The sequence below is a fragment of the Dermacentor silvarum genome, chromosome 9 (genome assembly GCF_013339745.2).
Source record: "Dermacentor silvarum isolate Dsil-2018 chromosome 9, BIME_Dsil_1.4, whole genome shotgun sequence".
Taxonomy (NCBI): domain Eukaryota; kingdom Metazoa; phylum Arthropoda; class Arachnida; order Ixodida; family Ixodidae; genus Dermacentor; species Dermacentor silvarum.
In genome coordinates this window covers 75,955,947-76,006,738 of record NC_051162.1, presented here as the reverse complement: position 1 = coordinate 76,006,738, position 50,792 = coordinate 75,955,947, and the positions used below count along the sequence as shown (strand labels likewise).

The window sequence follows — 50,792 nt, the reverse complement described above, 5'->3', positions numbered from 1 at the left end:
GGTGGGTTGCCAACCACCTCCTCGTAGAGGCAGCACAGCTGACCCATCCTTGAGGAAGGCCGGGACTGGAGGCGACGCAGCAGGCCTCTGCCATCAGGAGCATGGTGGAGGCGGTCGACGTGCCTCAGCCCCTGCTGCAGGAAGAGGAGCGACAGGGGCCATGCTCCAGCCTCCGCAAGGGTAGCGGCAATCTGGGAGCTCCGGGGGACGCCCAGGCAGAGTCGGATGGCCGCCCGGTGCTGCAGCTCCAACTTTTCGAGGCGGCGTGGCGGCAGCGCCACCAGCGGGAGGGCGTACCGCAGGCGTGATGTGGCCGCCGCCTCGTAGAGCCGCAGGGCCCACTTCACCGAGCAGCCCTCTCCATGGGCAAGGAGCTGCGACACGGCCTTGCGGACCCTGATGGTCTGGGTCTGCATGGCCCCGACTGCCGGTAGCCAGGTTAGCCGGTGGTCGATACGCAGCCCAAGGTACGACACAGTCGTACTCCATGGGATGCGCACGCCTTCCAGCTGCAGCCGGGGAGCTGAGCGCCGTGCCGCTGCTCTCGGGTGGACGAGGAGGGCCACCGTCTTCCCCGTCGAAACCGAGAGTCCGATGCTTCCCAGGTAGGCGGCCGTGGTGTCCAGGGCTCTCTGGAGGGCCAGGCACACGTGGCGGCTTGACTGCGGCGGTCCCCGCACCCACAGGGCGATGTCATCCGCGTAGATGGAGCACTCCACCTTGTAGTGAGGGTCGGTCGGCAGTGCAGCAGGCAACCGGGCCAGGGCGAGGTTGAAGAGAAACGGGCTCACCACTGACCCTTGTGGTACGCCTGCTGCGACCGGACGGGGAGTGCTCCTTGCATGGCCCACGCGGACCCTGAGGGTGCGGTCGTTCAGGAACGATGACAGGAACCGCCGCAGGTTGCCGCCAATGCCCAGGAGGTCCAGAGCCTGCTGGACGACCGCATGTGGGAGGCCATCGAACGCCCCCTTGACGTCGATGAGGAGGAGCATGGCGAGGTCTCCGCTGGCCCTGGCGTCCTCCAGGGTGGAGACGACGTCTGCGATGGAGTCCGCAGTGCACCTTCGGCGCCGGAAGCCTGTCTGCTGGTCCGCGAGGAACCCGCAGGCGCGGGCCACCCATTCGAGCCGTGCCAGAGCAATGGCCTCCATCACCTTGCAGGCAGCGGAGGTGAGAGAGACCGGTCGGTATGAGGACAGCTCGTTAGCCGGCTTATTGCTCTTCAGAATGGGGGCCACGATGGCTGTGCGCCAGGCCTCCGGCACCTGTCCTGACCACCAGATGTTGTTGTAGCAGTCGAGCAGGCGTCGTTGCTCACTGGTGGCCAGGTTGCGGAGCATCTGGAGTGTCACTCCGTCTGCTCCCGGTGCACTGCGACGCTTGCCCCTCCTCAGGGCCGTCTGCAGCTCGTGGAGAGTCAGTGGGTCCTGGCAGATGGCCGCGATCTGGCTGGTCGCCCACTCCGGATGTAGCTCCAGCAGGCAGGTAGGCGGGTTGGCAGGGGGAAGTCCGACCGGCAGGATGGCCGCAGCGAGGGCAGCCGGGGGGGGGCGAAGTGGTCCGCTAGCAACTCCGCCAGGGCCGCCTCGCTGATGCCCAGCGAGATAGCCACCGCGAGGACGGGGTGGCGGTTGACCTTCCTGCCGGTCAGGGACTTTAGGAGGCGCCAGGCCAGGAGGCCCTTGGAACGGTTCTCGATGGTGGCGCAGAGGCTCCCCCAGCTCTGGCTCCTTCTGCGCCTGGCCTGTCGTCTGCAGCGGGCATCCGCTCTCCTGTATTCGGTCCAGTGCTCTGCATTGCCCGTCCGGATTGCTCGGCGCTCCACGCGTCGCCTGGACGCACGGAGGTTGAGCAGGAGCAGATCCGGGGCAGGAGTATCGGGCAGAGCAGAGCACTGGACTGTGGCTGCCTGGGCGCACTCCATGATGGCACTCAGGAGGTCACAGCCATCTTCCAACTCACTGCAGCGCTTCCTGAACAGGGACCAGTCTGTGACGTGGTATGTTCGTGACCTCGGCCTTCTCCCACACCCGGGGGTGATCAAGATGGGGAAGTGATCAGATCCCCAAGTGTCGGGAGTTGTAGCCCAGTCATAGGAGCGCTGCTCGGTGGTAAGGGAGAGGTCGATGGCTGTGCTCACCCCACGGCGGACGTACGTGGGTCCTCCTTTGTTGAGTACCACCAGGCCTGCTCGGCTGATGGCGTTGCAGAGGTCCCTGCCTCGGCGGGTGCACCTGCGGCTGCCCCAGTCGGTGTGGTGGGCGTTGAAGTCACCGCACAGGACTGCATGTCCGCCGAGGCGTGCTGCAAGCCGCAGCAGGCTGGAGGGGTCCCACTGTTGTCCAGGACGAACGTAGACGCTCGCCACGGTCGTGTCCTGTCTGTCAAGGCGTACCGTGACAGCACAGCACTCCATGGCGCCGCCCACGACGTCCGAGACTGGGGTCACCGAGTGGGCCAGGCTGCTGCGGACGTAGATGGCAGTCCTCGGCTTCCCCTTCTTGTGGGCACCCTCCAGGCAGGGAGCGTCCGTGCAGCTCTGCGTCGAGCAGGTGGTGGCGCCAGAGTAGCCCGTGTATCCCGGCAGCCGCAGGTCCTCGGCCACAGTGTACACCTCCTGCAGTGCGAGGACGTCGAAATCGCACCGCAGGAGGTGCGCGCACAGCTCTGCATGCCGCCGCCGCAGTGAGTAGGTGTTCCATTGGAGAACACTCGGGCGGCGACGGCATTTTCCAGCTGTGGCTGGTGAGGGATCAGCCATGCTGGTTGACTGTGGTCGGGACTGCCACTGCCTGCAGGCAGATGGCTCGGAGGGGGCTCTCGGCAGGCAGCATCTCCCCGATGGCCTTCAGGGCGAGCTGCAGGCTGGCAATGATCTGGTCCCGAGGGTCCGGGCCAGGCATTGCCAGTGATGCTGGGGCTGTGGTGGGCTCGCTCCCAGGGGTGGCAGGCGGCTGGCGTCGCTGCTTCCGTGGGGCCGGTGTGGGGGGCCGTCCGGGGGGGGGGCTGCCCTCTGCTGGGGCGCCTGTGGGAGGCCGGCCAGTGCCTGTGCATAAGACAGGCCCTGCACAGGCGTTGAGGTGGCCTTGGCCTGCAGGTTCTCCTCCCGGACACCAGCGCGGACTGCCCGGCGGGAGAGGGGAGCAGGGGCAGTTGCCAAGATGGTGGCCACCCTGCGTTCCTCCTGCCACCTGGGGCAGGCAGGAGTATTTGCGGGGTGGTGGCCACCACAGTTGCGGCAGTGGGCCGCGTTGGGGCAGCTGTCACCCTGCTCGTGAGACCTCCCACAATGACGGCAGCTGGATGGCGAGTCGCAGGAGGCAGCCACGTGCCCAAAGCGGCCACACTGCTGGCACTGCAGTGGACGCGGTCTGAACGGCCGCACCCTGAACCGCAGCTTGTAGAGGCTCACATGCTCAGGGGGGACCGGCCCCGCGAACCGGATGGTGATGGTGTCGGCCTCCCTGGTAGCAGCCAGCACTGGGACTCCCGACTCGATGGCCCCCAGCAGGTCCGCGTCTGCGGGGATGCCGTCGGCGCCGTGGACAAAACCAGTGCTCTTGCCTCGCTCGGCAGGCTGCCGGGCAGTCACCGGTATTCCCCGGAGCTCCATGGTGGCCAGCAGCTCCTCCAAGCACCTCTGGGTGGTGGCGTCGGCGGCCACGATGTTGCGCCTGTGATTGACTCTCACAGCGGCAACACCTGGCCGCGCTGAGAGCACCGCCGCAAGAGAGAGGCGTGGTGCTCCTCTGAAAGTGCCACCCACCACAGATGGGCGGAAGAGGGCCGTGCCAATGACCGCGGGGTCCACCGAGATGGCAGCACTCACTGGTGCCCTTGCGCGGCAGCGATCGGCCTTGGACAGCACCAGCTGGAAGCCCTCAGCTGGTGGTGCATGGGTGGATGGGGCCTCCTGTGCAGCAGCCTTTGCTGTGGGTGTGCCGGAGCCCGCCAGAGTGGGCCTCGGGGCCGGAGGGGCAGCAGGGGGGGAAGCCTGTTTGGGTGCAGAGCTTTTCCCCGCCTTCTTCTGCTTCTTCTTGTTATTCCCCTCCTGCCTCGGTAGAGTGTGGTGGGGGGGGGGGGATCCTTCAGGAACCTCGCCGCTGGGTGGGCGAGGCCGTGCTGCGTCGGACCGGCTGGGGCTGTGTCTGCTCGGGGATCGTGCCCGAGCCCCAACGGCACAGACTCGGGCGCGTCACGAGCATCCGCCGTAGCAGACGACGCAGCAGGGCTCGCGCCAGCCTCACCGGCAGCCGGAGGAGCGACCGTGTTGATGCGCGCGCCCTCCCTCGGGGAGAGCGCGAAGGAGGCAGCGGACGACTCGCCGGGCGTCCGAGGGGCGGCGCTGGTGGTCGAGGGGAGCACAGACTCGGGCACGCCTCTTTTGAAGTCAGAGAAGCACAAAGCAAAATTAGTTTTGAAGAAAGGCTCAGGAACATGGATGAAAATAAATGGGCGGCTAAAGTGCACAAGTATCTCTACATGAAAAGCGTGGACACAGAATGGAGGAAGAGGTCAAGGAAGTTGGCAACCAAGTACAGGATAATCGAAACTGTAAATAGACAACCAGGGGTCATCAGAAAGAAAGTGAGAGAAATAGAGACCGTGAATTGGATGCAAAGAATGGAAACGAAAAGGACAATGGAGATTTACAAGAATGAGAAGAAAGAAATTAGAAGGGAAAATCTGTACGATAACACAAAGGGCAGTGCCTTGCTATTTGAGGCTCGAGCCGGTTGCCTAAGGACGAAAACATATCGGAACAAATATTCGGAATTAGATGAGACATGTGTATGCTGCAGTAAAGATCCAGAGACCACTCAGCACATCCTAATGGAATGCGACGGGATCCACCCAGCGAGAACCGTAGGTAACGTGCAACTCCCAGAAGCGCTTGGGTTTAAAGTGGAAGGAAACATAAACAGATCAGCCGTAGAGATCAGCAAGAGACGATTAGAGTACTGGTGGAAAAAAAGTAGGGAAAAGATGGATGCGACCTGATCTCTTAAAATCATAGGCAGCGGTACAAGGTAAATTTTTGAAAAAGAAAAATAATGATAGGTATACAAAAATGCAAGATAAAGAACATGTATAGTATACCTGATTAAATCAAGCAGGCTAGGTGACTATTTGTCGCCGCCCCGTTTCAAAGGAGATGCCAATAAATCATCATCATCAGCAGCAGCAGGAGAGCCGGCGCAGCCGGCGGATCGGCGGGGGCGCCATCTCGTGCCGCGGGCGGTGACGAGGAGGCGGCTGAGTCCCCCGGGCGCCGGGAGATGGCGTCGCCGTCGTCCCTGCTCTCCGGGCAAGGTGGGGCGGTCGGCGGCGGCAGCTTGCGGCGACCGGTTTGCTCCTCCTCCTCGCTCTCTGCTTCGCGCATGCGTTTGCGCGAGGAGGAGGAGTCCATGGCCTCCTCGTCGTCGGATGGGGGCAGCGGGGTGCTCGCCATGGCAGCAATGGCGGCGTCCTGCTTCGAGGGGGGAAGGATCGCCTGCGGGGAAGGTATAGCCGGCGCCACGTGTGTCTCGGTGACGGCGGGCGTGGCCGCGGCGGCAGCTGCTTGGGTGGTGGTGGCCTGTTTCTTTATCCACGCGTCCACGATCTCGGCGGCGCGCACCTCTAGTTCGCCTCGCTCACGCGACGCTTGTAGCGCTTGTAGCGTCACGGGCACAAGGGTCGCGAGAGACGCGCTCGCACTTCGACGATGGCCTGCGCGCGGCGGGCGCTCTCCTGGCCTGCGGAAGCCCTCCATGCCACTCGGCTCCGCAGTCAACACGCGAACCGCGCGTCACAGGGGGCAAACACACTACACGCACGTCGCGCGCACAGCACCGACCACGCGATGCGCGCACGAGGCGGCACAGCCGGGGACGCGGCACAGATGTCGGGTTGGGCACGCCACTCGCGGAGCACAACACTGAAGTAAATCCACTCGTCGCACGATGCAAGCCCGCAGGGAACACACGAGGTTGCGCGTTGGGACGCGCGAATCGTGCGCGGCTGCAGGTGACGTCGCCGACGATGGTGAGCCACGCGGCTCGTGCAGCACACGCCGGGGCGATGTGCAGGCACGACCGCACGGGAGAAGAGCTAGGCGCGACTGGCCCGGTGGTGGTAAGTGGTTCTTGAGGGAAAGGGAAAGGTTGGCGCTATCTTCTGCAGCCCTTGAGGGAGCACGGCTCAGCGCCAACGGGGAGGGGTAAGTGGGAGCGAAAGAAGGGATAGAGTGGAGTCGCCATGGCTGGACGAAGCAAAACCGGCAGGCATAGGCGGCACGTATCAGGCCGAGATGGAAGGCCTTGGTGTGCTGCAGAGTCTGCAGGGGTGTTGTGCCAGGCCGGTCAGGCCCGGGGTGGGGTGGGAGGCCGTGAGGCCTTCCCGCTTGTAGAAATGTCCTTAGAGGCGTGCGGAGAGCCCTGACGAGTCAAGGAACTCCACGACGCCTCGAAGTGCAGAAAGGTGGTGTCGGCCGGGGAAGAGGAGATCTTCCTCCTTGCCAGAGGGGAGGCCCAGGCGGCGACCCGTCGCCGCGCGCCGAACGCTGTATGTGCGAGTGAAAGGGCGCGAGGGGCGCGCGCTTTCACGGGGAGTGAACGCACGGCGGAGAACAAACGCGCGTTCTGCGCCGTGCTCCCTTCAGGGCTGCAGAAGTAGGCGTCTCTTTCCTCCTTTACAATCACCATATATGTAGAGCAAACGCGCCTTCTTCCGACGCGCGAAATGCCGTGGAGGAGGGGCGGAGGGGGAGGGAAGGGAGGCAACGTTTAGCTGCGGCACCAAGTGCCTATTTATATCAGAGGCTCCGGCAACAGTCACCAACGCCGCACGCATTTTGAGCGAACGCGGGCAAAACGCCGACGGCGTCGACAACAGTTCTGCGTGCTGCTGATGCTGCTGCATGTTCAAGTTTATACAGCTGATAAAGCTAATATCATTACTCCGTATAGCTCTCTACAAATTTGCTATCGCAATTGATTCTTCGCCTTTCAGGTGAAACTGCGACAACTTTTTTTGCACTGGCTTTGAGAATAACAAATCTTTTGTCGAATTCAGCTTCCAGAGAAAATCTAGGCGTCGAGCTTTACTTCGACTCTGAAAAGAAAAGCTAGAAATATTTTTCGATTTGGTTAATAAGTGAAAAAATTGCCCGCCAATCCACCCTGTGAAGGTGGTTGGAAAGCGAAGCTTTTTACGCCACCCTCACGGTGACTGCGGCGCACTTGATATTTTGTACGTCAATGGGGACGTTGACGATTGGCCCTTTATCCCAAACTGTCCGCCTCCGTGAGAGAGACGTCGGATTGACATGAACGGAATCCTAGGTGCCACCAGACGTTCCTCTACTATGTTCCTCTCCTCTCCGCACATCTGCCTCTACTAGGCAGATGTGCGGGGATCAGAGGATATACGCATCCGTTAGTCTTGGAGAGTTGAGGCACTTTACCTTCGAGTAACGAGTCTTTGCAGGCACCACACACTTTAAAGTTCGCAACGTCGGCTCCCGAGAAGTTACTCGATAACACGCCGAGTGCACTTTTCTTCTTCGCTGCATTACTAACGTTCGCGATGCACGTTAGATCGTGTTGAAACCACAGTCGATCGCACACGGAGCAAGTGAACCCAAACTCTACGTCGAGAAATTTCTTCTTAAATTTAGAATTAGCTCCCTTGAACTTGGTCAAATGATCAGTGTGGTACTTGCGCCATTTCGCAGCGTTCTCCGCTTCGCGCCTCTCGTCGTCCTCGCGGCGGGCGCTCCTCTTGCGTTCGGCGTCTCTGACGACGTATGTTGGGTCCTGCTGCCTGGCCTGACGCACACGTCCCGCTTCTCTAGCGGCATTTGCTGGGTCCTGCTGCCTGGCATGACGCATACGTTCGGCATCTTGTGCGAGAGCTGCTAGGTTTTGCCTACGACGCTGTTGAGCGAGACGATTTTGTTCTTTCCGCCGAGCCTTATATTCACGCTCTTCTTCTGCCGTCTTTACTTTCCGTGGTCTACCCATAGTGGGGTAGTCTAGAAAATGAACCGAAGCAGTTACTCGGCTGGAAGGGTTTCAAATGACGTCAACCCTCTTTCAAGCAGCTGCATAAGCTTTGCAACAGCTACAATCTAATCTTACGGACCGTGCCGAGCCTGTTTCCGTTGTTTGCCCGCAGCCGTTATCATCCATCATGTTGGCTCATCACTTTGAAGCTTGTTTTTGTGGTTTTTCTTGCGAAAACGACTGCTTAGTTGTACGCTGAATGCCTGAATTCAAGTAAGCTATACGGCTATACCTGCAATTGTTAGCGGTTCGTCGGGATCGTTTTCTGATTACAACGAAGGACACGACAGAACCCTTGGCTGGTAGAGCTTCGCTTTAAAATTGCGGCTGAACCCTACTCACAATGACTGTCGACGGTAATGCATTAGCATTGACTTGATACAGCGATACTACTTGTATTGCCATCGTCAAAACCAGTGATGTAGGTCACGTGTATTCCAGAGGGATCCCACTTTCGCGCTTCCTTAAGAATGCTCGGCGCCATCTGGCACCGACGCCACGAAATTGCGTATGGCCTCCAAGATGCACGGCACGCCAGTGGGTGCGAACGCCATGAAATGCGTCATGCGGCAAATGGGCTGCTCTCCCGCTCGTCTTCCTTAGGGAGCCTACATAAAACGGCGCTTGCATGTAGGCTCCCTATTCTTCCTGGACGCGCTGCGCCACCTGGTGCGCCGCAACGTCTAACCTCCGAGACCAGAAGCGGGGCTCGCCGGTTCCTGCTAAGGCTGACAATTGTTCGTCCACTTGCTGCACAGTCAGTGGCGCATAATTAGGGGCCAAAATTTGCGAGAGGTTCTTTGAAGAGTGCCGCATGCCAGTGCATTCGTGGCGCAGCTCCCAGAGCGTTGGCGTGGTATAGGCGTTCATTGAAAGCGGCACATACTCGGTGTATCTGCGGCAAAGCATGCACATTGGGTATGTTCGGCGCCTATTTTATTGCGCACGCGATGTTGGGCTATGTTGCTTTACGCTGTGTATGCGTGTCCTTTCGCGAAATGTACGATTGCTACGCGTTTGTGGCGCTCTGCATGGTTGCGTTCTTTATACCTTGTATTTAGGGAGACGGGCAAACATCTTGAACTGTGGAAAAATAATGTGGGTGTAGAGGAGGCTCCTTGCTTGAACAGCTGGGGGGCCACTAACATGAAGATTCTTGTACAGGTTTCGTAATTGGTGACTGCGAACCCTCCGGTGACTGCAAATGTTTGGGACGATGCACCAGGGAATAAAAAACATGGCCCCGCTGGCCCGAACAAGTGTTGTGTGCTAACCTCGAGCTCGTACGCACCGTCGGCTCGGCGGAAATACGGCCGCCCTATGGGTGGTTGTGTTCCACATTGCATCTCTGCGTTATTTCTTGTGAATAAATATTGCCTTTAAGATTCATCTCTGTTCGCTTCCATCCATCCGAAGCCTCCAGCGAACTTATCGCACTCCTCATTTGCTTAGACCGCCTCCGGTGGTGCGTTTCGGACGCCCAAGTGCACCCATACCTCGAGAGGTAGGAATATGAACAAAGATAATACGGTTATATAAGCTAAATAAAAGAGAGTCCGACGTTACTTTTTAAACATTGCATTTCAGTTTATTGTGTTTTACTACTTGACGAGGCTTCGAAGAAGAAGAACGTAAACTTTATTATCAGATCGATAAGATTTGAGTCCGGCGTATTTTTAGTGGGTCTGGGCACCCACCGCGGACGCGGTTCCGAGACCTTGTCTCGAAGCGGCTTCCTCGGCTCGCTGGACGGCCCAGAGCTGTACTGTCAGGTGCGAGCTGAGCAGTGCGGTCTTCCAACGCGAGCGGAGGCTGGCGATGGAAGAGACGGAGGTGTCGGCACTGCCCGAATTGTTTGTTATGTCCTGACATTCCCATAACATGTGATTAAGTGTGGCAACCTCGCCACAGGATGTGCATCTGTTTGTAGTGTACTTGTCTGGATACATGGCGTGCATGAGTCTTGGGTCTATCTAAGCATCAGTTTGTAATTGCCTGTAGTGTACTGCTTGCGCCTTGTCTAACCTAGCGTGAGGGAATGGGTATACGCGTCTCAGTAACTGGTAGTGTGTCGTGATGTCGTCGAACCTGGTCAAACGATCCTCCCACGCCCAGACGTTTGCAGTACCCTGCGGGGGCTCTTCCTCCGATGATGCTCGGTGAGTGAGACCTCGACCAACGCGGTGAGCCGCTTCGTTGGGGGTGCTCAGTCCAGTGTGTGCCGGAATCCATAGCAAGTGCCTTCGGTTATCGACGTCGGCCTCTCCCTGGTGTATGGGATGTCGCTTGAGTATGTGATACGCCTCTTGCAATATGCGCCCATTTGATAAATTGCGAATTGTCGTTTGCGAATCGCAGATCACCTATGTAGCCTTGGTTTGTGTAAGGGCCAGTGCTATGGCCGCTTCCTCAGCCGCTTCGGCATATGTCGTGTTCACGGCTTCGAAGAATGACATTTCACTTCTCTGCATCAGTATACGTTTACAACTCTGAACAGATCACCGTTTTTTAGACCAAAATATTAATAATGACATAATGACGCTGAAAATGTGGGCGTACTTCCTTTGCGTATATCACAACAGCATCTTCTTGCTTACAAAGTCATTCCGTCGTATTGACTTCTCAGTTTACATATGCAGGTCTCCGTGTGAGTTCCCTGCCATCATATATATGCAAAATATCAATCGTAGGTAAAACCAATAAAATATTTATTCTTGTTAGAGAATACAAATACACGTCAAGGTGAACATGAGGAAGAAATACACAAATCATTAGGAACTTTGCGTAATCGTTACGCCAGCATAAATGAGGCATTCGGCGTTCTAAATGCCGGCCCTTTTAGATTTCCCGAACCATATTTATTACATTGTGCTCATCTTTTCTCCAATTGTTCGCTTGTTGTGTGGACGGTTTCAAGAGCCGCAACTTCTTGACGTTTGTTTTACCGTTCACTGTCCTGGGCAACTCGTCAAGAAACACGACTCCACCGTACAGGTGTTTGTAGTACGTTGTCTGGCCTGCAAGAATTTTTCAGAATAAATCAAACGCGTTCTGCTTGTCTGCTATTGAATGAAACAGCTCGAATAACACAACACTATGCTTACAATACCACAATACAATAGCGGTATGCTATATTGATCAACTAGTATAGAAGAATGAGTGCTACCGAAAGTAGAAACTTCAAAACCCAGAGCCCTAACTATTGAGTATTAGGGCGTAGCATAGCAAATAGACAATAGTGAAACCAAAAACAGAAACAAAAGCAGGACAAAAGCACAAAACTTAGACTGCAATGGCCTTCGAGCTCAAGGAATGCAGATCTATAGGACTCATCACACAATTGTAACGATTGTAGCAATGGGTGGATGGCTGGAAAAAATGTAGCAGTTTCGCCCGAAAGACGAAGCATCGATTGCGATAGCAAATTAGTAATTCGGAGTAGGGATAGTAGTTTTATCGGCTGCATAAACTTGGACATATTCGCCTACTAACTGAATTAACAATCGTGGTGTCAGCGCGCACAAGCAAACATGAATAGATCACACTGAACGACCGCAGACAACGATTGTCAAAACGCTGGCAGCAAGCGGAGCCGCCGCAGCGGGCGAAGGTTCGCGCGGTGTATCGCTTCAGCGGAAACTGAGCGGCGAATGCACAGCGCATACAAAGATCAGAGCCGTGTGGAGATAAGAGACGGCGCGGGCGAGCGCCACCGCCGGGCAAAGTGCAGAGGAGTTGTGCAGAGGAGTTGTTAGCAGAGCAGAAGCTGCGCCCCCCCTACCTCCCGCGCTGCCTTCCCGCTTTCTTGCTTTTGCGTGGGAGATTGAGTGGCCAGTTCCCCTTGCGCCCGGTTGCAAGGTAAGCATTTGGTGAAGCAGCACAGCGTCGCCCCGCCTCCCTCCCTCCCTCCCATACCCCCACGGTCTTTCGCGCGACAGTCGCGTTTGCTTTCCGCCGTGCGTTCGCTCTCCGTGATAGCGCGCGTCCCCCGCGCGCTTTCGCTCGCGCATACGGCGCACGGCGACGATTTTATCGCCCTTGGAATCTATACGGAACCTCACGGCGACGGCGACGGCGACGACTAAGGCGATGGCAGAAATCCGGTTGAAGTGTCCATATAATTGCTATCGCAATAATAGAATTTATTGAAGTGCTGCAGATCGTGACTCATCCCGAAGCGGGCCGCTCCCACGTAGGTACCCTCAGGCCAAGTCTCTCGGCCGCATTGCGGGCCGGCTGGACAGCCCAGATTTGGTCAGGAAGAAGCAGGCTGCGGAGGACCGCATCCCACCTGGCTTCGTCGTTCCCGTTGATAGAGTGTGATCGGGCGCACTGCCAGAGCATAAGTTCTAACGTGTCTATCGCCCCACATTCGCAGCCAGAAGCGTCCGTATACGTATCATATATATATATATATATATATATATATATATATATATATAATGAGTATCCGTATAAGTATCACCATATTATTGCGCCATGCGAGGGTAGACTCGCATGGCGCAATAATATGATGCGCCTTCCTGCCGCAATGCTGCCGTTTGCATGAATACGATGCGCTATAATTGCGATGCGCGATTGTCGCATTCAGGTAATCGTGCCTAGGGATGCTTGTAGGCGTGATTTTATGTCGTTTTCTAGGTCTGGGCGTGCCAACGGAAATAATTACCACAGTCGATGACACTGTGTACATCGTTCGAGGTCAGGCAACAGCTGTCATTTCACATGATGTCCTGAAAAAATGTCACAGTTTCGCCCTAAGGGCGAAGCAATGAATGCGATAGCAACACAGCAATGTCATACGAAGTAAGGTGAGCGGCTTTGGTAGCAACAACACGCAGAACTGTTGTCGACGCCATCGGCGTTTTGCCCGCGTTAGCTCAAAATGCGTGCGGCGTTGGTGACTGTTGCTGGAGCCTCTGATATAAATAGGCACTTGGTGCCGCAGCTAAACGTCGCCTCCCTTCCCTCCCCCTCCCCCACGGCCTCTCGCGCGTCTGAAGAAGGCGCGTTTGCTCTACATATATGGTGATTGTAAAGGAGAAAAGAGACGCCTACTTCTGCAGCCCTTAAGCGAGCACGGCGCAGAACGCGCGTTTGTTCTCCGCCGTGCGTTCACTCCCCGTGAAAGACGCGTCCCTCGCGCCCTTTCACTCGCACATACAGCGTTCGGCGCGCGGCGACGATTTCATCTCCAAATGACGTCATACGGAACCTCACGGCGACGGCGACGGCGACGCCGACGGCAGAAATCTGCTTTTGAGTGTCCATATAATTGCTATCGCAATAAAAGAGACGCCTACTTCTGCAGCCCTTAAGCGAGCACGGCGCAGAACGCGCGTTTGTTCTCCGCCGTGCGTTCACTCCCCGTGAAAGACGCGTCCCTCGCGCCCTTTCACTCGTACATACAGCGTTCGGCGCGCGGCGACGATTTCATCTCCAAATGACGTCATACGGAACCTCACGGCGACGGCGACGGCGACGCCGACGGCAGAAATCTGCTTTTGAGTGTCCATATAATTGCTATCGCAATAAAACCAGCGCATATCCCCGTCTAGAATTCGCGCATCATGACAAGCCATGACGGCGACTTCAATCGTTTTTAATGGCCTTGGAGCGTACACCACTCAATGCAAAAAGAAAAAAGAAAACATATTGGCGCCTTGGCCAATAACAGCCATGCAAAAGTGCTCTTTATTGGCGTTAAAAAGTTGTTCAGAGCAGCGACATTACTAAACGTTAACAAATAATTAAAAAAGACATGGGCTGTCCAGAGGGCCCACGATGCGGCGGTCGGGCATGGCCTGACTGTCCCAACGTGGGAGCGGCCCGCTGCGCGCTGAGTCGCGTACCTCAGGATTTCATTAAAGTTTTACATCCATCCATCCATACATTTTGTTTATGAAAGCATACCTATCTTATTTTTACTCTCGCTTTGTATATGCGATATTATTGCATTTTGCATTGTTACTTCAGTGTTGCTTTATAATGCCCGTGTCCTCGGTAATATTCTTGTTGGCATTAATCTTTAACAGTATCGTTGTAATGTCATGATCTTATTTTGAATGATATCATGTAACCTTTCGTTATGTGTACCAGCTGTCCAAGAGCCACGAAGTAGCCATTGCCGTATTTTTGCACGAAGAGTTCCTGATATCATGGCAATTATTAAAAGAAAAAGAAAGGCTGGTTTATTGTAATGGTGATTAGCTACTCAAAAGCAAGGTTGGCTTGCTTTTGAGTAGCTGAGTAACAACCCGCGGTATAAGCAGGCTCAAACAACGTAGCTGACAACATGATGCCACTCCCGGAGGCCTCACTTTGCTAGTACATATTTGTTTCTGCTATAACCTTATTGATGCGTTACCTCATTCTTCAACGGCAGTGCGAGATGTGCTACTGCCTTTGACTTTTTTTTTCACTATTTTTTTGTTTCGTCGGCATGCAAAAGCTACAGCAACGTGCAATGCTGAGGTTTCACAAACTACCGGCCAGTTCGCCTTTGCAGCGATGTAAACATAAACGCATACAATAAATGTGGCACATGTGAAACAATGCTCAATTTTAAACCTAATGAGAGAAAATACAGTTTTGCAGAAAGATGTGCTATACGGTGATGACAATAGACTTTGGACTGCCGGGCTAGAAAAGCCCGACTTCCCCTCTGTTTTGTGCAAGACAACAAAACTCCGATTTCTCCCCAGTTTGCCTCTTTGAAAATGGCACCTGATTTTTAACCCCAGAATTTAAAAAATTAAATACTATAGAACGAAGGAAACCATTTACAATGTTTGCTTTCGGCGCTGTCCAATTGCTTTAATTTAGTAGCCCGCTAAACTTGCTTGAATATTCGAGTCACCTTCTGTCTTGTAGTGTCGAGAGCTTTTATGAACGCGTTTTATTAGGTTCTTCTCAGCACCTATGAGGTGGCGTTAATATGGAACAGTCGGATTAGCTTTAAGAAATAATGTGAAACTTACTGGCTACAAGATCCACCAGTTCCTCTTCCGTGACTAGTGGATCGCCAAGTGCGCTTTTCCGGCTCACAACAAACGCTGTAGGTGCTTCGCTCACTTTTTCGTCCGGGATTCCAATGACGCACGCTTCGAGAACTGCTGGATGACTGAGAAGGATAGCTTCCAGCTCTCGTGGGGCCACGTTATAGTCGTGGCATTTGATAATGTTCTTGAGCCGATCAATGACGAAAAATCGCCCGTCTTTGTTGTAGTATCCAAGGTCGCCTGAAGAGAACGAACGGCACAGACCTTGTTACAAACCTGAATAAATATCTATTAAAATTTGACGGGTAAAATCATAAACTTTCCAACAAGATTGTTGTAATAAAAGCTGTGAAAATCTTGTGAATGCGAGGTGACAGTTGAAATTGCAGGCCGCCCGAGCTAATTTCCCTAGTGTCGCAAATTGGGAACGCAAGTTAGCGTGTCTTGAAATGTCAGCAAAAGCGAATACAAATTACAATGTCTACAAAAGCCTATACCGCGGCACGAAGGCCGTATTTTTACCAGAATAAACGAAGCATTCAAACATTTGTATTCTATATCCGGCACTGAGGCGTCTTCGAGTACAAATGCATGGAATAGTATTTAAAGCTATCTGATACTAAGAACGGCTGACAAGCACAAGAGCAGCCTGTAAGTTCGGAAATTTCTCAGAAATTTGGTGTTCATATTAGGCTAAGTCGGTACGAACCACTGATGGATGGTCGTTTTGCCTGAAGCCATTCGTAATCGTGTTGTGAATGAATGAACGACGACAAAAAGAAAAAAAAAATTGGTCTGTTATTTCAGCGCCAGAAGGAGCTGTGAATGGCGGCCACTACAGTGATTAGACATCTCGGGCTTCGTATTGCGACGGAAGACTGCCCTTGAGCGCATGTATAATTAAGGAACGCGTGGCCAAATAAAAGTTCGAATTGCCACACTGACGCCAGAGAGAGCTGTTAAGGTGGCGGTCCCACTCCGGCAGCACGAGCCCTCCATTTTCAGTACTTTTGGAGCAACCGTGGCGGCTCTTCTATTTAGGATATAAAGTTGTCGTATATTCTATAAAGAAGCCTAATTCTTGTAGATTCCAACTATATACAATATAAAGAAATTGATTCGTGTGATTTAAAAACAAATGTTCAAGAACACGCATAAGATACATGGTTTTTGCGAACTGTGTCTCGGTTGTGACGATATTTAGAAGGAACTACCACGTTTACTGCATTGCGGCTTGCTCTGTAGCTTTAGAAGATATTTATCTATTTCCTAGACACAGAAAAATAATTTTGAATTTCTACTTTTTGGATATTTTATTTAATATTGCGAAATATTGCAAACTTTTGTTATGAACAGCCCGGCAACTACACGCTCAAGGAAGCAAAACTTTGGACAAATTAGAGTTCAAGGAATTTCCATCTTGAACTCTAATTGGCCAAAATACGCTGTGCTATTTGTACGCGGTACAAATTTACAGCATTTGTACACTGTGCCCACAGCTACCTAGATATGCTGCGATATTCCTTCCAGCAAAAAGCCTGGTTATCAGGGCCTGTGTACCAAAAACGAATATAAATAGCATCGATGCTATTCACTGTCATATTCACCGCCATGCCCGCTGAATGTGATACTCGCGCGCTATTGTTTCAGGAGGGAACAGTGGTTGTAAGCACTGTTCCGGACGAATAAAAATGAACATACAAATGCGTCAACGCAAAAGCGTCGTTTTTTATGTGCCTTACATGTTCTGTTCTGCAATTTCAAAGTACCCTAGCTGCACCGGAATGTTATCTGTCACGCTACCAAGCAATCTTCGTAGCGTTGGGTCGTGAAATTTCTTTTTCATTGACGGGCTCTCGACTCCGTATAGCAATAAACAAGCTTAACAACGTTTACTCACCAGTGTGTAGCCAGGCATGCTGATCCACTACGCACTCAAGCTGGTCGTCTTGGTTAAGGTAACCAGGAGTGACACCGGGCGTTTTTACCCAAATCTCGCCCTGTTCTCCCGGTCCCAATGCAACACTTGTGATAGGGTCAGCGACCTAGACGTCCAAAGAAAGTAATAAGGCCGAGTTCTCAAACCGTGTTTAAAAACTACGACCGCGAAGGGAGTGGCTATTTACCAAATTGCTCAATATCGAAAAATATTAACCAAAAATGAGGCACTGGAGAAGCGAGAAATATGAATACTAATATTACAGATGTTTCAGCTATTTAATAATTTTTCTAGAGACAATGTTATAAACAAAAAATAATAATATACAAATTTAGAAATATATAGGTATCAAGTGATATATGTTCGGACAGCACATTCCTTCTGGCAAAAGCGTAGGCCGTCTAATTATGCTCAAATCCGCACAAAATGTCATGAATGCAAGAAAGCACGTGATTGCCTTAAATCGTGAAAAAAAATTCGTCATCATACCTAAGCACTCCAATTTTTAGTGGCAATAAAATGACATTGTGACACGACGGCCTATTCAAAGCGAATACCATGATTACTGTCGTGTTTTCTTTCGGCAGCAGTTTGCATTGTATCTACTGTGAGCCTGCAATTGGTTCTTATGCGTTACATTCAATACGACGAGTGTGCTTTATCTCAGCCAGGATACTCGCCGACAACATAGAATGTACAGATGCTGAAGGTGGTGTATTCAGCTCACAAGCTGCAGCTCATCTAGAACCCAATAAAGGATTGCAAATGTAGTTTCGGCGGTCGTGATTAGGAGAGGACCAAATTATTGCCACATTAATCAGTCCTGTATTATTACGATGGAAATTATATTGACACTCCAAGCACATGTCTACCATCACCGTGATATTCCGTCTAAAGTCCAAACACGCTAACATCGTCGCCGCGCGCCGTACGCTGTATGTGCCAGCGAAAGTTTGCGAGGGTCAGCCGACAATCGTGCTCAATCTCGTGCGCACGTGGTAGGAAGGCCGGGCAGAAGCGCGCAGTCTTCTGTCGCGTTCGGGGCACAGGGGTGGGGCGAGGGAATGAGGGGGTGGGTCGTGCTACTCCGGCGGTTGCTCCTAACGGTGTGGCCGCGTGGGAACCGCATATTGACAGCGATCTATGACGTGGACAAAGTGCGCGCCCGCTCCGGCCTCAACTCCAAAGCGGTCTGCGATGTCGACAAAGTACGCCCAGCGCCGGTAGCTTCGTATGAGCTGTGCTTTCGACGTTTAGTTCGCGTTGAAGCGAGAGACAGCCCTAAGGTCAATTTGCTCGCTGCTGCTGATACGCTTTCGCACTCCACTGTTTTCACAGGGAGCTTCCTCGGTCATCGAGTGAGATGCGTTCATGTATACCCGTGTGCGCGTTACACTGAGCTTGATCATTTAGTTAGTAAGCGAATGTTGAGAAGTTTATACAGTCGATAAAAGTACTATCCTTGCTTCGTATAGCTGTCTACAAATTTGCTATCGCAATCGATGTTTCGCCTTTCGGGTGAAACTGCTGCATTTTTGTTGCCTTCAGTCACTTCCCTCAAGCTTTCTATACACGCAGGAACTAAGAAACCCTCCCCAGACACCTAACGTCACGTGAACGCAACGACACAAAGCTGGCTCCCACAGAGCGCTCCGAGCTGCATGAGCCAGCGCTAACTGGGGTGACCCACGCCAACTTTTGTTGCCTAAGGTTATGCACAGTCATAATTTACTGCACTGTCGATGTTCACGAACACTTTTGCGATGGTTTAAAATGCGTTTTTATTGTCTACCGTTGCATTCTTTGTGTATTAGGTGCTAAATCTACCTCCTTCCTTTAAGAGGCTTAGGCTTGTGCCAAACGGAACATTTCTCAATGCAGGTGAACCTGAATATAAATTCGCGGGAATACAAAGCCTCACCCAGACACAGAAATATGACCGTAACTTGCTGATGCCAATACTGCTGATCAGATACCCACTGCTACATTCGATGAAACGCAAGCTACGCCTTTGACGACCGAACAACAGAAACTTGCGTACAATGCAATAATAAGATGAGCAGAAATATTTGCCGTTCAACATCAACATGCAATTTTAAGCATTATTACGCTTACAAAATGAATTTAAGCAGTGCATACAGTGTATATCTCAGCAAAAGAGCGGAAAACAAGTCGAAAGCAATTATATGTTGTGCACCATGTCGGTCCCTCTTCTTGCGTCTGCGTCTTCTCTTTCACGATTGTTTGGCGTTTTGTTTACGCTGTGAAAGAGCGTTTAAGTCGTAAGAGCCTTTGAAGCTTTCACGGCGCTTACGTACCATTATCTGGACGTTGGGTGATGGAAAGCCCACGCATTCGTAATTCGTTTCACCAGGAGGAGGGACGCAGTATGGTGACAGTCCCTCCGAACAACCGAGGAAGTTCTTGAAGTCTGTGAGATGTAGCTGGCGGAGAATCCGCTCGCCGACGTTTCGAGGGACGGGCCCTCCTGTGCAGAGCACCTTTCTCACAGACATCAGTCGACGCCCCATGGCGTCCAGGTCTCGGGATATCCGCGATAGCACCGTCGGAAAACAGCAAATAACTTGAACCTGTTAGGAGATGATTCAGATTGTGAAGTGCAATCGAGAATTTTTCTTGGTCATCAAGAACCTTTCTCAATCGCTCATTTACCCTTTAAAACCCACAAGCTCCTAATTTAATAACACCATATAAGCGTATGGATGTCTCTTTTAAAAACCCGTTTGTTTCATATATCTGATGGTGCGCACAGCCAAATGGGACCTGCCCACCGGTGCCATGGTGTCAGCGGTTGCATTATACAAAAGAAACAAGCGTCTTCAAAATGTGGAATCGTCCCTGTAAGAAGTTGTGGCACTTGAAACAAACTGGTCACGAAGTGCACCGTTTCATAACTGGGACGCATGAAGTTAGATTATTTCACCGCAAGACTTAGTCATCGCAAAATATGAATGTACGTTAAGTAATTATCACTGTGCTAGCGTAAAGCTAAGCTGCATTTGCTCTGAATGATGGCTTGGCTCTTGGTTTGTACGTCTCTTGATATCATATCAGCGCGTCGTCAGTATATGATACTACTACAATATTGAGCACATTAGGATCCAGAAATAATTTTTATGGAGTTTCTTTGAATGAATTGGAGTGAGGGCAGTAGCGTTACACCAGAAACATGCCAGGCGATGCTCGAAATGAGAGTGTGGCTTCTAACTGATTTGTTTGCGTCTTAGCGCTATTATGAGTACAACACACGCCTCTATAATGGAACGATTCATTTCGCTCGATTCTAATATTAAGTTTCATTCCCCACTCTCGACTGGCCGATATACACAAGAGGTATTGTAGGCCAAGCACTGCCCGTACCACTCTTGTACGAAGCTTGAGAAAAAACAAAAATATTTCGAAAAGAATCACTACGTTGTCTCCAGCGTAGTGTGACCCGCTGTTTTCGCTTATAGTCACAGTCGTAGCAGTTGTGCGATGACGATGTTGTTATAAAAAAACGAATTACTGCATATACCGGCAACCGTAGGCCATGCATAATTTTTCTCGTGACATATGATAATGTATTCACCTAAATACGCAAATACTACGCAGGATGTCCTTTCTAAGAAAACTGCACAACCTGATGAGATACATTTTGAAGCAAGAATAAATCGTGCTAACTTGTGTAGAACCGAATCTATAATCAAAAACAGCACTGTCGAAAGGGCAAATGTGGATTAGACCAATTACAGTAACCTCAGCATTGGCTGATGGATGACAGAGTGGTGTGCTCTAAAATATTTTGAGCACACGGGCTTTCGCAAGATGCACCGATAGTAGATATAAGCAAGCAAGCAGGATTAATTAATGACCCTTACAACATGAATACTAACGCGACGAGGTTGTTTAATCCCGACATTACGCGTGTGGTAGATCAGACAGGCAACCAACGCCTGCCAACATGGGACGAATGAAAATCATACCTTGTGTTTGTTTACTATGTCGACCAAATCTTCCGATTCTGGGGTCGTTGGTGTCACAACCATCGTCGCTCCAAGACACGCTGCGTACATTGTGAAGAAAAAGCCGAATGCATGTGCCATGGACTCCAACGTGACGTAACGGTCTCCGGGCTGTAGCAGATGACATGACCTGCAGAATTGGGGTATCTATCATTTCCATTGCCGCTATACCAGCTTATTAATCAATTGAAGAGCAAGGACTCTACCGACGGGCTGCAAGTGCCCCTGAAGTCGCTCAGCAGTCTCTGTCCTATGAACTCAAAGTCTATGTTCCTGTCATACCATTTAATTCTGGTCATCGAGTCGGTTTTTCTTCCATTTGCAGCCTTTCTCTTCCTGTAATGATGCACCGGTTGTCCGCTATAACGTTAGCGTGTGCTGTGCAAGTTCACCTCTTTTCCCGAGTCTCAACTAGGATGTCAGGTACACGCGCTTGTTCTGAAGTTAAGGAAGCTGCATTCCTTACTAATAACGCCGTGTCTACAATTTTGTCTCCCACCCACATTCTCTTGTCTCGCACCCACGTCCCGGTTGACGTGAGCATTCGACACTTTCTCTCGCACTCGCGGCTTATTGAGTACTCACCTGAAAGTGGTAATACTGGAAACGAACGCGTAGTGGGTAATCAGTATTTTCTTGGGGGTTCCTGTTGTGCCCGAAGAAAAAGATATAGCAGCAGGCCAAACTTCGGTTTGTCCTGGGTAGTGAATGTCTTGCAAGGTATTTTCATCCGCAGCTTGAAACGCGGAGACAGACTGGAAACCCGGAACATCGCCGCCTACGACAAAGCACCTCTTGAGCTGCGGGATTATTGTGAGGAGTGAAGGAAAATGATTTTGTCGCATGCATATTGAGGTGTCGCGAAAAACAGTTACGAGCCACAACTAGTAATCGTGCAAAATAATGACAACGTGGAGAGTTCGGCACTGAGTTTCACAGTGATAAAAATTTCAATGAGCGATTAAAAAAATCCTGCATGAATCAATGCTTCTCAAAACACAGGAACAGGGTACATTCACCTCCGATTTAGTAGGAAGATTTACTAAATCTGGGTAACAATATTCTAATCTGGGTACTGAATCTGGTATTCAATAGCTGAAATGTCTCGAGCCCGTTTAAGAGCCATACAAGCACCAAGAACAACCTTATTTTATCTCAATGTTTGCCTCAATAACCAAACCTCAACATTTCGCGAGTACAGCATAGAAATCGAAACAGACAAATAGATTAAAAGTGGCTTCTATTTTTTTCATAATGCTGCTTGCGGTAGAAATACGTGGCGAAAAGACGAACATCACACCACAGGAAATAGAACTCTTAGTCGCAACTGTAACCTGGCATCGCAGAAGGCATAGAAATATACATTTCAACCATAAACGATTTATTAACAAACTATAGCGCCTCAATGACATTATTGTTGTACAGGCGTGACGCTTAGTTCATGTACATCTTCAAACCTGCCATAGGTGACAACCAAAACTCACTTCGCAGGTAGTTATCATGCACAAGTTCTATTACGAGCAACTAGAAATTATCTATCTTTCCGTCGTCATATATTTTGTCACGAAAACTATACAACGTAAAAGTGTAAGTACATTGACTTCTGTCAATTAAAGCCAAACTGCAATTTTCTACTTAAATTAGAAAAACACGTGCCAAGGCTGGCATGGCCGGCGGCTGTGCTATATGAAAGGATAGAATCGCAGTGCAAAAATCCTAACCCATACTGGTTTTCCGTATCAACCGAGCTGCGGGAAGCAACAACAAGAGAAGCACTGCAAAATGAGCATTGCAGTATGCACGCCGGGAAAAAGATGACGCTACGTTATGGTAACACTACGTTAGTGAAATCAACCAAAAGTACCATGGTAGCGAAGGACAGCCAAATATTATTATCCCAATGGAACTGTTATCTCTAATCGCATCGCTGGTTGGCTCCTCCGGTTTGTGTTCTCTACAGTTGCATAATATACCTGGCAACAAAAATAATATCAGGGAATAAGGTCACAATAACCGCTCGAACGTTACGTTATTACGTGGAAGTGGACAACGTCTAAATTCGTCTTGATGGCTTGCAGATAAGATGCCGTTTAAAGGCTTGTAAATGTTGAAAATGCAGATGTTTATTTTTCGAATAGTCTCCGCATTGTCCTACTGTACATAAAATAATAATTAAGGAGGCTCTTAGGTGCCCAGAAAAGGCAGCGGGTAGGCATGCGATAATCAAACACTTGGGTTAGGCTTCAATATCGTTGCCTGCGTTGAACTAGAGACACGCTATAACGTACATATTATTCTAGCTAAATATATATAAAAAGCTATATATATATATATATATATATATAAATTCTAATATTAACACAGGACAAGGGCAGCAGGCCGCGTTGGCAGCGTGTCTCAACCAGAGCAGCTCAGGCAATCTCGAGCTCGCGCCTCCCGGACGACTGGCGATGTGGCTGCAGCGCAGGGCATTAGTCATCACTACAATTGCTCCCCATAGGACAAGGAGAAATCCTGGCGAATCATGGTGCACATAGAATCATTGAGTCGTAATACGCCTTCAGGCGTTGTACGTGGACGGTTTCAAGACCACGACAACGCATTTGTTCGTAGGTGGCGTGACAGGCTCGATAATATAGTTCGCAGGTGATGTCTGCGCTACAACACGGTAGAGTCCTTGATATTTGGAGACAAGCTTGGATGAGAGGCCAGCTGGAACGGCAGGAACCCAAAGCCACACAAAGGAGTACGGAAGAAAGTGACAATGCGTGTCATTAATCGTCACGTCAACTTTTTACAGCGTATGCTGTTAAGGGATCATTGCAATTGCCATTTCGGGTCGCGTTGATGCCGCCGCCAGTAACGCGAAAAAAAGTACCCGATTCCCGCCGGGATCGAGCCCGCGCCCGCTGCGTGGTAGCCGGATACTCTACCACTGAGCCACGCAAGCGCTTGCTATCGGGCCGCGGAAAATATCCTAAGGTACGCAGGGTGAGACGACTCGAGCCTCCGCCAGTATGGTGGCGCCATGTAGGTAAGATGCCTGCAAACGCAGTGTCCGCAGGCGCAGACGACGATATGCGATTCAGACGAGGCACGTAATCAACGCACTCCCGAGCTGCAGAGCCTCGCCAGTATGGTGGCGCCATCTACTTAGGGAGCCTCCAAACGCGGCGCGCCCGACATGTAAGTTGTAGTTGTAAGGCTTGATCGGGCTCAGCAGACTGCTGTGGAGAGAGCATTACAAGCCGCAGCTCGCCATCGACGCCTGGCGGACAGTTCACATCGTTCTCGTCAAAAGGAGGCGAGCAGACTGCCGCGAAGACCCTGTTTTGCGTGGTGCCCAAATTGGAGCTACTCTTGAGCCGCTCCACCAGCTTACGCTGTGACTGTGCTGCGTGTGCCGCGCAGGCCTGCGACTTTTTCGTTGCCGTTGGTCGACGGCTGTAAAGGAACGGGCGAGCTGACGGCATTCCTCGGCGCAGCGGGCAGCTTCAGAGATGGGCGTACATTCGGATGAGTCGGGTCTGTGCCGAAGAATGGTGTCGAGGACAGTCGAAGGTTCGCGGCCATACCAGAGGAAGAATGGGGAGAAGTTTGTGGTCACCTGTGGTGCAGTGTTGTAGGTGAATGTGAAGAATGGCAACATAAGGTCCCAATCAGCGTGATCATAGTCAATGTACTTGGAGTGCATGTCGCCAAGTGGGTGGGGAAATCTTTCCGTCAGACCATTAGTTTGAGGTTAGTATGCGGTGGTGGTGCGATGAACGATGCTACATTCAGCAAGGAGCACGTTTACATCTTCGGAGAGGAATACACGTCCTCTATCGCTCAAAATTTCGCGAGGTGCAACATGACGGAGAATAAAGTTTTTCAGGAGGAAGGATGCTATATCATGAGCGGTGGCAGCAGGCAGAGTGGCTGTTTCTGCGTATCGCGTCAAATGGTCGATGACGACGACTATTCAACGGTCTCCGGAAGTCGTGCTCGGAAGGGGTCCATACAGGTCAATGCCAATGCGATCGAAGGGCCTCGCAGGACACGGGATTGGCTGGAGTGGACAAGAGACATGCTGAGCAGGAACCTTGCGGCGTTGGCACTGAGAGCACAACCGAATGTACTTCCACAAAAAGGCGTGCAAGTTTACGCGCTTTTTTGTTATGCAACTGTAGGACACCTGTTTATATTGTCGATATTTTGTATAACTGTCTCAAGTACACTGATTTACGTTATGTGCTTCATATTTTCTTTTGCACCCCATTATATTACTGTAATAATAATAAATTACAGCGATATATTGCATTATAATACTGTGTTATTCTGTCTTGCATCTTATTATATCTGTATCACACTTGTATAATAATTGCAACTGAATTGTATTATTATGTGCTTTTTCTTTCCTATGTGCATTTTTTTCTTTTTTTTCCTTGGTCACCGCTGCGGTCTGCCATATAAACAGGGGCCTGAGCCTTTGTCAAATGAACTAGTTTTCACTTTTTGCTCAGGACCCCTGCATTTTTTAATGGAAAAATAAACCTGATTTCATTGATTGATTGATACATGCCACTCCAATAAAACCTGGAGCGAAGCCGGGTGTACCTCTTGAAGACACTCGCATGCGCACACTGCAGGTCAGTGTGCAAGGCAGAGCATATTTCACCACGGAGATGTCGAGGTATGACAAGCAACCATTTGCGGACGTCAGCGACGTAATTCTGGCGATAGAGAAGTCCATTCCGCATTTCGAATTGATAAGCTTGACGGCTCAAAGCTCGAGAAGGTGGAGGGACAGTCGACGGGTTTCAAAGAAAGCAGATAAGAGCACTAATCCAGGCATCCTTGCGTTGCTCCGAAGCCATGCCACAGCCTGCTGGGAATGAAAGTACTTTGTCAACGGCACAGAGGCAGGCATCGCTTTCGGCTGACACAGGCGAACGGGAGAGAGCGTCGGCATCGGTGTGGTGGCTGCCAGACTTGTCGACCATGCGCACGTCGAAATCCTGCAACCGCAAAGCCCTGCGAGCTAATCGACTTGAGGGGTCCTTCAACGTGGACAGCCAACGAAGTTCATGGTGGTGTATAATTACGTCGGAGGGACGGCCATAGAGGTAGGGTCGAAATTTACCAAGTATACAGATTATTCCCAAACATTTCTTCTCCATAGCGGAATAATTCGTTGTTGCTTTGGTGAGGGTGCGGCTTGCGTATGCAACTACGTACTCGTCGAATCCACATTTGCGCTGCACTAGCACAGCGCCGAGTCCAACACCGTTGGCGTCGGTGTGTACTTTGGTCGGGGCTGTCGGGTCGAAGTGACGCAGTATAGGGGGCGATGTTAGTAGACGACGCAACTCTTGGAAGGCATCGTCACAAGCTGCGAAGTTCTCTTACGGAGGAAGGTTTGGGACAATCAGCAACCGCACGGAGCTTGGCGGCGTCAGAAAGAATACCGTGTTTATATACTACATGGCCAAGGATGGTGAGCTGACTTGCGCCAAAGTGGCATTTCTTCAGGTTGAGCTGAAGGCCGGCGGCAGTTAGGCACTGTAACACTTCTTCCAGCCTACAGAGATGGGTAGAAAAATCGGGCGAAAAAATAGCCTCATCATCTTAGTAGCACAGGCACGTTTACCACTGTAGACCACGCAAAAGGTTGTCCATCATATGCTCAAATGTTGCGGGGGCGTTGCAAAGCCCGAAAGGCATGTCACGAAATTCATATAGGCCATCTGGTGTTACAAAGGCCGTTTTAGGTTGGTCTTCGGGTGCCATGGGGACTTGCCAATAGCCACTGCGTAAGTCGATAGAAGAGAAGAACTGCGCGCCTTGGAGACAGTCAAGGGCGTCGTCAATTGTCGAAAGAGGGTAAACATCCTTACGAGTTCTTTTGTTAAGACGACGGTAATCAACACAGGATCGAATCGATTCATCCTTCTTCCTTAGAAGAACAACGGGAGATGCTCAGGGGCTATCCGAAGGCTGAATAACGCCGCGCTTGAGCATGTCAGCTACTTGGTCGTCGATAACACGGTGCTCTGTCGCGGATACGCGATATGGTCTTTGTCGCAGTGGCGCACTGGCGCCCGTGTCGATGCGATGACAAACAGTTGACGTGCGGCCCAAGGGAACCTGCTGGCAGTCTAAAGACAAACGGAACTTGTCGAGAAGGCGTAGAAGCTGGGCGCGTTGGGAAGCAGTCAGCGTGTCGGCGATGGAGCTATGCATAACATTGGGCGAAGCGGCTCCAGCGCGGGGTTACAGGTCACTCCGGCGACCTCATGAGGGGCGATGGAACCAGTTGGCATGTCAATGATGGCAGCAGGGTCGACACACTGGACGCGGCCATCGCACTCCTCACGAAGCAAAGTGAGAGGACAGGACAATTGGTTGAAGACGAGCAGTCTCCTGACGCCGGCATCAACGTCCAAAAGAGCGAAAGGTAGCGGTGAACATTTGCGACGAGCAAAAATGGAAGATAGCATAAAAAGTGCGCTGGAATCAGCAACAATGTTGCATGATACTGTGGCAAGGGCAGAGGAGTGCGGTGGAATAGTAACGTGTTCGGCAACAAATACTTTATCTTCAGGTTCACGAACGTCTAGGAGCGGGACGTCGCATAGCGTTTTAAATTCCACATCAGCCCGAGAACAGTCGATGACGGCCTTATTAGTGGAAAGGAAGTCCCAGCCCCAAATAAGATCCTGGGAACAAGAACACAGCACCGAACATTCGACAAGGTAGAGGAGGCCGTTGATCACAACGCGAGCAGTACATGCAGCTGCAGGCGTGATGCGGTCTGCGCTGGCAGTACGAAGTGACACGTTTGACAGTGGCGTTGTAACTTTTCTGAGCAAAAGGCAATGTTTGGCTCTAATAACTGAAACTGTGGCACCAGTGTCAACGAGAATGAGTGCAGCGACGCCGTCCACATATAACTTACTCGGCGAAGGGAGAAGCCTAGGTCTGTTAGTCGGTGACGCAGTTCTTGCCTCTGGAACTGCGGCGATTAGTTTTTCCGTTCTGGCGTAGAAGGACGACGACGCATCGGCGGAAGCAAGCGGCGTTGAGGCGATGGCGAACAGCAGTCAACAAGAGGGTGGTGATCTGAGTAGGAATATATCTGGCCAGGGTTCCGAGATGCGGAGGACGATGGGTATGGTGAAAAATACGGTGCTGTGTCGAAGTTACGGCGGTAGGATGTTGCGCGGCGACGGCAAAATCGTGCAACGTGGCCAGGCAGACCATACGCAAAACATATTGGCCGGTTGTCGGGCGTACGCATTTATCCAGTGCTGTGTGGGTATCGCGGCTAAACGAAGTGAGGAGATGGACACAGTGGCACGGCTGACGGGAATGGCGCAATAGGTCTGAGGTGGTGGCCGTGCGAGAGCCTCGGCATAGCTGACAGGTCCAGTCACTTCGGGAAAAGCAACGGGAGTCGGCACCACCGAAATCTCGAGGGCAGAAGGTAGAGACGCGCAAACTTGATCTTGCTTGACCTGGCGAAGGTTCGCAGGCAAAGGCGAGAGTGGTGGCGTAGCTGGGGACAGCAGCGAAAGCTGACGAGCTACCTCAGCACGGACGAACTCTTTTATCTGGCAAAGCAGGGAGTCCATCTCAGGAGCCGTGGTCATGCTCGCGAGGGGTTCGTCGGACACAGGTGGGCGCTGCGCGAGAAGACGCTGTCTGCAGAGCTCGTCGAAACTCAGGCAAGGCTCAATTACCTGAGAAACAGTGCCTGGGTTTTTGGACAACAGCATATGAAAGGCTTCGTCGGAAATGTCTTTCATGATGTGACCTACCTTGTCCGCCTCCACCATCGTCGGGTTGACACGCGGCAGAGGTCTATCGCTGCAACGGGAACTGAGCGGCGAGAGCACAGCGCATACAAAAGTCTGAGCCGTATGGTGATCGCTTTCAAGATACGGTGCACGGGACTGCCTGCACTGGCGCGAAGTATAAGTACGTAGTTGTTGGCAGAGTAGAAGTCGCCCCCCCCCCGCCTCTCTCCTGCGCTGCCTTCCCGCTTTCCTCCTTTCGCGTGGAAGATTGATTCACCAGTTCCCCTTGAGCCCGGTTCCAAGATACGCATTTGGTGCCGCAGCCCAGTGTCGCCCCCCCTCCCTCCCTCCCATAACCCCCCGGCCTTTCGCGCGACGGAAGAGGTCGCGTTTTCCCTCCGCCGCGCGTTCACTCTTTGTGAAAGCCCGCGTCCCCCGCACGCTTTCACACGCACATACGGCGCGCGGCGGCGATTTTATTGCCCTTGGACTTCGTACGAAACGTCACGGCGACGGCAGAAATCCGTTTGAAGCGTCCCTATTATTGCTTTCGCAATAAAGCTTATTCCGATCTGAACTATGCTAGCATGCTATCTCCCTGCAAATTCAGGAAACAATCTTTTCCGCGGAGGAGCTAACCACGGCTAGCACTACGAGGACCATTCAACATGTAAAAGGCCGACAGCGTGATGAGCCCATCATTACAAGACAATTTCAGACAGAGGCGTCGATTTACTGGATTGCTATTGACGCTCGGCGTCCAAATTTGCGATCCCCAGTAACCACACTTCTTTCGAATTGGAGTACCGAGATTGTTTCCACGAGTTTCTGTTATGCGCGCAACACCTGGCCACACACATCAAGGCGATTTGATCTACGGGCTTAAGAAATTGCGAACTTCCCAATAGGTTATGTTAAAGCGAAGGTTTCCTTGCCTTCTGGCAGTCTTGATATTATGAGTCCTTACTGGGTTCAAAGCTGGCTTAGTGTGTGCCTTTGGTTAACCTCCCTGCCTTTCCTCTCTCGCTTGCTCTCTCTCTCTCTAGTGTGTGCCTTAAATTAAAAAGCAACAATTAGCGAAAAAAAGAGAACGAAACGGACGTTATTGCTCTAAGGGTCATCTCACGTCAGTGTCATAGCCATATCGCCTATTGGGTGGCCTTGAGCTAATTTTGGGTGAAGGTTTGCGCTTATATGCCTTGCGTCTCTTAGCGTTCATGTTTATTGCTCTAAGGGTCTTCTCACGTCAGTGTCATAGCCATATCGCCTATTGGGTGGCTTTGAGCCAATGTTGGGTGAAGGTTTGCGCTTTTATGCCTTGCGTCTCTTAGCGTTCATGTTTATTTTTTGTCCTCAACGTGCGCAATAGAAGCACTATACACGGCTGTCTTTTCAACCAAGGTAAGCTTTCGACGGAACATTCTTGCAGCGAGCTCTGATACAGGAAATTACGAGGTCGGTGGTTCGCGAACATAAAGGAAATACCGGCTCTAAACAGATGAATCAAGCGTGTTGTATGCAATATAAGTACACCCGAAAACGTTTTCAGGCAGTACCACAGGTATTCATCACAGTGAAGAGCAATAGCTGGAGCTCGATGCTGATCGTGATGGTTCGTGATGGTAATGGCGCCTGATGTTTGTTTTTAGGGAAACGCGTGTTTTCGAGCTTATGAATTCTTGTAAATGTTTAAAGATACCGAAGCCTTACTTTAAGAACTTACAGTTTGTCTGATATCCCTGAACTTCTCAGCATTTCTTTTGTCAGTGAGAACATATTCGGCCTTTCCATCCTTTGCGTAAGAAAGCACTTCAGCTGAAATATAATATTGCTCAATGTCAAGAATACGCTTGATTTCCTTCTGCAAATTTGTAAGCAATCCTGCCTTTTATTGACGAATACTTATCTTCAAAAAGTGATTACAAATAATTTAAACAAGGCGATAATTTAACTGGTATTGTGAATAACTTTTTGGTCTGACAATAATGTCCGTGTCGAGAAATACGCTTAACATCTGATAACTCTGAAGCATTTACAACTTCCAGAACATTTGAAGTTCCGTATTACTGCCTGCGCACGCAGTGAAACCCCATCGATCAGTGATAAACTCACATCAAATATTAATTCCGGTACGTATGTTTCTATGTCCCATAAATGTTTGTATGAACAAAGAAAAAACGAAAGTAGAACATAAAGCAGTTAATAAAAAATACGAGTCATTATAGACATTGACACGTGTAGTTCTTTATCTTTCTCTTGTAACTGCTTTTCACCGGCTAACAGATGTTAAACGTGCAGGCCGCTCCTGCATGTATCGGCCGTTTGTCGAATGTTATTGATGGCTCTATCCACTGACTGTTGTCACCGAACCTTGCGTAACATGATTGTATGCAAGACGCCATTTGTTCAGTACGTCATTTCTGGAACGCACGCGGACAGCAGCGATTACGATGGAACCTTTGATGAGTCATCTTCAAAAGCCGACGCGCTTGAACCACTGATCAGATTTACTCGATCACCGGCTTTACTCACCGCTATCGTTGTGCGTTGAGTGAGACACGTTTTTTGGGCGCAGGTTCGCCCAATGAAGAGTTAGCTCTTATTACTCAAAATTTTCCCTACTGTCTGCTTCTTCCCAGTCACTATAGTATGACAACCTAACCAGTGTATAAACAGTGGAAATTGCTATTTTCTTTTAATCTTTGCAACTGTAGAAATTATGCATGTGTGAACTTCATACAAAGGAGTTTCACTGTTAACCCAACCTGGCATGGTTTTTTACAAGCAGAAGAAGGTTCCTGCATAGAATTTGTTTATTTCACACCATCTGTGTGCAAAAAATAACACAAATTTATTGAAAAAACGAACCTAGAAATAACAAAACATAATCAACATACAATTATCGCAGCGCACGATTGAATCATGATTCTTTATCATTCAATTTTCTCTTATGGTAGTAGCGAAAACGCATGATTATAAAATAACCTGTGTAGCAAGAAATGTTTTTAACATAAGCTGCAGGTTGATTTGTACTGTTGGTTGGCATTGGGATTCAATGTAGTGTTTATGCGATTCTTACAGTAGTGTAGTGCAAAGCATTGATACAACGCAATAAATAAACCTGCGGAATTATATTTGCACTTCAAAGTTACTAAAAAGCAAGCACATTTACCGTAGTAGTACTTTCTGTATATCTTTTTACGTCAGAATTATATGTCTGGAAAGTTCATGTTATCAGGAAAGCTCGAAGCAAAGGCTAGGCCAAGTACAATTGTGAAGCCATCTTGCATGCAAGATTTCTGTCATGTTATGAAGTCCATCAAGCATGTATGAGAGGTAGATCCTACTAATCGAATAAGTATACCTGAGTGCCGCCTAATACCTCTCTGGTAATTTGATTTACTTTAGCTTCTCATATTGAATAAAATGTGCACTGAAACAGACGCTAATTCGTACATATAGAACACTGTGCATTAGCGAATGTACATGCTTTGTAATATGAAGCGATCTCATTGTGCGCCTCTCAACGCACTTTAAACCGATTGTTTAGTACATCTTCACTGGACCTATTGAAAAAAAATAAACGCAGCATAATACTTTTTTCAGCTACAAAGCTTTTTAGCTGCAATGACCGGGATATTGTAATTATTTAGAAATTAAACATCCAGAACTGTTTGTTTCATTTTGTATTTCTCGTATCAGATTGCCTAGAAGAGTTTTGCCTTTGTCACCAGAGCATATGAGGGTTGCAACAAGTGCTATATGATCTACAGCCCGGAACGGCCTTTCAAATCTTTTGGCCCAGATGACGATGACAAGTTTGTATGCTTATAACTCAGTATGTCACAAAGTCACCTCTGCCTGTTGTCCTGTGCATTTTTTTGTTTCTAAGTTCTCTCGCGTTTACCTCATAAAATAATCACATTGCCACCATGCACTAACTGGCTCCAAAAACCACCATACTTAGGGTTGGTTTAGAATATAAATATTATCTTACCAAAAAATCAACAAACATGGTTTCACACGGGCCTGATGATACGTGAAGATATATCCTTATAAGACCACGAATATGCGCTGTCATTCATAGTGCTGGAGTGAGGAAGAGCGTGAACGGAAAGCAGCCGACGCTTCTGCTACATCTCGCTTCAATGCGCTTAATAAACTTGAGATTACGTGTCCTCCAGCACTAGGCCCTCGGAAATACAACACACCTGCAACCACCAGCCATCTCGGCTCGCCTAAATTTTGTCCCCGCCAGAAATTACCTCCAAGATAGACCGCGAGAGATGTATGCGCTCGGCCACATGAATGGCCATAGGGCAGCCTTGGACATGCAAGCGTAGGAAATGCCCGCTCACGTGCCTCCCTCCCCTACATCCCTGGCGCGCGCTTGGTCGCGGTACCGTGCCCTCACCTCCACCTCTGCCCTTCCGGTGCTCTTTATCGCCGGACCTACAATATATGGCGCAAATCAAGTCACCATCATCCTCATCCTCGCACGCTTTATTTCAGACCAACAGGCAACGGCGCTCGCGGCGTGATAGAACCTTATCGCATTAGGATTTCACACAAAACATTATGACGAGCTGACGACAAAATTCTCCTTGAGTGTCCTGATAATTGCTATCGCAACAAAACAATAAAATTATGAAGTACTTACTTTTTGTGAGCTCATCATCTGCAAGAACAGCAACCGCTCCGGCAAATATGACACCGAACAGTGCTGCAAAGGAATCGATGCCGTTGGAAAAATGACAGCAAATACGGTCTCCTCTCTTTACTCCATGTGATCGAAATGTTGCCGCATAAGCCTCCATTTTGTCAAGAAGCCGAGCAGCAGTGATGCTCACGTTTCCATCTATCTGAAAATAGGACAAACGTGTTTTACACCACATCAATCAATAAAAGAGACAAACAAAATTCATGCATTTCAATTTGTTTACTGTATGATTTTGGAAAGGCCTAAACTTTGTGTAACAGCCCTTGCTTGTGAAGCAAGTTTCTTTGGCCATCTGTGGTATTTATTGCACTGATCCGGATTTTCAGTACGCTCATCTTGGTTGTTTTGACGCGCAGTGCACCTACAGCTTCCCTAGGGACTGGAAATGTACGTAGAGGAAGCAATTAATTTTTTTCAGATTTCGTGTGTTCTACTTCAGTAGTTGGTTGTTAGTTTAGGATAGGGCTCCTCAGTTCTACTCTGGGCAGCGAGTGTAAACAACCTGACCATTCTGAGCACGTGTTGTGTCACGGTCGCCGCTGTACCAACGCGCGGTTAGCAGCAAATACTTTACTTGGTACACGCTAACAAATTCAGGAAGGTGGTTTTTCCGGGCACTAGGACAGAAGTGAGGACGCAATCAGTGCCCCGAAGGCCCTGTTGTTGCTGCACCGGTGTGCTGAACTGGGTTGGTTGGCGTATGTTTATAAATGAACCGAACAGCGTCTTGTTAACCTCCCTGCCTTTCCTCTCTTCTATTTCTCTCTCTCTCTCTCGAACAGCGCAAACGTCAGGACGCAGTAAAAATGACTGACGCAACACTAATAGCCACTGTTTGTTGTATATTAACTGCAATATTTAGGAACCGTATAGCGCGCCAACATAAAGACGCCAATTCATAACCGGCCACTACTGTCTGCCGGCTTTCGCGAATTTGATAAGAAGCGCATTGAAGTAGAGTGGTGATCAGTAGTCTTAAGTAGAGTATTTTAAGAGCGATAAGCAGATAATTTAGCCAGGCTAACATATTTACACCATCCTGGTCTTATAAACATTATCTATCCTTTTTTTGGTCGTCTTGACTTTGGTATGCGCATACGTATACGCATACGTATACTTTTTTGTTTTTATATTTATGTGCTCGTCCTGTTTTCGTGTCCTCCTCATGTCTTCTCAAACCTCTCAAGGAAAATCTGTCACGTTAGGCTATGCTCTTTGCTTTCAAATCGAATAAAAGTCATCTTTCGTAAGAGAGGAGTACGTTTGAGAGGAGAACGTTTGATTGGGCTGCTGAAACTATCTTCGGGAGACTATACTGTCATGCACCAAATCCAAGCAAGCGGAGAATAGAAGAAACACGAAGTACGCAGCTGATTATGGTCTTCCTGGCCTCGTTGTGTGATGCAATAAAGCATCTTTAGCACTGCCGATGAATACGGCACCTGCAGTCATTAAAGGTATGTTAACCCAGCGGTGTTGAGTCATCGAAGCTAGCCGCCAGTGTTTCGATGCTCTGGTTTCCCTCTCGATAATCTCACTCTTACTTATATACCCTAAGTGTAACAAACCACCATAGCAAGCGTGGTGACCAAACCTATTGTATTTGTATCTCTGGTTAATTATTCCGAGGTGAGGCTTGTGGTATGTTACGATCATCCCGTGTCTTCCGGTGATGTACTGACAGAAATGTTTCACTTCAAACACAATATGCCAGACCTCTTTTCGTCCAAGTGAGGATAATTTCTCTCACAGAATCCTATGGTCGCGACGTAAGCGCAATAGCTCTTTCAAGACCCTGGTGATACAGCAGGGCAAGAGCTGCTCCCACGCCATATGGTGTCGCATCACAACTGATAAAGAGGGGAAGAGCTCCATCGTAACGTGCAAGGACGGTGCAGACTTTTAGCACCTTATTCAGCTGAGTGAAAGCAGATTTTTGAAGTTCGTTTTATTCCCGCGATGAGCCATGGTTGAGTAATTGGTTTAACGGCTCTCCACTCAAGTCTTTGTTGCGAAGTAAGAGACCGCAAAAACGTAATATGGCTAAAAAAGACTGCAATTTAATCTAGGTTCTCCCATCAGGTGCTGTCATTATCGCTTCTATTTTTTGCACTGTCGGCTGGACTCCAGAAGCGGTAAATTTGTGCCACAAATGTTAAATAATGTAGCCCGAATGCGCAATTCTCCGGGTTGGTCTTGGGACCAGTCTCTTTCAAGGAGGAGCTTGCGTCGGCAGTTGCGTAAATTTGGTATGACGAGATTGCAATAAAATGAGAATTGAATAACTTTCCGTTATGAAACCAATGTGTCAGCAATGCTGGGCATACTAATGAATCGTTGTTGTCTCTGACGTATTCCTGTGCGGTGGTCTAGTGCAGGATGCTCGATTACATGATTGTCTTCGTATCAACTGCAGAATCGTGTCCCACTGAGCCTGAAGCATACATTTTTTGCTCAGTAATTATGTTGCAGAGTTTATGTATTCCCACGGAAAGGAAAAGGACGCGAGCACGAGCATATATACTCCAAGTTCCGATGTGTACAACCTAAGATTGTCATCAGAATAACATCGTTACACAAGGACTTGATTTCGAAAACACAAAGATCGAGTAACAAAATGCACCTGATGCCAAACCTGCTCAACTTACCATGACAACCTGTGGGCCTAACTTGTGGAGAGCATCTCGCACGGCGACGTGTATAGGCACGCGTGGAACAGGCCTTTCCGGGTAAGGAGAGTGTACAATGTTATCATGTATTCGGGCCTTCCATTTCAGCTGCAATAACGACAAGTTTCAGTGGAAGTCAGATTTGAGAAAGCAAGACACCCCTTCGATTGGTGGCATACACAATGTATGTTTGAATTTTTTTATAGTAATTAGCATTTTTTAGCACATTATGAACTTTCCGTGGTCTGAAGGCAGACTGAATCTATCAGTCTGCCTACCTATCCATCTGCATCTCTAACCTGTTTTGTGCCAACTTGGGTCACTGGTCATGGTCTAATTGGTAGTGCATCACACTACTCCGCGGAGAGAGCAGGGCTCTAAGCCAATCTTGTACCACTGCTGCAGCAATTTCATTTGTGTGAAGTGCACCGCCCGTGAAACTAGCAGCACTCATCAAATTAACATTGTTTAATTTCTACAACGCTTGACAGTTTTAGATGACATTTTCCGACATGCCTTTCTGTATGTTGTGTGCGTATTTCCAAAAAATTTAATACTTTTTGCTTCACAATTATGGTATGAGTCATTGTATGAGTGCATGTGCGGACATGAGCCATTGATGACGGTAATTTTTGTTTGTGGACATGAAAATTCTAAGGTGCCCTAGCCATAGACATCTCCACTGTGAAACGTCCGCGCGGAAACTAGACTGGACGGAAAAAAGACGTGAGACACCATGCGTAACGATCAACTGCTTTACTACAGCTTCACTTCACCTCTCTATAATGATAATGATGTTAGATATTGTACAACTACCGAAGAAGATATTCATCTTACAGTTTCGTCGTTTTGGTCATCTTGAAGGTGGCTTTGGGTGGCTGTTCTTCGTTCGCGGCGAACTAGAAGTTCACTGCTTGCCGAAATAGCGAGCATTGTTCTTCGTTCTCAAGGTCCGGAATCTGCAAGACAGCATGCGTTCTTAAAAAGTTCCAGGGAGCATTCTTTCTCGTATTTGTGTACCACGCGTATTGCCCGTGTTGCCAAAGCCAACTGCATCAACTTGATTTTGAACGAACATGAGCTGGGTACTATGGTCGGAATAGTGGTTCATAGAAACAACTACATGTTTTGTCATGCACTTGTAGTCCGTAGTTAGGACTACAACAAAAGTGTTTGCGCTTGAAATGTTCTGGTTAATGTTTCAGGACGGGTTGAATCAAGATTATAAAAAAGTGACAAGCGTATTTCTAAGATTTAGTCCACTGGTACAGTGTTTCTTAAGTACAGCCGCCAAAGTAACCGTCAAAATAAGCATCGGAAATTCTATTGCAGTTCCGTAATCCCAAGGCAATTCTGATTGTTTTCATGCTGTTGCAATTTAAAAGCACGTGAGAAATAGCGGTATTAGTTGTATGAGATAGATTTATTTATGTATTTATTTATTATTTCAACATACTATCAACACCATGGGGGTTATTACAGGAGTGGGTGAACAATTTTGACACATATATGTATATTTGCAATCCTGGCTTAAGAAAATACAGGATGGGTCGAAACACCATACAGAGACTCAAAAATTATCAATAAGTAAAAGAGAGGACTGCCTTCTCGGCAAGCTCAACAAATTTAGAAAACGTTGTTTGTGCGGTGTCACACGGGTTCAGTTATTCCATTCTCGCACAGCTTGTGGGAAGTAGGAAAACAAAAACGCGTTATTATTGCAGGGAAACTCTTCTAGTCTACGTGGGTGCATCTGTCGAGTCTGGCGAGTGGACTTAAGGTATATAAAGTCTGAGTAGTTTAGTTTAAATGAGTTGTGGAATATACAAAAACTTCAAACGCTGTAGTTTCGCTCGGCTAGCCAGAGTGTGAAGGCCAGCGCATTGTGATAGCTCAGTTGGTGAGTCGGTACGCTTGTAGCGGTTATAAAGAGAACGGACGGCTTTTCTTTTAATCATTTCGAGTGTGTGGGTGTTAGTGTTCGTGTGCGGAAACCACACTATATTCGCATATTTTAAGATCGGCCGAAGAAGTGTGACACAGTCAAGGTATCTATTTTCAAATGTCGAATGACGTCAGACTCTCTTGAGAAAGAACAGTTTCTGTTCAGCAAATATATATATATATATATATATATATATATATATATATATATATATATATATTGTCACGTGCAACAGAAGGCCTTCAGAGCAAGAAGTCCTGCATCGGCAGAGACGAGTACTAGCCAGGAAGATGGCTGACCCCAAAAACGAAAAACCTCTTCTTCTTCTCTCCTTGCCTGAATATTGGCTCGCGCTCGCCGCAGCTCGAGACCTCGTGGCATTTTCCCCCTGTGAAAAAAACGGGCATCGTCCCGATGCTAGCGCTGGTCGACGTAGGTAGAGGGAAAGAAAAAAAGGGAAGGAACATAAAGTAAGCACAAGTGGGGGGTGAGGGAGAGAAAAATAAAGTGCATCATAAAGTTGAGACGCTGTCGCACTATCGCGCGAAATAAGGTTTGAGTCGTACAACGTGCACAATCTCCGAGTGCTGCCTTCGACGCTGGGGTGACATGGCACTATCCGGGAGAACCTCGTAGTTCACGTCACTAACGCGACGCAGCACTTTGTAGGGTCCAAAGTAGCGACTGAGCAGTTTCTCTGACAACCCCTGGCGGCGCACCGGCGTCCACACCCAAACTTGATCGCCCGGGTGGTATTCCACTTGGCGATGGCGAAGATTGTAGCGACGTGCATCTACACTCTGCTGTTGCGTGATGTGTAGGCGTGCCAATTGGCGAGCTTCTTCGGCGTACTGCGTAAATTGCTCAGCGTCAGGGGTGAGCAGCGCGTCATAATCGTGTGGAAGCATCGCATCCAGCATGGTCTGAACCTCACGTCCATAGACAAGACGAAACGGCGTGAATCGCGTCGTCTCCTGGATGGCAGAGTTGTACGCAAATGTTACGTACGGTAGAACCTGATCCCACGTCTTGTGTTGTACATCGGCGTACATGGATAACATGTCGGCGATGGTTTTGTTCAATCGTTCCGTCAACCCGTTGGTCTGCGGATGATATGCAGTGGTCTTGCGATGGCTCGTGTAGCTTAGCTTGAATACGTCGTCAATAAGCTGGGCCGTGAAAGCTGTGCCTCTGTCAGTGATCACGTAAGATGGGGCTCCATGTCGAAGAACGATCTGGTCTATAAAGAACTGGGCAACATCGGCAGCCGTAGCGCGTGGTAGAGCCCTTGTCTCGGCGTATCTGGTTAAGTAATCTGTGGCGACTACGATCCACTTGTTGCCGGCTGATGATAGTGGAAAAGGCCCGAGTAAATCCATGCCTATTTGATCGAATGGTGCCCTGGGTGGTGCGATCGGTTGCAGCAGCCCCGCGGGCTTCAGTGGCGGGGATTTGCGGCGTTGACATTCCCGACAACTCTTGACGTAGCGCTTTACAGATGTAGATAGTTTGGGCCAGTAGTACGCCTGTTGAACTCTGGCGAGAGTTCGGGAGGAGCCTAAGTGACCAGATGTGGGCTCGTCATGGCAGGCAAGAAGAATGTCGTCGCGCATGTCAGCAGGTATGACGAGAAGGTAGGGTTTGCCGTTGCTGTTCGAGTTTTTCTTATACAGGACACCTCTTCGAAGGCAGAAGGACGAGAGACTGCGAGAAAGGCGTCGAGGTATGGGAGAGTGGCGTCCTTCGAGGTTCTCGATGATTGCGCGGATTGCGGTATCCTCGCGCTGTCGTGCAATCAAGTCCGTTGCGGCGAGGACCCCAAGGAATCCACTGTCATCCTCAGCGGCCGGATCACAAACATCGGTGGGTGCACGCGACAACGAATCCGCATCTTCGTGCTTGCGGCCTGATCTGTATACGATGGTCAGATCGAATTCTTGCAGACGAAGGCTCCATCGTGCGAGTCGCCCAGCGGGGTCTCGTATATTGGTCAACCAGCACAATGAATGGTGGTCGGTCACTACTTTGAAGGGGCGACCGTAGAGGTAAGGCCGAAACTTCATGGTCGCCCATACCACTGCAAGGCACTCTTTTTCTGAGGTGGAATAGTTTGCTTCTGCGCGTGAAAGAGTACGGCTGGCGTAAGCTATCACGCGCTCTGTGCCCTCTTGGTGTTGGACCAGGATGGCGCCAAGACCCACGTTGCTGGCGTCGGTATGGACTTCAGTATCAGCGTCCTCGTCAAAGTGAGCAAGAACTGGTGGAGTCTGCAAACGCTCCCGCAGCTCGGTGAAAGCCGCGTCCTGCTCTTCATTCCAGACAAATGGTACATCTTCTCGTGTGAGGCGAGTCAGAGGTTCGGCAATCCTAGAAAAATTGGCGATGAAGCGGCGATAGTATGCGCAGAGCCCCAGAAAGCGACGGACTGCTTTCTTGTCACGGGGAACAGGAAAGGAGGCTACGGCGGTGGTCTTGTCAGGGTCAGGCCGAACGCCATCCGCGCTCACAACATGGCCGAGAAACTTAAGTTCTTTGTAACCGAAGTGGCATTTCTCTGGCTTCAGCGTGAGGTTAGCGGCGCGGAGGGCGTCCAGCACAGTCTTCAGACGATTCAGGTGTTCCTCAAAGGTCGCCGAAAATACGACGACGTCATCAAGATAAACGAGGCAAGTATGCCACTTCAAACCAGTGAGAACAGTGTCCATCATTCTCTGGAATGTCGCAGGTGCAGAACACAAGCCGAAAGGGAGCACTTTGAATTCATACAGGCCATCCGGCGTAACAAAGGCCGTTTTCTCGCGATCTCGTTCATCAACTTAAATCTGCCAGTATCCGCTTTTCAAGTCTATAGATGAAAAATACTTGGCGCGTCGCAGTCTGTCGAGTGAATCATCGATGCGGGGCAGTGGATAGACGTCTTTTTTAGTCACGCTGTTTAGCCGCCTGTAGTCAACGCAGAAACGTAGTGTTCCGTCCTTCTTCTTCACGAGGACGACCGGCGATGACCAGGGACTTTTGGAAGGCTGTATAACATCGTCCTGAAGCATCTCTTCGACTTGCGTATGTATCGCGTCCCGTTCTTTGGCCGAAACTCGGTAAGGCTGTTGTTTTATGGGCGACACGTCGGTATATGTAATGATTCGGTGTTTCGTGATGGGCGTCTGACGCACCTTAGAGGACGAGGCGAAACATTCTTGGAATTGAAGCAGCAATTCATGCAGCGCTATTTGTTGTTCTTCCGGTAGAGTCGAATTAATGTCTACTTTGCTTAGTGATGCCGTCGCAGCCCCCGGTGTCGATTGGAGAGCATTGTCCAGTGATGCAGACGTAAAACATTCAGCAGTCTCTGTTATGGGGTAGGCGAGAGCGATGGCAGTGCGACGAAAAAGGTGACGGTGCTCATTACTAAAATTCGTCACAAGCAGCGTAGAACGTCCGTCACGAAGCGTGACGAGGCTGCGAGCGGCGCAGAGACCTAGTGTGAGCAAGAGCGACATGTTGCCTTCAGCGACTGCCTCACCATCACGTAACTTGTCACACAGGACATCAACGAGGACACTCGAACGGGGGGGGGGGGGGGGGGTAACGCGACGTTGTCGGCATAAACGCGAAACGTGCTGAGATGGCTGTCGTCGGTTTTGTCTGCTGCTCTCTCTGTCGAGAAGGTCACGGTGCGCTCCCGCAGGTCGATAATAGCGCCATATTCCCGTAGAAAGTCGATTCCCAGGATGATGTCTCGGGAACATTCGCGAAGTACAAGGCAACTGGAGAGAAACGTACGTCCACGAATGCCAACTCGGAGTGTGCATATACCAAGTGGGGTGACTACATGTCCGCCGGCAGTACGAATTTGTGTTCCGTACCAAGGCGTAACTACTTTCTTCAGGTGTGTCGCTAGTTTTCGGCTCACGATCGAGTAATCAGCCCCTGTGTCCAATAACGCACTGACTTCATGGTGACCGTCGAGCACCACAGGTATATCCAAAGACAGTCGGCTTCCGAGTTCAGTTGTTGTCGAATCACTGGCGGTACCTGGTCGCGTCGCTGGGAGGCCTTGCTCGCGTCGATTATCAGCGGCCTCGCCCCCGAAGGTCGCTGTCTTTAGTTTTCCCGTCTAGGGCTTGGCGAACGCCCCTGCGCCGCCACTGGGGAGCTCCGGGAATTTGGGGAAAATCGTCTCGGCGACGGTGACCGTGACTGCCGTCGCAAGGGCAGTGGCATGCGCTGTTGAGACAGGTATTCCTCAATGGCTCTTGGTCTTTCGCCGAATCTTGGCCTTGGAGAGTCGACGGCAAAACCCTGAAGTCCAAGGCGGCGATATGGGCATTCACGGTACACATGTCCGGCTTCGCCACAGTGATAGCACAGCGGTCGCCTGTCCGGTGTGCGCCAGACATCCGATTTTCTTTGAAGTGGTTGGCGGTTCTCCAAGTGCTGGATCGGTTGCACTGATGGAAGTGTATCGTGAGGTGTGGGGCGGACGAAGCGCGGAGAAGCAGGAATATACCGGCTCGCAGCTTCCGCGTATGATGCGCGCCGAAGCTCCGTCGGCACAGGTGGTGTGACCTCCCTGGCAAGCGGGACTTGCAGAGCATGCTGCACCTCGTTCCTGATGAGGCTGGATATGGACCCGCAGCAGGTTGAGGCGGGCAGTGTATTCTTTGCAGCTCGTCGCGTACCACTGATCGGATGAGGTCGGAGAGGGAGTCGATGTTGATGCTACCTCCGGCAGCTCCGATCTGATCCATCGATGACGCGACGCTGATTTGCCGGTCGTACACTGCTGACCGCTGCTGAAGCACTTTTTCCATTGTCGTGGCTTCCGTTAAGAACTCGGCCACAGTCGTCGGGGGACTCCGAACAAGGCCAGCGAAAAGCTGCTCCTTAACTCCTCGCATTAAGTGCCGGAGCTTCCTATCTTCTGCCATGTCCGGGTCAGCTCGACGAAAGAGGCGCGTCATGTCCTCAACGTACATCATCACACTTTCGTTGGGCATTTGGATGCGCGACTGAATGGCCCGCTCGGCGCGTTCACAGCGATCAGCATTGGCGTAACTTGCCCGCAGATGACGACAAAAGTCGCTCCACGACGAGAAGGGTTCGCGGTTCTCGTACCAGGTGCGAGCGCCATCCTCCAGGCTAAAGTATACATTCTTCAGCTTGTTCGCATCGGGCCACCCATTGAAATCAGCGACGCGTTCGAACTGAGCCAACCAGTCTTCGACATCCTCAAGGATGGAGCCATGGAAGACTTTTGGCACTTTCTGTAGCGTATAGTGAGCAGCACTAGTAGTGCCTTCCATACCGCTTTGGTGCGTAGCTGACGTAGTCTCGGGAAGAGGTCCAAGCTCAGGGGGCAATCCTCGGACTCTTCGGCTGGCCCGGTGAACAGGTGTTGTCACTGTAGGCACAGGGCTACCAGGAGGCGTGTAGGACATTTGCTGGGACTACCCAGCACCTCCACCAGTTTGTCACGTGCAACAGAAGGCCTTCAGAGCAAGAAGTCCTGCACCGGCAGAGACGAGTACTAGCCAGGAAGATGGCTGACCCCAAAAACGAAAAACCTCTTCTTCTTCTCTCCTTGCCTGAATATTGGCTCGCGCTCGCCGCAGCTCGAGACCTCGTGGCAATATATATATATACATACAACGGAGCTAATATAATTCCAAAATCTGCCTTCAGGTATGTCAATGAGAAAAAAGTGTGCGAATCGTGCGAGATTTACTCCTTAAATCGCTATTTCCCTGAATCATTGATAGCCTTGGCACAGTCACTTGCACATTCACTAGCTTCATTATCGATTGAATTAAATTCAGCGCAGGTTATATGTGAACACAGACATGTCCAAGGCTCTATGACTAAAGCATAAGAATGCCTGACGGGATCTTGGGTAATTGCGCCGCAGTCAGCATCGTACCGCACAAACGAAAACAGTACTTACTGACATGATAAGAGTTTACTTGCACAGCGAACGCCAGAAATGCAGTAAAAACAAAACAAGTTCAAGTGAATACTTACATGCGCGCTGCCATGTTAAACATTGAACAATGTTTGAAAACGCATACCTAATTTTTTGTCTAGTGATCATGTATTTTTCAAAGGAAATGTGATTAGAAATGCGCCTCTAACATACTCTCAGCGTAAGGTGCCTTAGAATCTTGTAGTTCTAACAGTAATCACTTCCAAACTTTTGAAGTTTTAGGCACTATGCCTAACATTTAAGGTGATAGAGTAGTCTAGGACAGAGAAAATGTGTTTATTTACTAAGATACTGCTAATTGAAGGAGTTCTCTTAGCGAAGTTCGCCACTTTATTAAAATATAGGAACGCATGTTTGCGCCTAGGCAAGTCAAATATTGCGCAAATAGCCCGCTCTTATAATGTGTATATCGTGGTTCTCAATAAGAAAATTAGAAAGTTACCTACTATGAAAGGATTCAGGCAAGGAGACTCAATCTATCCAACGCTATTCACAGCATGCTTACAAGTATTCAAGCTCTTAGACTGGGATGGCTTAGGAGTGAGTATCAACAACAAATATTTCAATGACCTTCGATGTGAAGATGACATTGTCCTATTGAGCAACAATAAAGACGAATTACAACAAACGATTGAGGACCTTAACCGAGAAAGTGTAAGAGTGGGGCTGAAGATAAATAAGCAGAGGACAAAGATAATGTTCAATAGCCTGGCAAGAGAACAAAAATTCCGTATCGCCACTCAGCCTCTAGAGTATGTAAAATAGTAGGTTTATCTAGGTCAATTACTCACAGGGGGCCCTGACCATGAGAAAAAAATTTACAGAAGAGTAAAATTGGGTTAGAGCGAATGCCGCCGGCATTGCCAAATAGTGACTGGAAGCTTACCACTATCGTTGAAAAGAAAAGTGTACAATCATTCCATTCTACCGGTGCTAACATGAGGGGTAGAAACTTGGAGGTTAACAAAGTTTGAGAAGCAGCTAACTACCGCAGAAAGAGCGATGGAACGAAATACGTTAGGCCTTACGTTAAGAAACAGGAAGCGAGTAGTGTGGATCAGAGAGCAAATGGGGATAGCCGTTATTCTAATTGATATTAAGAGGGAAAAATGGATCTGTGAAGACCATGTAATGCGTAGGGTGGATAACCGGTGGGCCATAAGTGTTACAGAATGGACACCAAACGAAGGGAAGTGCAGTCGAGAACGGCAGGACACTAGATTGGTTGATGAAGTTAGGAAATTTGCTGGCGCAAGTTGCAATCAGCTAGAGCAAGACAGGGGTAAATGGAGATCGCAGGGAGAGGCCTTCATCCTGCAGTGGGCCTAAATATAGGCTGACGATTATGATGTGTATAAGGCATCAAGACTACGTTGGACATATGCTGTTGTTGCCACTGATTGCCCTTGTATTACTATAAATTATTCGTCCTCTTGGTTCCTTGCGTACAACTTATGCTCTCATGCGTACAGGTACATGTACTCTAACCATAATGTATCAAAATTTTATCTAATCTACGATGAAGATTGTGCCAGTGTACTGAAAGAGGCCACCATAAAAGCACATTTTTTAGCAATTCTTCGACTACATTTCTTTTATTCTTGGAAATAGTTCAGTGATTACTATCTCTTCACATTTTTATTTTTAGCTTAAACTGAACTTCTGTAAAGTATTTAAAAAATTCCATTGAGTAAGTCGAAGGGCATATAAGTGGTCGCCAGTTCTCATCAATTAGGCTGATTTTGTAAAGGATACCGAGCTCTAATGTATTTGTACTCATTTAAAAGAAGTTCTGTGCTCGACACTATCAGCCACATATCTGTGCTCAAAACCTGTAGCCAAATGCGCTGACAGTTCATTTGAGTCGTGACGAGGAGCGCTTAAATTTTCTATCTTGCTAAAACGCGTTCACTGAAGCACCAGTGTATTCGCAACAAATTTTGAGGACGTAGTTGCCGAAGCACGGGCTATGCACCGGATACCTAGTAGAGCGAGTGATTTTAATAATGCCCAGCTTCAATTTACCATATGCGACCTAAAGCGAATAAATGCAATGGTAATATTTTTAAATTGCGTTGCTTACAATGCGTTAATTCATTATACGTATATTTTCACACACAAAAAACGTCACATCTAAAGTTTATAGGTATGCGTTAGAGAAACTAGCGAACGTATTATGTGTTTGGCCAGCATACACACAGGACCGACGGACACGAGCCTCTTTTCTGGCACACACCATGCCATTCACGGAGGGCTTTATTCTCATTCCTTCTCAGTAGATGTGAGACACTAACACTAAGCACTACGATGCAATTTTTAAGCCGCATCAAAATGCGCCCATAAATGACTCAGCTATGCTGCTTTGTTAACAATCCGTATTCGCCTCATCCTTCATCCCTCATTCGTCCACATGCTCCTCTTTCCCAGCAGAGATCAGCAGGCCAGCGAAGACAAACCTTCGTTCCGCAAATACATTTCTTCTGTATTCATGTGTATTGTTTGAGCAATCAATTCGCCTCAGAGAAAATAAATAAAAAAACAGATATATTTACTTATTTTGTTGTATAGTTTGCTCTCTTAATTGTTTTGGTTAGAATTGAAGTTTGCTCTTGGCATATCCTCTCGCTGTGCACAGAGAGATGGTTGAAAACATTATTGTTGTCGTATAACCGCGATGCAAAATTTTAGGAAACCTGTTGGAAACCTGTTAACGGCAACTCATTCCCCTAGCCCTCGTCGGGGAAACTAACAGGCGCGACCTATGGGGGGGGGAGGTTGCCGACCGTCGAAATGCTACAACACCCCCACCACTATGTGTGCAATCGGGCAATATGTCTCTGCCGACCCCAAGGGAAGTCGCAAGTGCCGACCTCGCTGTTTGCTTAGACGGACACCCAGTAACCGCGTTAGTAGATACTGGGGCCGATTTCTCGATAATCAGCCAGAAACTAGCCGATAGCCTTAATAAAGGAAAAAAGTCATGGACTGGTCCCCACATGAGAACGGCGGGAGGTCAATTGATAACCCCAACAGGCAAATGCATGGCCAGAGTTGATATCGGTAGCTCGACGTTCGTTGCCACTTTCGTTATCTTGCTGGAGTGCTGCAGAGACGTGATATTGGGAATGGATTTCCTGCATGAATACGGCGCTATTATAAACATTCCGGACAGGTCGGTCACGTTTTGGATGAAAGCAGATTCGCTCGTACCCTGTGACGATCCGCGACGGGAGCACTTACGTATCTTCGATCATAATGTAACCATCCCTCCGCACTCAAGCGCTCTTGTGCCTGTAACATGAGACTCGCCAAGGTGTTCCAACATGATCGCCGAACAAATTCCTGCTCTGCTGTTTAGTCATGGCATATCAGTGGCAAGAGGCATAGTTGACATAACTCGAGGACAGACGGACGTCCTACTAACAAACTTTAGCCCTGAACGCCGGCATCTGAGAAGAGGTATGGCAGTCGCATACGTGGAAGAGCTCAATGAGGTTACCGACTGCATGATTGTTGAACAAGACGATTCCGCCAGCCTACTGACCGTGCCTCTATCCATTGATGTCGGCCCAAGTTTGCTACCTACACAGAAAGAAAGACTCCTAGAGCTGATTGATGAGTTTCGGAACTGCTTCTCTTCGACGTCCAAAGTTGGCCAAACGCCGCTGACCAAATATCGAATTATTACAGACGCAACGGCCAGACCCATACGGCAAAACCCGTAACGGGTGGCAGCGCGAGAACGTGAAGCGATAGAAAACCAGGTGCAGAAAATGGCTTCAAGATGACGTTATTCAGCCGTCAAAGACTCCTTGGGCATCGCCGGTAGTGTTAGTCAAAAAGAAGGATGGCAGCTTGCGCTTCTGCGTCGACTACCGCAAACTCAACCAAGTCACTAAAAAGGACGTTTACCCGCTACCCCGCACCTCCACCAGTGTCGCAGGACGCGAAGAACAGCACACAGGACGACGGCACAACAACAAACACAAGCTCTATATTCAAGGCCCAAGAAGAATTAGCCGCGCCAACTTTATCTTCTTCGGAGAGGGATATGCTTGTGCTGGTGTCCCTCACTTCGTTGTCTTCTTTAGTCGTGACAATATAATACATCACGTTTGACCCGCCGTGGTTGCTTAGTGGTTATCGAGTTTGGCTGCTAAGCACGAGGTCACCCGGTCAACTCCTAGCCACGGCGGCAGAATTTCGATGGGGGCGAAATGCTAAAACACCCGTCTACTTAGATTTAGGTGTGCGTTAAAGAACCCCAGGTGATACAGATGATCCTGGAGTTCCCCACTACGGCGTGCCTCATAATCAGAACGTGCGATTGACACGTAGAACCCCATAATTTAAAACGTCACGCTTACAATAACTTCCGCTTACCTCGGCGAAGTACAGGAGATTGTTTCAAAAGGTAACGAAGTGTCTATTAGCTTCCGCGCACAAGTGTGCCTGGAAAAATAATTAATGTTATTTGTCATTTAATCGCGATGCAAAATTTTAGGACTGAGGCAAGGGTCGAAATTAGACCCTGGGGTGACACCCCGGTGAGAGGTTTATCCATTTTGACCGCAATGACAATCACCGAAGAAACGAGATGGATGAGTTGAAACCAACGCCTAAACAACTTCCGCCGGTAGAGTGATTTGCCGGTTAGAGCTAGGTAAACAAATTTGCGACCAGTAGGCATGTTATTACGTGTACGCTTGGCAAAATTGCATATATTTAGCCAATAGCCATTGGATAAAGCACACGCATGCACATTAGACGGCTCAATCATTCTCGCCACTCATATTGAGCAAGGCAGCCTGGTAGAAAAAAAAGCCTCAAGGTGAAGATGCGGAAACTTCAAATAAAGCAAAACATGTTTACCTCGAAAATTTCAGTGTCTCCAGAAGACCAGCGTGTCACAGGTAACAGTGCTAGCAGAGGGTACGCTGAAGCAAATGTTATTATACGTAATTGCCTGCACTTATACTTAGAAGCAATTTCCGAGGCTATCATTTATTATGACTGAGATTGACGTACACAGGATGCTGAAATGGAGTAAAAAAATCAACGTTACGGTCGGTTCATGAATAGCTATACTGCCGCTCTCACCCCCCCCCCCTTTTTTTTTCTGCAATAGACATCGACATGAGGATTTGCGCAGGCGGACGTATAAGCAATGCCAGAATCATATTTTTACCCCGTCTGAAACATCTGCCGGAAGAATTGCTCACTTTAAAGTAAAGTCCAAAGGCCTATAGCTAAAAAATTTCCACTGCAGTCGAGGAACATTCTTGTTCAAGAACTAAACTCCAGGTGCATGCATACCCCCCCAAACAGAAAACAAAATTCGCCGCCCAAACACTCCATAGAGATGGTTAACCAGCGAAGCTGAAGCGCGCGGCCCGAGTTTTTATCACTGGGGTAATCCCGACGATTGATTGAAGTATTTCTCAATTATGAGGTTACACACACGTTCAGTTGCGATGGAGAGAACGACGTCACTGACGGCATGGCCGCACTCCGCCTTTCGTTGTTTGCGCTCGATCTCCCGAGTTTCCTCGGTATCGTGGTTAGCAGCATTCGCCCGCCATTGTTGATTGCCAATCTTTGCAAATAATTGCTTCACAATTAAATCTGTCCGTCACGTAAGACAATGAATGGCTCATACTCCCTTAAGCAATGGTTCATACACCCGTAAACGCGGCCTCCCCATTACGACGACAGAAGAGAAGGGAAATTCTACGCCGAATTGATGAGCGGAAATGGAGCCAGCTGCGAAAGAAGATGAGGAACGCGGGAGCATTGGCACGAGCGCGTGCCGAGCAAGAGCGTGAGCGCAAACCGAGGGGCGCCAGCGAGCGAGCTGCGGAAGAATGTGGCAAGGCTCGAGCCATGATGATATTTTTCTTTGCACAGGCGATGGACAGGCGCTGTTTCGCTTCGCCTTGGCATATAAAGCTTCGCTTTAAAAACAAGGCTCCACGTTACGGTTTTTAGATAACTATGATTTGCGTACATTCAGAGCTACTGCAGTGCTTCTACAAAGTTTGAAACTGCTCGCAGAAAATAAGTATTTTGTATGAAACGTACACAGAAGTGTATGTTACAACTGTTCATTCATATTGTTAGGAGTACCGCGTAATAGAAAGCGTACAACAATGTTTTTGCTGGTGGCAGCCCCGTTAGAGAGCCACTGATTAGAACTTGCAAGATTTGGACGAACATTAGGTGTATCCCTCATCTGTTCGTGTGCATCACTTCACAAATTTACATGATAGGAGCGTCAGGTACATCCCAACAATGACTATTCTAATAAAACGACTCCCAGATTCCCGACAAAATTTTCGCACAAAGGAAACAGTTTGCTGTGGTTTCAGCTTATCACCCCACTACCATTATTTCATGCCTGCTTCGTTCCCAAAAAGGCGGAACTTCGCATCTCCTGCTCCGGCACCGCTCAAGAAAATCTAAATTCTCTTGCAACAGGGCATTCGTGCTCTTTCTTACTGCTGTGGTAAACGACGCTTTCAACCACTTTCAACCGCTTGAAAGCACAGCGGTCGCAGATGGCACCACCTAATGACATCGACAAAACTGACAATTTTCATCTCTCATTATATGCGTATTTAGTAAACAGTTACTATTATATTAGTAATGCGTAGGATGGATAACCGGTGGACCATTAGGGTT

The 50,792-nt window shown here is 49.2% G+C and overlaps 1 protein-coding gene across 1 annotated transcript; it reads right to left on the bottom strand.

Moving 5' to 3' along the window:
* Nucleotides 1–10,746: 10,746 nt before the first annotated feature.
* On the bottom strand, nt 10,747–49,122 carry LOC119464797 (luciferin 4-monooxygenase-like). The gene is made up of 11 exons (XM_037725724.2): nt 48,984–49,122; nt 37,024–37,145; nt 36,166–36,294; nt 33,458–33,659; nt 30,521–30,612; nt 21,602–21,816; nt 20,978–21,146; nt 19,310–19,582; nt 16,953–17,097; nt 15,032–15,292; nt 10,747–11,068 (listed from the first exon to the last, which is right to left on the bottom strand). The coding sequence occupies exons 2-11, from the start codon at nt 37,117–37,119 to the stop codon at nt 10,890–10,892; spliced, it is 1,761 nt and encodes a 586-aa protein (XP_037581652.1). The 5' UTR covers nt 37,120–37,145; nt 48,984–49,122; the 3' UTR covers nt 10,747–10,889.
* Nucleotides 49,123–50,792: the final 1,670 nt, after the last annotated feature.

What these genes read in the sequence shown, in the direction of transcription:
- LOC119464797 (XM_037725724.2), bottom strand. Translation starts at nt 37,119, where the DNA reads ATGCTCGCTATTTCGGCAAGCAGTGAACTTCTAGTTCGCCGCGAACGA. An exon ending in TCAGGGATATCAGACAAACT is followed by an intron (nt 21,817 to 30,520) that starts GTAAGTTCTTAA and finishes ATAATCCCGCAG; the next exon opens with CTCAAGAGGTGCTTTGTCGT. An exon ending in GCATGCCTGGCTACACACTG is followed by an intron (nt 15,293 to 16,952) that starts GTGAGTAAACGT and finishes CGTTCTCTTCAG; the next exon opens with GCGACCTTGGATACTACAAC.